General features: G+C 41.2%; 5 protein-coding genes across 6 annotated transcripts; all 5 read left to right on the top strand.

Moving 5' to 3' along the window:
• The first annotated feature begins 6481 nt into the window (after positions 1-6481).
• Positions 6482-13972, top strand: LOC137880140 (calpain small subunit 1-like). The gene is made up of 11 exons (XM_068721299.1): positions 6482-6589; positions 7605-7661; positions 7746-7779; positions 7871-7963; positions 8267-8324; positions 8775-8839; positions 9228-9296; positions 9782-9860; positions 11771-11887; positions 12419-12477; positions 12568-13972. The coding sequence occupies exons 2-11, from the start codon at positions 7615-7617 to the stop codon at positions 12592-12594; spliced, it is 648 nt and encodes a 215-aa protein (XP_068577400.1). The 5' UTR covers positions 6482-6589; positions 7605-7614; the 3' UTR covers positions 12595-13972.
• Positions 13973-14593: 621 nt separating this feature from the next.
• zgc:153990 (uncharacterized protein LOC768125 homolog) lies at positions 14594-19527 on the top strand. 2 transcript variants are annotated; one of them, XM_068721402.1, is made up of 5 exons: positions 14594-14687; positions 15434-15647; positions 15912-16328; positions 16517-16570; positions 16656-19526. In XM_068721402.1, the coding sequence occupies exons 2-5, from the start codon at positions 15521-15523 to the stop codon at positions 17090-17092; spliced, it is 1035 nt and encodes a 344-aa protein (XP_068577503.1). In that variant the 5' UTR covers positions 14594-14687; positions 15434-15520; the 3' UTR covers positions 17093-19526. The 2 variants fall into 2 exon arrangements, with proteins under 2 accessions (XP_068577503.1, XP_068577504.1); XM_068721403.1 differs by lacking the exon at positions 14594-14687 and having other exon boundaries at positions 15465-15647; positions 16656-19527.
• A 7715-nt stretch (positions 19528-27242) lies between these two features.
• On the top strand, positions 27243-32360 carry dlb (deltaB). The gene is made up of 7 exons (XM_068721292.1): positions 27243-27479; positions 27577-27816; positions 27938-27995; positions 28126-28383; positions 29531-29892; positions 30514-30730; positions 30849-32360. The coding sequence occupies exons 1-7, from the start codon at positions 27429-27431 to the stop codon at positions 31571-31573; spliced, it is 1911 nt and encodes a 636-aa protein (XP_068577393.1). The 5' UTR covers positions 27243-27428; the 3' UTR covers positions 31574-32360.
• Positions 32361-33643: 1283 nt separating this feature from the next.
• ppp1r14aa (protein phosphatase 1, regulatory (inhibitor) subunit 14Aa) lies at positions 33644-39201 on the top strand. The gene is made up of 4 exons (XM_068721382.1): positions 33644-33891; positions 36024-36104; positions 36364-36396; positions 38422-39201. Exons 1-4 carry the CDS (start codon positions 33700-33702, stop codon positions 38593-38595), a joined length of 480 nt encoding a protein of 159 aa, XP_068577483.1. The 5' UTR covers positions 33644-33699; the 3' UTR covers positions 38596-39201.
• Positions 39202-44568: 5367 nt separating this feature from the next.
• exoc3l2a (exocyst complex component 3-like 2a) lies at positions 44569-55414 on the top strand. Its single transcript, XM_068721432.1, has 13 exons — positions 44569-44706; positions 46862-47397; positions 48455-48672; positions 49134-49884; positions 49991-50105; positions 50181-50291; positions 50373-50473; positions 50663-50773; positions 50856-50991; positions 51268-51390; positions 51496-51651; positions 52583-52704; positions 54559-55414. The coding sequence occupies exons 1-13, from the start codon at positions 44614-44616 to the stop codon at positions 54878-54880; spliced, it is 2895 nt and encodes a 964-aa protein (XP_068577533.1). The 5' UTR covers positions 44569-44613; the 3' UTR covers positions 54881-55414.
• Positions 55415-66052: the final 10638 nt, after the last annotated feature.

Here is a 66052-nt window from a genome sequence, read left to right as displayed (position 1 = left end):
ATGTAGTGAAAAGCAGCATCACTTTCACACCTGGTTTACATGAAATTATTTGATAGTTGGATTTGTTCCATAGAAATAGAATAGGAGCAGAACGGACGTTGAACTGTTGCCGTGGTAATAGAGTGCTAAAGGAATGAGTCCTTAAAAAACAGGAAATGAGTCAGCACGGTTCCTTCTTCTCCAAGTCAACAGGTTTTTTCAATGTTAGATGTCTGAAATAATGTCTATGTGTCTTAAAAAAGGCATTTGCTAACAAGTGTCTAAATGAGACGACTAAGCGTCATCACTGAAATACTAGTCCGTCTTTAACTTAGCGGTGATGACGTGAAGTTGTGTGACTGTGGGTAAAGTTTGTTCATAGCCTAACGTTAGCTTTTTACTTCTGCTGATGTATTTACTCTTCAAAAATCATAAAAGTGGATTTTTCAGAAAATAAACTCTGTGTTTGCCACAGAGATTATTTACTGCAATAATCCAAAATTCACATTGGCTTTCTGTCGAGGGAACCAATGTGTTTCTAACTTCTGGATTTGACTACAAAAATACATCTTCCCTGCAGCACTCTACCTGACTATAAAAGAAAATACTGATAGACCCGAATCGGCATCTGTTAAGACCAATTCATACTTTCTTTCTTACATACTTTGTAAAAGGGACAGCCGGTGTTCTGATGAATGCTGTTTCTCCTGAATATGTGTTTCCCCCTACCTATACCTGAACCAACCCTAACTACCGAGGGGGGCATTACTATTTTAACAGGAGGGAAATCTAATCGACAGAGGAACAGACTTTGACATAACACGGCATGGCGGGACTATACACGCACACACATACTAGACGCTGATGCTGTTGTTTTACACGTCACGCCACCACGAGTGAGTCCAGAACTTGCCTCAAGTCGGTTTACTTGGAAGTCACTGTTGCAATGGCAACAGTACGTGACGGTATACGTAAAAATGGCCACCGCTCTGACCGCTATGTCCATTTGGATGTAAATGTCCATTCTACTCATATTCTATTTTATTTCAGTGATCTGTTTACCAAGGTATGGGTGTTAGATAACGGACACTTCATTTAGTACCTTGTTACGCTAAAGGTTGCTCTGTTTTTGTAGAGTGGCAGTGACTTTGGTCAGAGCCTATTTACAAACATGAACATTTGTTTTATTTAGTTAATGCAAGGGTTGGTAATCTTATTCAAAAACTTTTTTGTCATATTTTTTTGAATTCTCTTAACATCCAAACAGCAATCAAAAACTCTAGTATCAATAGCTGTCGCAGGACTGTAATAAGCTTGTCCAATTAATTTCATTTGGCCTGAATGTAATGATTGGACAGTCTACCTACTTGTCTACCTATCTGCCGGCGTAGATGATCACACTGTTCATGCACTCATTGTTCATCACCGCAGTCTTCCACAAGCTGCTAGTTTGGCAGCTGTGAGTACTAACAACAGCCATGTTGGTTGTTTTAAATGTATCATGATAATGTTTGGGGAGTGGCTTCAGAGGGAGGCCTGAATGTGCAGGCTAAGTTAGTGTTGCCGACTCGACGACGTTCTCGCTATATTTAACAACTTTTTGGAGCTAGTGCTGTTAGCTGCTTTCTTTGGAATAGAGTTGGCAACGCTGGGCTGGGATTTTAGTTTGGATACTTTTCAAATCAAGTGTACTCTTGCTGGTTTCTCAACATTACTAACCCTATAGCTTTAAGCCTCCAACAGGATAGCTGCGTGTGTACCGTAATATGTGAATAATATGACTAGCTTCTGATATTCAATGCGAGCCAATAATGGTATAATATATCAATATAAGCCATGCATAGCACAAACAGGGATCATCGATATAATGACGGAGCCAGGTTGACAATGGATTATTGGTGCACTGCATAACCTAATGAAAAGCATTCCTCAATCATTTGCTATATTTTATATCATTGAAGAAAATCTTGATATGAGCTCTGAGCACAGTTAGTGGGTACAAGTTTTGCAACATGTCAGACCGCTGTGACTTTAAAGCAACGACATCCAGGTCCAGCACACGGCCATTCCTCCTATGCTGTTTGACCTTGTTCATCATCCAGCGAATACATCCCTAATCTTCTGAGCTCAGTTATACAAGCGAGGAAGGTGATATCAGACACACACATATACACTTGTACAGGGCCGTAGCTATACCCACAGTATTTCTTCTGGGAATCTGTGATGTTCAATCAACTCCGAGCTGCAGTTTACGTTCTACAAGGCTTGGGTGGTCAAAGTGGCCCTGCCTTTGTCCTTCTTCACACTGCAGCACTGAATTCTCAGTTTTTTTTCATGAAGTAAAAAACCTGAAATGACAGTCCTAATCTAAAAAATGATGATACTTAGAGTACTTTCCCTCTTTTTTCAAACTACTCTAAGTTTCCAGAACTCAGAGATAAACGTTTATTACTAATTTGATGTAGATACCTGAATTCTGTTCCTGGATCCTGGTGGACGTCAGTGAAAGAGACCCAAATAGCAGATGGACTTGCCTGGTGGGAAGCTTGCGCGACAATCATCAGAATTACTAACTAACCTGCAAATACGGCCTGACACAAATACAGGCATTAGTATTAGCATTAGCATTAGTAAGTCATTGGGTATAGTATGGTGTTTGGGAAATTACATGGTGCCAATTTGAATTTTTTAACTCGTCTTTGTCTCTGATCCCCTAAAGTTAAAGCTTAAAATAGCTGCTACGTTGTTTAGTATATCTATGAAAAGCCACAGTATTCTCAGTCTTAATTATCTCATTTTAAAACCTATATCTGCTTTAATCACACTGTCCAATTTGCTTTTTCAAACCAAATCAAAAGCACCTCCCTTTACATTGCAAAGGCAACAAAATCCTCCCACACTGTCCTCTGTGCAGTGAAATCATAATGTAACATTTTCTGCACATCTCAACTCATCCGATGTCTCCTTTCCACCTAGAATTGAGGTGTAAAACCCTGCAGCAGTATACATTTAAGGCACATTTGATTCCTGCTGTGAGAGAGAGCAGCAATGGGCTTGAATGATAAAATTGCGTTGTCAAGGTAACAAGTTGTTCTGAAGACTGCAAATATGTCGCACTGGGGGATGCTCCTATACAATATTTCAACCTGCAGCCTCCGTAGCCCTGAACCACAACGGCTTCTGTTTCACTCCCTCAGCGTCAAGCAGGTAACTGCAGATGTAATTTGGTTTGCATTCATAATTCAGAGATATTTAATAGCCGGTCTATCTTCATCAATGTTATCGAAATTATTCCCCTGCAAATCTCATTTGCAAAACCAAACCATTACAGCTGTCGGAAACCTTGAGGTGGCACCGTGGTTTTCTTTTAAATGATGAATGAGGGAAAAAAGGTGGGGACTGCTGGAGAATAGAGATACACTGACTGAGGCACCCTTTAACATGGCTCCTGATGTAACCATGGATACCTCTATTTCATGGATGGAGTAATTTTAGCTGGAGTGGGATCTGAAGGACAGATATCACTGTTTCTGATCTGAAACATTATATATTATCACATCTTAGATATCAGGTTACACTCCAGATATCTTGAAACATTGTAGTAAACAGCAGTTTAAGCCTTTATGGTTTGGCAGATTATATGCCAGCAGGTGAAGAACATTGAATTTGAGAAAAAATTGCAGAGTCGAGGTCAGGGGGAAAAACTGAATCATAATCATGATCACTGTCATAGCTGTGACTGTCCTGAGAAATGATTACAGATTCTTCATCCCCGTGAGGTTTTGAGGGGCAGAAAGGTGTTTTGAAATTGAATATGATTTGTTGTTCGTGGACACGCTGCCATTGTATTTATGAATCCTGTTTCTGAGTGGAGGAGAGTAGTAGTGAGATTTATCAGTTGGGGAGAGAACAGGGGAAGTGTCTGCACTGTCATGATAGTGCTGGCCACGAGGGATTAAGAGGAGATGTAGCTATACGATAAAAACAGAGCAGCACTGAGACACTGTCTTAAAGTCAAGGAACAAGAGACTCAATTGTCAAAGTCTCAGAACACTCTTCTGCAAAATAAATTCACTTCTTTGGAGGGGGGGCAATTGTTGTCATAATTTTATGGAGAAATCAGTGAAAATATATGGTGATGAATGGTGCCAGTATACTTTCTTTCTGCAATGTTAGCGGGTGTTCAGATGATTCCAAAATATCTGCTTGATGTCATTATATCAGGTTGTTTTTGAATGACGTGTGTGGAGGATATGTGGGGGAAGAAATTATTGTAATCCATCAAGAACCTTGTCATGACTAAATCTAGATACCAAAAAAAATCCAACTACAGACATTTAAATGCAGCAATGCAGACAGAGTGGTTCACGTCAGCAAAGGAAAACAGTGACATCAGCCATGGCTACGCTGAGCTAATCGTAGACAGAGATAGATTTCTGTAAATGACCTGGATCTATGTTTTTGCCTGCTGAATGCAGAATATACAGTAATGTGTGTGCTATAATTCAGCTCTGTCAAATGCTCTCTGACTCCACCTGCTGGTATTAGTCAGCCCTTACATTCACATACACTGTCGAATTAAAAATCTGCACTTACAAAGACCGGCAACTGCCATTTTTTTTGTGTGTAGAGCCAGCTATAGTGAGCAGACAGTTTCTCTCCCTCAGCTCTTCTTGTGTTCTGTGTTCAGTCCCAAATTGAGCCAGTTAAACCTGTGTGTGTGTGTGTGTGTGTGTGTGTGTGTGTGTGTGTGTGTGTGTGTGTGTGTGTGGGGGGGGGGGGGGGGGGGGGGGGGGGGTTGCTGTTGCTGTTGCTGTTCTGTGGCTGGTTCTCCTGGCCTGTCTAGAACCATGGCAGGAACAGCAGATGATTGAAGTCAACACTTGATTTTTGTGCCAATATTCAAATTATTCATCTTCGCCCATTTTCAAGCCAGTTGGCCCAATAATTACAGCTTGCTTGATATGTTACCCTGTGAAGATTACAAGGCGATCAAACTGATTGATCTTTCTATGGAGTGAAACTTGGTAGAATGATTACACTGTAGGGTTTTGTGGCTTCTTTTTGAGTATTTTGGGTGGGAATTTTTGTGCTTCTGCTGTTGTTGGGTCGACATTAGAGAGATGACAGAGAGATGGGGAAGGACACACAACAAAGGACCCCAGTAAAACCCAATTGGGCTGTCCACTGGTAAGAATCTGGCGATCTGCCTTTTGCATGCAAATCGTAAATAATTAAGTTGTTTTGAATTTGATAATATCATGTAACAATGTATATATTAATAAATCCAGGGGTGCATAACAATTGTAAACAGAAGGATTACTTCAATTCCACTTATTTGCAATGTATTTCTTACGACAACACACTTCACATTATCATGCTGCTACTGCTAGTCCACTGAGCCATTGTGCTTTCAGTTGACGATCATTGATAGTCATCTGTCAGTCTCCTTCGGTCCTTTCTGAAGGTCATAAAGATTACGTTACAGATAGACAGAAACAGACAGTCAATGAGATTACTTAGGCCCTCAAACAACCAATACACATTTGGATGTGCTTTATCTTACCGTACAAGTTTAAGAACATAATAAAAAAAAACTTTAAACCAAGGTAACTAAAATATCCAAACCAGGCCAGTAGCTAACTGTTCATACTAACGAGAATCAGAATAATTTTTATTGGCCAAGTACGTGTACACATGCAAGGAATTTGACTAATATTTTTGCATTGCTCTCATGTACTTACACAGACATAAAAGCTAGGAACAAGGACAACAAAGATGAAAAGCTAAAGCTAAAGAACAGACAGAACTATTATGTACACAAATATACAAAAAAACGTAAAAGAAATAAATACTGAATACATGGACTGGATGATTTGTAGCCTACAGTATGTGCATGTCTACATGTCATGACAGAGACAGATGATATGCAAGCTCTATTATTAAAAATGGTGCATTAAAAACAGTAACATTATGATCTATAGATCTATAATCGAAGTGGATGTTTTGGTGTTACATGGTCAGTGTACACCTGATTTAACGAGTGACGGTGTGATCTTTAAACATTTGAGAATTTAACTTGTTTTAACATCATACTGATTTAACTACATACACACGTCGGTGTGTGCTATATAACTATTGTAAATGAATGCATTTATCGACTACTCATTACCAAAAATCGCGTATAACACATTCATATTGACCGCCAAGGACTTCCTATGTGAATCACGTGACTGCCAAGCACTGTGAACTTCCGTTGGTGGTCGGCTCTGCTCAGGACCATAGACCTCGAATATTTAATAGAATATTTTTTTACTACAAGAACCTCATATAACGCACTCAGCAAGACAGCAATGCCGACAATTGCGCAAGTCTGCGTCGGCCTGACTCATCTCATTCGAGTGTTTCGCGTCATATCGAGCCAATCGTCTCCTGTACTGAAACCTGAAGCAAAGACGGAAACGACGGTGAGATATATCCTCCCATCCCAGTTACTCTCTGTAGCGTCAGTTGGGGCGTGTTGACGGACCATCCTGCAAACTGAGTTTATAGCAACTCACGAACTCAGCCAAGTATCCTGCTCAACTCGACAAAGTGCTGTCGTCTCACGGTAACGTTGCATATAAACGTCAAGTTTTAGATGACCAAAGTATTGTTTACTTTAAAAGATAACAATATAGGAGTAGATATTTGATAATAACGGTAATTCCAAGTTGTATGACCGATAGTTAGCTTGATGTTAGCTTAGCTAAAACACAAGTTAGCTAGCTAGCGTTCGCATATTTACAGAATACCGTCAGTACATTCCACTATACATTCCATACATAGTGTTAGGAAGAGGCTAAACGGTGTCAATACTTCAATGGTTTTAGGTAGCCGTAATTGATTGGGTAAATAATAGAAGATAACCTGACATAATGCTGTTATTCGAGCGCAATGTTACGATATAATGTAACGTTTGAACACGTTAACTTGCCCAATCTTAGCATTAACGTTACGTTGACCCTGAAGTAGGACATTTAGTTACCTTGTAATGCAAGTTTTAGAGTTCTTTTAAAACGGATCTGCTTGTCGCAATCAGGGTGCGGCATTGCATTTTTTTCCATAGCAGGAAAACATTTGAAGGGGGTGTGCCACTAATTGGACTGTGCGATCGAGGAAAACACAAGACATGGATAACAAGCTCAACCAGTGCTGCTGTAAACACCCGTGCATTATTGTAGTGGGTGACATTCACATTTAATTGTCTATATGTTTGTTTGTTATTTGTGAACCATTTACTACTGCTTTGGGATTCTAATTAATAGTATTTGCCTTGTTATATTTTCACTAAAAACTAAATTTAGGTTTTGCTTGGAATTCCTGAGCTACAGACCTCTTCACAGCACCAGACAGGAGAAACCTCATCATGTTGTAATTTAGCCTAGCTCTAGTTAATTGCTATAGTGACTTTTTACCTGTATTACTCTAACCACAAATGATCACTGCTGTCATTCATTTCTAATTATTTTTATTCTACTTATGGCATGTAGATGCATGTATAAAACCATGATCCTGTGGTGCTGAAGTCATGAATCTGCAGTGTAAATCTTTCCCCTAATTCTTGTTGCATTTTGCCTTCACAGTTAAAGGAAGATGTTTCTTGTCGGGAAAATAATGGGTGGCATCATCGATGCTGTCAGGTGAGAATCTACGTCTTCCCTGTCCAAGCCAAAAATAAATGTGGTTCGTGACTTAACATCTCTTCATTTTTAATCCTGTCTTAGTAACAACATCGACCAGTTTGTTCCTTCTGACCCTGTGAGTGATTTGACATTACATTACCAGTTCGGTTTGATCATCGCTCTCATACTAACTGTGGATTGTAATGTTTGCTGTGACTCTCCCGCAGCCTCCACCACGCAGGCCGGTTGTATATGCCGAGCAGCATGAGAACGATGAGGAGAAACAGTTCCGCAGGGTCTTCCAGCAGCTCGCTGGAGATGTGAGTGCTATATCTACATGTCCCTCTCTTTGAAGCTCTGTTGGTTTCTGCAGTAATCGCTCAATATATATATATATATATATATATATATATATATATATATATATATATATATATATATATATATATATATATATATATATATTCAACTTCATTAATCCTAGAAAATCAAAGTCTAAAGGGTGTTTTAACTGTTCAAATAACATTTCTACAGCATTCGTTTTGTTACACCATGCATTTGAGAATCTGTACTGGTTTCTGCTGACTTTGTAATGTTCACACTGTAAAATATTTGTCCTATAGGACATGGAAGTGAGCCCGAAAGAGCTGATGGATATCCTCAACAAAATCATTGCAAAGCGTAAGACATATGCCATATTTAGAGTCTAAAGGCCTTTACAGACCGGGTGCGTAATGAATATACGACACGAAAATGCAGAATACTCACCTGCAAATATTTTTTGTCTAGAGCTTTTATTGTGTAAGGTAAAAACAGAGCAAAAGCTCAGAAAAATAAGCCTTGTATTGGAAAAAAGACGTTGCTTTTCCGCCGTGTAGTAATCATGTTTTATGTCAAAGTATTCACAACAAAAACAACAGTTCAAAAAACATATATGATGTGCAAATTAATTTCACAAAAAATATCGCCCCCCTCTGTTGAAAGGCCTTATCTCTTATACATCCCTGCGTGTATTTCTTGTAGTTCTGTGTGGTCTACCACAGTCTGTATTGGTTCAGTCCTTTGCAATATGTATACACATTTTTATGTGTCTTTGAAAAGAGGCGTATAACATGGTTTCTTGCATTTCAGGTGGAGACCTGCAGACAGATGGTTTCAGCATTGAGTCTTGTAGGAGCATGGTGGCAGTCATGGATGTATCCTTTCTATCATTACTGGGCTTTATGTGTCCTGTGATCCAGTATGAAGCCAACAGTAAAAATACACACACATACACACAACTGGCTATAAAAAGGGATGTGTTGGCTCACCAGACTCCGTCACACCCACAGCTCAATGAAACACTGTGGACTATTACAGCCACGATTTGGACATAGGGGAAACTATCAAAGGAGCTCCGACCAAGTCAGGGGAATAAAATTGACACTCATTCTCTACTGGGAATTCTTTACCACACGAATGAGGAAGTCACATAAAATCGCGCCTTGGGCAAATACAACGTGTCCACAAGTAAGGCAACTGTTTGTTTAAGATGGAGCCAAGAAAAGAAGACATTGTTGTCTGTTGTCCTTAATGCTGTTACAGAGTGACAGCACTGGAAGACTCGGCTTTCATGAGTTCAAACAGCTCTGGAACAATATAAAGAAATGGCAGGTGAGTACAGAGCGCCCATTTCATTTGTCCCTCACATCTGTTTTCTGAATGTACAGTGTGCCACACTTATTTGATTAACTGCCATGTTTTACATAGACATAAATCGGTATACTGTGTTTACTGAAGGACACATTACTAATGTGGAACAGATTATTTAATATCCTGTCGAATTAATCGTAGTTGTAACCTGTTTTATCAGTGATGTGACACATGGCATTGGTGCTTGTGGAATTAAGCCTACCAGACATTCCCTCATTTTTTTTTTTTAAAATTCTAAAATAAATAAAAGAATGCAATCATTCATTTTTAAAATAATTCTTTAATTAAAGGGGTTTCTCATATGGTTGGTACACCCATATTGACAGGTTGTTAGAAAGAATCGTTTATTCTTTTTTTTCCCTTTACTTTTTTGAGGTTGGGACTCAGCTTACCAGGACATTTTCTTGCCATAAATGCTTTAATTACTTTGTATTGTTATTGTTTAGGGAGTGTACAAAACCTATGACGCAGATGGCTCCGGTCTCATCGGTGCAGATGAGCTGCCCAACGCGTTCAGAGCCGCTGGTGAGTTTTTTTTGTTTGTTGTTAAATTCCCCTATTGTTCAAATGTTAGCACATCTGCTGAAAGGATGCAGTCAAAATGAAACTTCATTCATGCCAGTAATACAGTTATGTACAATTGCCAAGACACAAAAAAACATAAGCACATAAGCTTTACACTAAGTTTAAAAATTCTAAAACAAACTATTTGCAAATATCTACACAGTTCGAAGACTGTAATTACAATATACTGTATTCAGTTTACAGTACAATACTGTAATGCGGTCATGTCATCATCAGTTAAAGTCATTGTGTCTGATACTATTATGAGTATATGAGTATTGAAACCTTGCATTTCTGTCGTCTATATTTACAGCATGCTACAAATGCAAACGATAAGTGTTTTATACTCAAAACATCACTGTGTAGTCAGCATGTGGAGAGAGCTGTTGACTTGGTGTTTGTGTGTCAAATTGTGATGCAAAAATAATATTAAAAAAAAGTTGATACGGTTTTGAACCAAAGATGTTTTGTGTTTATGTTTATGTTTTTAGTGTGTAGAGCAGGGGTATTCAATTAAAGTTCAGCGCAGTCCAGTTGGAGAGAATTTCCTCATCCAAAGGTCCGGAACACCAAATAATGTCTTAACTTGCGCTATGATTTAGTCCCATGTATATCGAAGTAGCCAACAGTTGTATTAACGTCTGTATGTAGTCAACATCTGACTGTCAAATCAAATAAAGAAAGTATTAAATAATATCTAAACAATATTTATTGTCAGATTTCAAATTGAACTGGATTAATTATAAATAATATATACTCTAATAATAAATAAATGTTCTCTTATTTCAAGTAAAATGTAGGCTGAATTCAAAATTGAAATACATATCAGTAAGCTTTTGAAAAATGTGACTCTTGAAATAAAGTACTTATTTTTAGAAAATTAATCAAAAAAGCCCTGATATCCATATTTTCATCTTCTAAAAAGAGAAATTTGTGTGTAGGGACTTTATCTGTGGTTATTGTTACCACTTGTTTCAGCTCTATTCCTCTCTGTTAACATTATTGTTGGACAGTGAATTAATGTTAGGATTTTGATCATTTTGGACTCTTAGATCGTTCATTTTTTGTACCTTCATTTCGGATGTGAGTGGGTACGTTTGCTCAAAAGATGTGTGCTTTTTCTCATAGTGGCGCTTCACATTACCGCTTCTAAACTCACTCCACGGTCTCTGAACATATGAGACATACTGGTTTTGATCTGCCTGTAGGAAGAATGAAGATATAAGAGTCTGTTCATTCGTGGTTAAAGACTGGTCTCTCTGGTTTCGCTATCCACATTTCTCTTCTTAGAGAATACCATGTGAAATATCTTCTCTAACTCACGTACTTCTCCGACTGGAGTTGCGACGCTTATAGGAATACACATACAGTATATGATTTACAACGCATGTAATTGGTCTGTGTGATTCCTGGACCGGTGAACGAGTGCCGTAAAGGCTGGAAAAGCTGTGCCGGTAAAAATGAAAGCACTCTGTTAGAATTTATTAATTATCAACTATCAGTTTTAGTCCGCATACAACGGCTTTTCGGTCTGGAACCGGACCGCAGTCCGCTTATTAGTGACCCCTGGTGTAGAGCTTCGAGAAAGAGGGCCCTATTTTCAGAAAGTGTTTTAGTTTATGCAAAACCTGTAAGAGCCACAGGGAAAGCAACATTAACCATTGTTAATTGAAAACCGGTTAGATTTGGCTTCGCCTCTGCTGGTATTAATGTTCTTATCTTGTCAAGGCGAGTGAACACTAGCTACATAGAAACACCTTTCTCTGAACTCTGTTGAATGCCTCGTCTTTGAGCTGCTGTTAATGATTTGAATATCACACCAGTGTTTTGTATATATTTGTGTTATCATCATCTGCTCATCTCTTCTCCAGGCTTCCCCCTCAATGACCAGCTGTTCAACATGATAATCCGCAGATACAGCGATGAATGCGGCAACATGGATTTTGACAACTACATTGGCTGCCTTGTGAGGCTGGATGCCATGTGCCGTAAGTTTGAAAGTCCAGTGCTGAAATACATGGATTAAATGTATTGGTTTAGCAGCTGTGTGATAAGAATGATTGACTCATTAACTGAAGGTGTTGTAGAGTTGAGATAAGATAGAACTTTATTAATCCCCAAGGAAATTTCATGAAAATATTACAACAGAAAAATAGCAAAATTGTGTGTGTGCTTGTCTGTGCGCAATAGAAAAACATTTATTCAGTGTATTCCATTGCTAAATAGATTACAATAGCAATAGAAGTAAGGTAAATAAAGTTTTAAAAAAAAAACAACAAATATTAAATACAAGAGTAAAAATATAAAGTGTATAAGAAGTGATGCTTACACCAATGCTTAGCTGAAATAGAAAAATAATATTAAGAGAGATATTGTCAATGATATTGAAAAAGTAGTATAAAGTTATATTGCACATATACTAATGAAAATAATATTGCACATGAAATTTAAATATTATGCAATGTTGTGGTTATTGTTGTTATTGTATAAGTTTGATGATAACATCCGTTCTAATCCAGGTGCCTTCAAAACCCTGGATAAGGATAAAAATGGGACTATCAAAGTTAATGTTCAGGAGGTAAGCAGATCTTCGCTAATTGAAATCTCAGTGCAGTTTGACTGGGATTCAGAGTTCTGAAGTCATCCTCTTCTCTTTGTGTCTTTTCAGTGGCTTCAGCTGACCATGTACTCTTGAGTCCAGACAACGTTGTCGTCCCTCCTGCTTGGAACCACTTTGTTTGTTAGCACAAAATATTTTCTCAACCATCCCTACAACTCCCTGTTATTCAGCAAATCCATTGTGTGTGTGTGTGTGTGTGTGTGTGTGTGTGTGTGTGTGTGTGTGTGTGTGTGTGTGTGTGTGTGTGTGTGTGTGTGCGCGTGCGCAGGCTTCTTCTTTAAATTCGTAGGCGTGGTGTTTCATTATATTTGCGAGACTGAAATTACTGTATTGGCAACCCAGAAAAGCAAGATCCTGCACTCACAATTGTACCCATCATGTGCATAAAGACGACAGGATGCTGAACTGGTGTCATTTGGTGCGCTTGTTTCCTTTTTATCTTCCTCGTGCCTGAGAGGAGGCAGGCCAACATCGAGAGCAGTGAAATTTGTGAAAAACTTTATGTGAAAGCAGGAAGCTCCCGTTCGTATGCGGCTGGTCTCACAAAGATTGTATGTTAAGAGGGATCTGTGGAGGTAGGCCAATCGTAGTTGTGCTCTGAGACTGTTTACTGCCAACATATGGACATTGGACAAAAATGTCCAGTTTTCTGCTAGAGGGAACAGAAGTTAACAATGCAAAGCTGTAGCTTGGTTAACCATGTTTTTGTTTTTTTGCGAGGTTACCGTAGCTGCATCTTCTGCTTAAAACCGCCCAATACGATTGTGATTGGTTTAAAGAAATACAAACCAGCCAGTGTTTTTTTTCTTTCCCCCTTTAGCAGAATGGTAATGTGTGGAGCCAGATCTTTCTTTAGCGCTGTGTACTCTTTGTTAGCACAGTCATATTCATTATCCTTGTGAAACCAGCCCCAAACCTCTCTGACTAGAGATTCTTGTTCACCAAAACAACAATGCGGGACAGCTCGCCATTTTTTTTTAACTTAAGGAAAACTAAGGTAGATGTGTGAATGATGGTACATTTGCGCCACAGCCTATTGCAAGCAGATCATGGTTTAATGATTTGTATCAGAGTTGCACTGTCAGTGTATATGCATAGCGGTGAGGACCGCCAGTGATTTCTTCTTACACTGATAGACATTAACATCCCAAGAGGCATTGCTTTGTTTGGGCATGCTAATATGTTGTCATTTCAATGCTGGTAATGCAACTTGGCCATAGCACTCTTATGTTTTGGCTCACCGACCACTTTACTTATCACTGTGCACTTGTTCAAAATGCCTGCACCGGAAATCGCCAGCACAATGTGTAAATTGATAATATATAACCTGTGTATGCCACTAATGCATGCAGCCAATAGTAGAGATGGCATTATTAAGTGTTCTTAACTATTTAGTTATAGCCACAGCCATAAATACCTGTGCCATATTTGGAATAAAAAGGGTATTTTAAAAGTGTCAGTCTTATTCTTGATTCACTATGAACAGTTGTTGCAGGCTACTTTTAGTCTAATGGAATCCCCCTTTGGGATCTGTTTCTGGACCATTCAGATTGACATTGGCTATTAAATTTAAAATAGAACCCAACCCAATATATATTTTTTCAAATAAATACAGATCTGTGTGGTATTTCAAAGGTATCTAACCATCCAACCTTAATGTTTATGTATGCAACCGAATCCTAACAGTTTATAAATTCATAGATACTTGATTACATTGAATGTTCCTATTGCGTAAATTGCTGTTACAGAGCTACACATTTGCCCCGCGTGTGTGTGCTGGTTGTTGAATCAAGTTAGCCTACGATACCAGAGAATGCGCTTGCTCCTTCAAAATAAAAGCACGTTTTTAAAACGGGGAAAGTATAGAAATAACATGAAGCAACGTAATTAGCGAAATCACAAGATGAATTGTGGTTATCGTTTTACGTTACATGTGAAAGCAATACTTAAAGGCCCTGTACTATAGCTATACTAATATCAATATGACCGTCAATAATGATTTAGCCAGCTGCTTTAATTTAGTTAGCTAACACAAGCCAACTAACGTTAACCGGACATCTTTTGTGGAGCGTTAGCTTCGTGCTGGCTAGCTTGACAGTAGCTATCTTGTCGATAAGGAAGTTTATCATTACGTTTCTGGACCAAATCCCAACTTCTTAGACTTGGGGGTATGTTCACCATCTCAATTAACTATTTTCTGCCGTTATGGTATTCCTCGTGAAGTGAGGTTACGTGAACCAAGTGCTTCATTAGCCATTTCTGACTAAAGTAGCGTTAGCTAACGTCTTGCTGCAAAGAGAGCTAACAGCTAACCTGGTGTGTGCTGTTGTGTAACATTAGACCAAAGCTAGAGGACTCAGTGCACGTTACACCATATGAGGAATTTAAATAGCGTGTACTCGTAAAAATACAAGTGCAATGTGGTTATCGAGGTATGGTTAATTTGAGTACAACTACGAGTGGGCTCTACATATAGCTAGCGAGCTAACCAGGCTGTCGCGTGTGTAAAGCGACTATAGCTTCGTCCATTGTCCATTCACTCTCACGGCTAGCACTGACATTGTTATCATCACGCTAAACCTGCTCCATGTCCCTGCTTTACGGTATGAGAAAGTTAGACCTATGCATTTTACTATGTTACAGTTTAAAATGTTGATCATATTCATTATTTATTCAGCCATCACATTGAACTAACCAGGCTAACGTTATTTCTGCTCCACACGGTCATTGCCCAGCGGTTGAGCCTGAACGAGTGCTATCACTGCAATAATACTAACGTTACTTACCTTATCTTTTGTCAAGTCATCCTTTTGTGTCTAGCCTTTAATCTCAGTCTCAAATATGAATTGATACAGCAGTGACACACGTGAGTAGATTCATCATTAACGCACCAATGCTCTTTTAACTTTGTTAGCGCAACACCGGCTGACAGACAGCTGGAGAAGCTGAAGCTCAGCAGAGACTACAAAGTAGCTGGAAACCAATTGACTCTGTGGGGAGGATGTCTTCACCAGTATACTACAACCAAGACAGTATTACTCGCTTCAAGAAAAGAAAAGCTCGCTTCTCTTTCAGTGAAGTCCACATACTGTTGGATGAAGTGAGGAAGCATCGGATGGTTGTTGTGGGTATGTGATTTTAAGTGCTGATCCCATCAGAGTGAAGATGATTGCACTTTAGGATTTGTGCCTGGGTACCCAGGAAGTGAGTGATTGCACATTAGCTAGTTAATCAAAAGTTTGGGCATGCACAGGTTTAGTACATTTTAGTCATTTAGACATTAGTAAATCTGTGAATATTATTAAATGTTGAATGTGATCTGATCACTGACAAAAGGCATTTAAAGAGAAGAAGTGCTTAACGACATGTTTTCCCCCCACCTCCCTCCAAAGGCAAATTCAATCGTGGTGTGCAAACAGACGTGAAGAAGCGCACATGGGCAGAGATCACTGCACGTGTCAATGAGATTGGGGAGTGCCAAAGGGAGGTCATCGAGGTCATCAAGAAATGGTCTGATCTGAAGTGTGACACCAAGCGGAAAGTGGCTGCCATGCGGTCAGGGACGGTGCCCAACAGGGGCCTCAACTCTCGTCTCTCCCGAGACCTCAATCAGACTGAGAAAATAGTGCTGCAGATTCTCGAGATGGACCAGGAAGACCAGAGCTCGGCTGACTTTGGCCCGCTGGGAGATGATGACGATGTGCCAGATGAGGAAGAAGAAATGGATGAGGAGGATATGATTGGAATGCAGAGTTCTCCTAATGGTGCGTTGGATGTGGCTATGCCCCAAGCAACTTCCTACAGCACAAGTAAGTGCCAAAAATGTCTTAATCCCAGTCTGAACATCAGTGAAGTTCAAATTTCTACATAACACACATCAAATATTAATAAACAAATCATTGTCCCCCTTCTCTGAGGATTTTGTCCAACTATTAGCTCACATTTTACCCTTTTATGTTTTTGTTTTAAACAATTTTAAATGCTTTGAATGTTGCAGGGGACACTTCACAATCTGCCTTTGATGTGCAATACGAGGTACCTGCAACAGAAGGTGCGTTTTCAAGATTAAGAAGAATTTTCGCAGCATGTTTGAGTAATAAGAGAACACTGATGTGCCTTCTTTTCTTTGACTCAAGATGCTGAAGCCGCATTCGGAGACTCGGATGATGACCAAAGGGATGATGCGCCTCCTTCCACCCAGACTGCAAAACCAACAGAAGATCACCAAGGAAATAACGGCATCCAGAAACAAGGACAGCCACAGACGTCCTCCGCGCCGTCGACAGCCGCGCTTCCAACGCCGGGTCAGCCCTCGCAGAGCACTAGGGACAGTATTCTACACAGTGCATCTCTGAGCCTTCAAGAACAGCACGCCACCAACATCCTGTTGGAGACGGTTTCGCGGTCCCTGGAGCTTCTGTCCGAGTCGGTGCAGCAGCTGGCGGAGACCCAGCAGGAGTTTGTGCGCGATTCGCTGCAGCTCCAGCGGGAGACGGTGCAGGTTCTCAGAGACTTCACGGGCGGAGCCATCGCACTCATGCACGACAAACTGAATGGGCGGCCGGCGTTATAGCGACAAAGTGTCAGATGGAGATGCCCAGTTGTACCACTGACTGTATACATGGCCTTCAGGTCCATGAACCTTTAAGTTCCGTTGGACTCCACTGCTGGTTACTGTACTTTTTGATTGGACCCAATAGAAACATTTCTGTTCTATTTTAAAACTGTATTCATAGAAACGTTGCATCGATGGATTTACTGTCTGTGAGGTTACAGGAAAATGGATTGAGGAAGTAACCGATGTTGGCCATGAGGAAAGCACATGTGGAGGTTTTGTTGTTTTTTGCTACTGAAAGTGAGTCTCCTACCACTTATGCTGTAAAGCTTTCTTTTTTTTTTTTTAAATTAAGCATACACCACATTTATAGCCTTTCCATTCTTTTAACATTGACATGCAAAGAATGAATCTTTGATTTTGAAAAGTCTGGTCAAATCCCTTGGTATGTCCTGGTATAAGTTGTAGTTGCATCAGTGTCTGGAGATTATCACATGTACTGTAATGGTGAGTGGATTTCTGCACCTGGCCATTATATGGTCTATTTGTCTGAAAGCTAAACTAGGTAATATGATATTTTTGAAAATACCTGTAACTGAATAAGTTGTGATTGTCTGTTTTTTTTTTTTTTTTTTTTTTTACATTGCAAACATGAACACTTGAATATGAACGTTTCAATCATTTCTTTTAAATATGAAATAAACCCCTCATGTATTTAAACAGAACAGATGTCACTTTACTAGCTGTGATTCTGCAAAGTGTTCTAGTGGACACTCAGAAATTCATTGATCAGAATTTGTAACTTTACCATCTAAGGACAATATGAACTGCTTCATACTTGGATTATGCAATTGTCTGTTAGAAACCCAAAAGCAGCAGTAATGATTTAAGTTGTCAATTATTCCCATGAAAAGACCAAATCCAACAATGAATTGTTCCTAACGAGTATTACCTATGTATCCAGACATTGATGCGCAATTTCCTCCTGTTTGACTAACCTACAGTGCCCAGCTGATTTAGGAAATTACTAACCTTTTTTTAAAATGAAAATATGTGTGTAATCCATTTTAAAAGATGTACATCTGAAGTAGGAGGAATATTTACAATATGAACAGAATAACATAGACCATAGATTGTAGACTTGTACTTTGAGCAGTTTTTTAGGAAGTGTAAAGTATGAATCTTTGGTTGTCCTTTACTGAAAAACATCTTGACACTGATGTCTGATGGAGACAAAGGTCCAACAGCCACAGACGTCCAGCCAGTTTTGCAGCTTCGTAGAAATTGCAGTAGGGGGCTCTGCAGCACAGTCTGTGTTGAGAGGCCAGATTGTGCTGAGGAGACACAAGATTAAGCCAAGTCCAGAGTTTGCTCTTCTCAATTATGGACAATGTACTAGGCTATATACAATTGAAATAGTTTTTCAAGGGCGGCGAGAAATTCTGTGAGTCGGTGGCATGAATCCTGCATTTATCAAGCTTGAACTCAGATCACGCCTTTGCCAGACATATTACATGACCAACTGGGAAAGACAGTCAGTGGCACTTCTTAAAATGATCTACCCAAAAACATCTGAGCTGGTTGTAGCTGTCCAATTAGAGACAGGAATGTGATTTTTAAAAGTATTAAAATTGATAATGACAGGAAGCAGTTTTGGCATAGTTTGTATCATTATCGTCCTTGGCACAACTGACAGCTTTACAGCTCAAACTACTTAAATCACAATCTATGGGTCATGTGGTAACAAGGACGTATTGTGACTTGTAGTGTAAAATATTCCCTTTCCATCCAACATATTCCAAGCGCTTCTCTTACTGGATATTATTCAATGGATGCATTCTTGAGGAGGATTTGCAACAAGGTGCATCACTAAAGCTGCAGCCAATAGTGATTTCTATTTCTATTGTTGGGCCTGGCCAAGTGTTTCCTGTTGACTCTCAACAATTCAAGTAAGGAGCATTATTTCTTTTGGATTTATTGCACTCCCTGTTGAGTCTTTAGCATGCTGATTGGATTTCAATCCAATTGTTGTAGTCCAGATTGAAGTGCTCCATTCGTATAGTAGCATTGCTTTAGACGCATGCAGAGTCAGAACCAGAACCATTATTACCGTCACAGATGGGGAGTTTCTTTCTAGCTCCATTTATGTTGGTAGCTTTATTGCCTAACACTCCCTGGGCAATTGGGTAATCTCTAAAGCAAAGTCACAATATTTAATTGGCGTAGAAAGATATTGTCAAATTCAATTCTAAATGAAATGCATTTTTTAGACATCTAACAGGGGGACGTCTTTCAAATTCACGGTTTTAAAGTGATGCTCTGCTGCAAATGTGCATCATAAAATGTAAGACTTTGACACAGATTGATTGATGTGGATTTTCAGATTACTAGAAGATGTTGCAGTTGACCACAAAAATGATAAAAACTAAAAACAAACAAATTGAAATCATTACTTTGCCGTGGCTCTGCTTAATACTCTCCTTACATGCTTATAATTTACAAATGTATGTGAATAAAACAAGACTTTTCTTTCCATTGACAAATGAAGTTTGAAGTTAACATTTGAACGTTTCCACCTTTTACCATAAAGATGCATCTGTAAGGATGTTATAGGATTAGATTTTAGGATGGGGGGTTGCCTGATTTGTAGAGTTCCATTCTTAATTACTCATGAAAAACACTGACACAAGCACACACATACGCTCGCACACACGCATAAAGAGGAAGAGTTAATTCACATTGCATTGTTCCCCTGCTGCAGCCCCTTCTGCTCTCAGTTGGCTAAACAGCTGCCGGGGGCCGGTCCTGCGTGCCGCAGCAGGGAGGGAGGAGGGCGGAATGCAGCAGTCCGCTGGGGGCTTCTCTCAGCTGGAAGGCAGGGGGTAGCATTAGTGTCTGGCTGGGGGGGGGGGTGTGTCCTATAGGCAGCTGTATTCACATTGTGCTCTGGTCATTTACCTTCAGTTCTTTACGGAGCCCTTAAACCTGAGACTCAAGCCTCTCTGAAAGGGCATTATTCACTTTGGGTACAATAAAACTGTATTCTGCCCCGTCTCCTTTCTTTAGAATAAAATACGCTCTATTTTACTTGGAAAGTGAATATTTACACTAAACCTGTGCCTGATTAAATTCAAATATTGAATTCCTGCATCGACTGCATTTCTCTGTACTATTATTCAACAGGCGTTGCATTCATGTGGTTGAATCTCATGCTGCATCAGCAGAAACAAATGTTAGGGATGAAAAATAGGTATATACTATACTATATAAGTTAATTTAAACTATAGTGGTATATAATATATACAGTTAATTTAAACTATAGTGGTATATAATATATACAGTTAATTTAAACTATAGTGGTATATAATATATACAGTTCATTTAAACTATAGTGGTATATAATATATACAGTTCATTTAAACTATAGTGGTATATAATATATACAGTTCATTTAAACTATAGTGGTAGTACATATAAACAAATTGCATATAAGAGAGGAGTTTGACTGGACAAAATGTTGTCAGTAGAGCCATTATATGTTGCTCTATTCTTCATCTTCTTCCAAGCATTATCTTGTAGACATTTACTCATGTTTCAACAGAGTTGGTGGACATCTGGCCAAAAGAGGCATGGACTTAGAGAGGCACAATGTAAAGGGAAAAATAAAATCTATCCATCGATCTGTCCCTCTGCGAGTCTATATGTAGGTTTCCTCCCCCTTTCTATTGCCCCAGTTGACCCTATTGCCCTTTTCCTTTTCTTCAGTCCCCCCCCCCCCCACCTGTTCTCATTCCCTTGTTCCTCCCAGCTCCCTCTTTCATCTGCCATCTGCCACCGGAGGACCGAGTCTGGGCCTGGGGAGGAAAGGTAGGAAGGTTTGGAGGAAAGGCAGCTCCGTCGCTCAGCCTGGACAGGATTAAATAATTGTTGTGCCTCCTTTTGTGCCCCGACAAAAGGGTAATTATACATCTGCTGCTAAGCCAAACAGTTGGGTTTTATTTACCTCATCGTATCTGTTGACGTGGGGGGGATTTTTGACGTGATCAGTGACTCACAGAGACAGATTTGATGAGGCAATAATCTGATTGTAAATTAGAAAACTGTCATATAAATATATATATATATATATATATATATATATATATATATATATATTTGTCAATGTACCTTTTTGTAACGCCCATGTCTATAATGCATTATAAACATATTTATAAACTGAAATAATCCGTTTATAGCACTGCAACACATTGTTATAAGCACTAAGACAAATAATAATGCTTTATAACAATAATGATAACACATAACGCATTTTAAAATGACATTTACATGTTACATGTAATACATCATTTACGGTCACTCAGTGTATTATAATTCCTATAGTTCTAATACATTATAATCTTTTTATAATGTACCATAATCCCTATTATGATAGGGAAACAATAATACATTGTAATAAAGTTCTGCAGGAATGAACCTAGACAGTCAGCATTTTTATTGAATGTGTTTTGGGGTAGATGTCTTATTTAAGGTCTGTGGTTAACACAAGCTGAAGAGATTTTAAAGTTTTGTCCTACGATATAAAACACACACTGTAAAAAAAGTCAGTGAATTTTACAGTGAAAAACTGTTAAATCACAACAGTAAGAGGCCGTAAATTGTAAATAGGTTATATTCAGTTTATCTGACAGTGAAACACCGTAAATATATATATCAGCCGAAACAATAATTTGTGCATGTATTTCTTGCAAAAAAAACATACCGTGATGTACTATACAATTTCACTTTATTTTTTACGGTAAAGTTCTGGCAAACACAGCTGCCAGTATTTTACCGTATATTACACAGATTTTTTTTTTACAGTGCATCAGTAAATACCCCTCTTTTTCGTGTTTTAAAAAAAAGGAGGAGAACCAGTGTGATGTTATCTTTCTGGTTTAACTACACAAAAACCATCATGCCTGCATGGCTTTAATCAATAGTTACTCGAAGTGGTCATTGTTTGCTTTAAGTAAAGAAACAAATAATTAAATCTATGCAAGACAACACACAAAACAACTTTTCTCCTTTAGCAAACAATGACCACAATGAGGAACTTATTATCACATTATAATGAATTATAACAGTGATTATAATACATTATTAAAAAGATAATTTTGATTATTTACTAGTCGGGGCGACTGTGGCTCAGTGGTAGAGCAGGGTCGTCCTTCAATCAGATGATTGGGGGTTCGCTAATAAGGGGCTCCGCTAGTCCATGTCGATGTCAAAAAACGTACACCCAAATTGATCCCGCAGGCGGTTCCTGCGGAGTATGGTGTGATGTTAGATAGTCCTGATGGGCAGGTGGCACCTTACATGGTAGCCCCTGCCATCAGTGTATGAATGGATGGGAATGGGTGAATGATGACATGTAGCGTTAAAGAGTTTTGAATGGTTGGAAAACTAGAAAAGCGCTATATAAGCACTGAACTCAGGTTAGCTGATAATGCCGTCCCGACCGACGCCCTCCGGTTTCCCCTCAGGTAAACACTGTCAGCTTTGTCAGCACTGTTGCCGTAGATTGCACTGTTAGAACCGTTAGCTGCGTGCCACCAGCTAAGCTGTCGCCATGTTGAGAGCTGGTGAGAAGCAAAAGAAATGCTCCCAATCTCGTGTATAGCACCTTTAAGGGCTCAGAAGGAGGTAGGACCATCAAGCCCAAAAATTTGACAATGAGACAATTCACAGTAGCACATTAGCAGTTTACCCTAGGGGATGATGAACGTGGTCGCAAGAGTGTAGAGCTTGCAAGCTGTTCACGAATAATTGGCAAGAAAACAGGAATGAGACACCTGAGCCCAACTCTTTGTCTCCAATACCCAACATACTGACATTTTAGATCTCATTATGGATAATGTTAGAGAGCCACTACCCTGCAGCAAAGGAGAGAGGAAGAGGCACTGATTTGAAGTTTATGGAATAGTGATAATGATGGAGTAGAAGTTGATGGATTATTAGTGATTAATGGCAAATTATGGTATGGATGCAATGGATCTAAATAATGGTAAAATAACATCAACATTAATGATTATGAAGGAAATGTCATGTTTAATGTTGCTACTTCAAAAAAAACTGTACAGGTTTTGATAAAACGCAATTTCTGAAACTATTGCCCTCTTTACCGAAGCTCTGCACAAAAAACTATTGATGTACACACAAAATATTGTACGTGTTTGCAAAAGCAAACACATACTTTTTTATTCAAAACTATATCAACTCTTCTTAAAAAAAATAGTTTGCATCACAAACACCAAATAAACATCTCTCTCCACATGCCACCACTTACTGATGCTCTGTTAACAGTTATATTTTTGATTTGTAGCATGACGTAAACATAGACTATGAACACAAATGTTTTTTTTCTCAATACTTGTATACTAGTATCCGAAACAATGACTTGATCTGAAGATGAAATGAACATATTACTGTATTATACTGTAAGCCAAATACAGTATAACTGTAATTACAGTCCTCTAACACTCTTTAAGTGTTGTTCACACCAAAGAGAAAACATGAATCCTATTTATAGCTCTGATTCCTGATCTAATTGGTTACAGGTGTTTTCATAGGTGCATTCTGGGTAAAAGTGATGATAATTGAAAGTGGTATTTCAATGGCAGAATGTCAAGCTTAGTTCAAAACAGACAGTGTTCTTATGGTGCCTGGTTTGTTTTGTATAATGTATTTTAACTATCTAAATGTATTTCTAAATTTTAAAGTCTCTCTGTAAAGTACTTTGGTCAACATTTGTGTTATTTTTCTAAATGCTCCCTGTGAATAAATCCACTTGGCTTGACTAATCTTAAGAACTCTAATCAAGAGACTTAAAGAGGAAGTAAAGGTGTTGTACGTGTATGAGGGCTAAAGGGACAGTAGACTGACTAAGTATCCACAGATGGCCCAATGGAACAACAACGGCCAAAAATGTTTCCCAACACGAAGGAAGTGTCAAGAGATACTGTACAATATTTCTGTCCTTGTCACGGCCAGCCAGTGATTTGCCTAATAATGCACCTCCAGAAGCCTCACGCCCCTCTGACTCAACCATAAATTAGCACAATGGGGGATGTGGCATGTTTAGGTACCCCACTTCAGCATCCAGCATCTTAATGAGATCAAACAATCAGCCAAATGACATGCACACATTTTAGACTGTGTACACGCACATCTATTGTCCCACAGTCAGACAGCAGGCTGGGGCTGCAGAAGTGTCCACAACAGGTCGACTTCTCCCCCGAGAGCCTGTTGGGGTCAGATTTGCAGCAGCTCCCCCCTCTCTTTCTCTCCTCAAGTGTCCTCTGGGAGAAGGATCTCCAAGCTGCTGTGGGCTGTAGATGAGGCAGATGCCGGCCACTCAAACTAGTGGGAGGTCGGCCTGGGAGGGGGGTATGACATGACTCCTCTTTGGTTCCCATGCCCTGTGGCACACTCGTGTCACACCCCTGCAAGTAATACAGATGACAACAGAGCGGAGAGCGGGCGCACTGTCCATCTGCTTTCCTGACACAAAGACACTCACGTCCTCCTCTGTCGCTGTAGATGGACATACGTTTCAAATGAGCGTTTCTGTCCCTCTCAAAGAAATACAAACTGATGTTTGGGTTGTGGGATGTAAGAGATGATGGATAGGAAGCTGTGCTACACACACACACACACACACACACACACACACACACACACACACACACACACACCCACCAGGGTTCAGAGACACAAGTGTCAAAAAGGTGTTAGCCATATATGAAGTCAGAATTTTTGAATTATGACATTTGGAAACAGGTGATCAGCGGTAGGGGTATGTGTTTTTTTCCTTTCTGCTACATAATGTAATTTATTTTTCATGTAGAGCAGGAGAGGGGCTTTTCTCTTTTTACATCCCAGATTTCCTTCCATTCTTCTCTTGGAAGAATTGTTTTAAAGAAATTAGATTGTATCTGGAATCCAGGGTAAATACCTCAATCCCTGAGACCAAGAGCAGCCACAGAGGTGGTGCCATATGTGCTATGTTCACTTATTCACTGGCTGTAATAACCATCTATTTACCAGTTTTCCTCTCAGATCGCAGTGTGTGCTAAATTTTGAGGTAGAGCTTCTTTTTAGGCTACAACTTTTGTCTCATCTTTGTGACAACGATTAGGCCTACAATTTCAAGTATAAAGCACACTGATACATTTAACTGACTCAGTCAGCAGAGCACATTTTTAAAAGTTGGAGTTGGAAATACACTGTTAATTGTAAAAAAAATAATTATAGTCATTCTTATAATTTTTTGGATGACCTACAGAAATTGCAGTAAAATCTAAATTGTCCAAATGTTGTAAGGGACACCATAGAATTCCTTGGAGATCCTTGGTCCCTTATTAGAATCACTGTTCTGGACTCAAGAGTTTGACCAAAAAGTTTTGTGAGCTGCTCCTCCAGCCTTTTTTTACTCCTCTGCTTACTTTACAATCAACTGTTTGTTCCTTTCCTCCTTCGTTTGTCCTAGTTGTCCTGCAGGGAAGCGTGCCAGGATATACAGGGCGCCTCCTCAGGCACGCGTCCTCTTTGCTCGTTATAATATCAATAGGACCCCCCCCCCCCCAAAAAAAAGAAAACACCACCCACCTACTATCACCATACACAGACACGTAACGTCACAGTGTGGGATTAATAAACAGTGCAGACATTTTACGCGGATGCCATGTTGAAATCTTTGACTTTTGTCAAGTTAGTTTTGTCCACTGTCTGAACTCGCTTTTTTATATCAATAAAGTGATTGTGTATGTGAAGATGGATCACATCTGAACATCACTGTTGGGATGTGGTGGTTAAACTCACCTGCATGCGACGACCAAAATAACCAAACACAAATCTATATTTACTTGTTTTAAAAGCCTTTAACATCCATCGTGTTGCTGCTTATAGTTCAATTAAATGAGTTACTGTATGCAGGGTTCTATGATTGCAGGAGGTTGGCTCCTACCCGTTCTTTGTGTGCATAACACAAAGTTTAGGTGTGTTTAGCCTCTAACCACGTCCTTGCCAGCGACAGGTGCTGAAACCGATAGAGTCCTTCCTAAAATCAATACGGGGTTAGTGCGCGCGCGCGCCACTGTGTGTGTGTGTGTGTGTGTGTGTGTGTGTGGGGGGGGGGGGGGGGGGGGGGGGGACGCTTTGGGAAGACAATAGCCGGGTTCTGAGCCCCCACACGGTCGACCATGTGCCGTTGATTACCATACAGCTGTTCGCATGAGCTCCAGACAAAAGCAACATTATAGTCCAAACTCTGCAGGACCCCTCCCCCTCACTTACACGCACACACACACACACACACACACACACACACGCGTGAGCATCCCTTTCTTTCCTCCTCCCCTCACCCTCCTCCAGACGCAGGAGCGCGACAGAAGAGGCCTTTAGACACACACAATAACTTCTTATCCGGGGCCCTGCCCACTCTTTGTCAACCCCACACGCGCCAGAGCAATTATAATGTTGGATGTAAAGAAAGAAAAAGCTATACGCCATTCTTCACCGCTTCCTTCTGATCTTTGTTTAGTGTGAAGCTCCAAAAAGAAAAGAAAAAAAACACCTTTTCAAACAATGATCTATAAATTGGTGTTAAAGTTAACTGCTGATGTTTGATGAAATGTAGGCGAATGTTAGAAGTCCCCCAAATCTGAATGAAAGTATATTCTCTTGGATGACGTGTTTTTCATATTGGGTCTATAGTCGTCAGTTTTCCAGTCATTCACTTATGAAACAAATATATTAAATGTTCTTCATCACTAAAAGTTGTGTAGTTTGCGGTTATTCAGGCCTTTTAGTTGACCCAATGTATCAATGGCATCTCACTTCAATCCGCCACGCCACATTAACTCACTCTCCTCATGCGGTTAGGATTCATGCAGTAATGCTACACATATCTTCCCCGCGCCAGCTTCTTATGCATATTCCTTGAAGGACCCCGTCCAGGTGTTATGTGGGTTGACTAAATCCCCAGCCGATCCCCCCACCCCCCGTGACCCTCGAGGTCTGCTCCGGCTCCACCTCTTTGCCCGTGACGCGCAGCACCAGAAGGTATAAAAACCAGTCTGCGCCGTTTACGCACCAGAACCAAAATCAAAACAAAAGGAGTGCGGAAAAAACAGGACGGACGCAGGAGAAGAAGACTATCATCAGGAGACACGGATTTAAGAGAGACCGACGGGATCGCAGATTTCAAAGTGATGACAGCTTTTTGAGTTTTGCTTCGACATCTTTTGAGGAATATTATTGCACAAGACGAATGTGGACATCTACTTAGAAGTGAAAAGCAAAACTCTGAGAGGAAATGGCACATCTACACCTGAGATGCCTCCTGGCGCTGGCTTTAGTGCAAATGGTAAGTTGGCTTCTGTTTGTGGTTAAAAAAAAATACGCATTCAAAATGTCTTTTACGCGCTGTGTGTCTGATATGTGTTTTTTTCCTGCCAATGCAGGTTTTGTCCTCCGGTGTGTTTGAGCTTAAAATCAACTCGTTCCACACGGCGCAGCGCATCTGCAGGAGACACCGGGACTGTCACATATTTTTCAGGATTTGCCTAAAACACCCAGAGGACGTGATCTCCGCGGAGCCGCCATGCACCTTCGGCACTGGACACACCAACGTCATTAGAGCCGATCACACCTCCATCTCCAGCAGCGCTCCCATCAGGGTGCCCTTCCACTTCAAGTGGCCGGTAAATAGAAAATCACTGTTGTTGAGGGTTGAATACAAAGTTGATCTACCAATTGCATATGTGCAATATGAGATATGCATCACTGTCATTGCACTAAACGCGTTTTTTCCCTCTGTTCTAGGGAACATTTTCGTTGATCATTGAAGCATGGAACGCTGAATCTCCTACTGAATACACAGGTAAGGGTTACTAATTCACTGAAACTTTAAACCGAGTTACATCACACGCGCTGTTGTGCAGTCTTTCCAGCCGACGCGCGCAGCATCCTCGCAGCATTTTGCTTTAAAGATGTCCCTTCCCTCTCCACAGACAACCAAAACAATCTCGTGAGCCGCCTGGCGACCAGGAGGAGACTGGCCATCGGCGAGGACTGGTCCCAGGACGTGCACTTCGGCGAGCAGAGCGAGCTGCGCTACTCCTACCACGTCTTCTGCGACGAGTACTACTTCGGGGACGGCTGCGCCGAGTACTGCCGGCCGAGGGACGACACGCTGGGCCACTACACCTGCGACGAGGAGGGCAACCGCATCTGCCTGGAGGGGTGGAAGGGGAACTACTGCTCTGAGCGTAAGTGTATGCTAATAAGTACACAAGAGCCCTCAAGCAAGGCACTTAAACAATGTGGGAGAAAAAATTCAACCACACATTCCCTAAAATACATTCATTGTTATTTTGTAGTCTTCTATGATATCACAAAAATCACATTTCTTTAGCGAATAAGTCAATTATAATTGTGACGAAAGCCTATTTAGATCAACTTTGTTTATTTAGCACCTTTCAAAACAAAGTTACAAACTATTTTACACAATTTAAAACAAAATGTAAACACAGCTCTGCAGTTAAATAATAAGGCAAATAAAAGTACAAATTGGGGTAAAATGTCAGGATAAAAGCAGTAGAATAAACTCATTCAATAAACAGCATTCTTCTGAAAATGGTTTACTCAATTGGAGGAAGGCTTCGCACGAGTTTCCAATCCGTAACTCTCCAAACACAAAACAAACAAAATACCATATTAACATCTGAGCAAGTAAAGAAATTGAGAGGATTGAGAGTGGAGACAACCAAACCGTTTGTACACAAACACAGAGGGACTAAATATTTGCAAGGAAAGACCACCCAAACCTTTACTCCTCCTTAGACTTGAAAAATTAGACTCAAGTTTTGTCAAGGTGGGGATGAAAAGTGTTTTCATCGTTCTCTTCAGGTTGATTCTTGATCTCTTACAAAGACAGGAATCTTTTCAGTGTTTCCTTCATCTGACTGATGTCCCGCAGTGTTGTGTGTTACTTTTTTGCAAGACGGTCTGTCGTGTTCCATCTGCCTTTTGTTCACTGTTACAATGAGAGAAAGAGCCATTACGGGCCCCCATTACGCACACATTTTTCAAGGTGATCAGGTTGTGTGTGTGTGTGTGTGTGTGTGTGTGTGTGTGTGTGTGTGTGTGTGTGTGTGTGTGTGTGTGTGTGTGTGTGTGTGTAATCGGGAGATAAAAGAAAGCGTTTTTCTCCGTCAGTGTGCCTACCAGCTGCTTGGCTTAATACTTAACAAACAGTGAAGTCTGGAGCAGGGCTGGGGCCAGACAGGGGGCCCTATGTGTGTGTGTGTGTGTGTGTGTGTGTGTGTGTGTGTGTGTGTGTGTGTGTGTGTGTGTGTGTGATGTATGAGAAGGCGTGCCCATTGTAATCACACACCCTCCCTTTCTCCTCTCCAGCCATCTGCTCGGCGGACTGTAGCGAGAAGCATGGCTACTGCGAGGCCCCGGGGGGCTGTACGTGCCGCATGGGCTGGCAGGGCCCCTCCTGCATGGAGTGCGTCCGCTACCCGGGCTGCCTCCACGGGACGTGCAGCCAGCCGTGGCAGTGCAACTGTCAGGAGGGCTGGGGGGGGCTCTTCTGCGACCAGGACCTTAACTACTGCACCAACCACAAGCCCTGCGCCAACGGAGCCACCTGCACCAACACGGGCCAGGGCAGCTACACCTGCACCTGCCGGCCCGGCTATGGAGGCACCAACTGCGAGCTGGAAACCAACGAGTGCGACAGCAACCCCTGCAAGAACGGAGGCAGCTGCAACGTGAGTGTATGATGGGATTAAGTCTGTTCGGTTTAAAGGTACACTCATACTAATGTTGCATTAAAGAAACGCAGATAAGATGAGATAAAAGGTGTGGATAACATGCTGGGAAGTTCAAGTGTCACAGCAGCAGAAGTATAAGAACAGTAACTTTATGCTACTGTTACATTATGAACATCTACTATATACAAACAAAGAACAAAATGAAAATAAAAGTGTTTAATACTAAACACACCAACATAAATAGTATATTTTAAATGTATTGAGATAGGTGAGGTGAGGAGACAAGGCATTTGCAATAGCAGAATAATATTGCACTTGAGGGAATGGAATCTGGTGGTGTCTGCAGACAGCAGAGTCAGCATCTCAAATACAGCTGTTGCACTAGTAGCAGGGGAACCAAAGTCTGTCTTCTAATGCGAGCACAGTGGTGCAAAAGCTTACATTTTGGCAATGACTTATAACGCATTAGTTGTTGCTGCTGAAGCTAGATACGTTTCCCCTGATCTCATCTTGAATGCATACTGAAAATAAACAGCTACCCTTCAAAACAAATGGAACACCCCCAGCACCAGACTTTCCCCCTTAACGTGAATGTTTTTCCCCTCCCTCCGTCCACAGGACCTGGAGAACGACTACTCGTGCACCTGCCCGCAGGGCTTCTACGGCAAGAACTGCGAGATCATCGCCATGACGTGCGCCGACGGGCCCTGCTTCAACGGCGGCACCTGCGTGGAGACGACGACCGGCGGATACACCTGCCGCTGCCCCCCCAGCTACACCGGCTCCAATTGCGAGAAGAAGCTGGACCGCTGCAGCAACAGGCCCTGTCTGAATGGTGAGTGGCGACACCTTGTGGCTGAAGTGTAAACTGTCGCTGTCAACACTTGCATCGATACTGCACAAGTGCATGCAGAGAGCGTAAAATGTAACACTTCTCTTTCCGTCTGCTGCAGGTGGTGAGTGTCTGGACCTTGGCCAGAGTGTCCTGTGCCGCTGTCAGGCAGGCTTCACTGGTGCCAACTGCCAGGTGAACGTCGACGACTGCGCCTCGACCCCATGCGAGAACGCCGGCACCTGCCAGGACGGTGTGAACGACTACACCTGCTCATGCACCCTGGGGTACACGGGCAAGAACTGCAGCTTGCGCTCCGACGCCTGTGGGGCCCGCCCGTGCCAGAACGGTGGCACCTGCTTTACCCACTTTACTGGGCCCGTGTGCCAGTGCCCCAAGGGCTTCATGGGTCCGAGTTGTGAGTTCACGCTGCAGCCCAGTTTCAAGCCGGCTTTGCGCCAGACCTCCCAGCCCTCTTCCGCCACCCTCACCGTCTCCTGCGTCCTGGCCGTCCTGGTGCTGGTCCTGGCGGCGGGGATCGTCCTCCTGAGGAGGAGGAGGAGGAGGAGGGGACTGCAGGGGAGGAAGCAGCTGAGCGACAGCGCGGTGTACAACGACTTGGAGACGGTCAACAACCAGGGAGGGAGCGAACGAGAGGCCTTCCTCGGCCCCAACGGCCTGTTCAAGATCAGCAATGGCACGGCTCGCCTCAGCCTTTCCCTCTGCCCGGACGGAAGATCCGGCTACAGGCAGAACACTGTGGAGAGCAGCCTGGTCAGAGGCGAGCGCCAGGACTTTATGTGGAGGGACGAGGCCGGCCTGGGCTCCGGTGCAGGGCTGAGATGAAACCCCAGAGAGAAAAAATGCACGTTCACACTTGCTCCTCGCTCTTCACGTCCAGTGAAGAAAAGGAACAAATCCATAAGATGAAAACCACTCTGCTCATGCAGAAGATAATGTACCATTAAAAATGTAAGCGTAAGAAGCTAAATATTGACAAATTAACTATTCTGATGAAGTCGATTTACAAAGATTATTGAAAATGTATATGGGGCAAAGCTCTTCCACGTTCAAGACCCAAAGAAACAAATAATATGATCCACTCTTCATAGGACCTACAACTCAAACCAAATACAGGAAGCCACCACACTCTTTGGAAAACCTGCCCAAAAAAAAAAAATGTTTTATTGGGTTATTGTTTTTAATATGTTTGCTTGTTTCTCATTTGTTTTTTAAAACACTCAATTTTTGTTTTGCTTTTCAATCTTCCTTTGGACATTTTTTCCTTATTGTGCGTACCATCATTTTTTATTATTTATATTATTTATTTATTTGAAAAAAAAAAAATTGTTTAAGGCTTCACTTTGATTGTCGCAGATGTAGAAATATATATTTATATGATGCCGAATGAAGACCGACGCTTGATGTTGTACCTGGAGGTTTTATGGGGCTGTGAGGGCCGTGTGAAATATCCCAAAGATATTTAGAGCAGGGGGTGTAAGAAAAAAAAGTGCTTTATCACGCAAAGTCCGCCATTACTGTAATTTATATTTATATAGCTTATATACTACTGATCACATTGCTCCTTCATGTGCCATTTTGTGTTCATACCAAAGTTTGTGTTATGTTTATGTGTCATGTTTTCATTCACATTATTTAATTTCATCATGTTGTGGTTGTGATGTGGAATAAAAGATTTGCTTTGATGCGACTCTGGATTGAAGTCTCTGTTGTGATTGTTTTCTCAATTAATTGGCTGCTTTTTTAGTTTAGAAAAAGGTACGTTGCCTGTTTTATCCAAAACCCAATGATGCTCAATTTACAATTCATTGAAACAGAGAATAGCAGCAAATCCTCACATTTGTCATTTTTGACAATTGTATCACTATAGTTGACTCAGACTTTGACAAACATCATTTTGATGGGATATTACATGATGTACGGTAATAATTATGTGTTTCTGCTGTGCTATCTGAGCATGCAGATGTGCATGTACAGTAGACCACTTTGTCAGGCTGCTGGCTTTGGCTCCATTTATTATGTGTTTAATTCAATGCATCAAAATCAATGTTCATGCTAATCACTGACATGTCCCAGACTGTGAAAAAATAAAATCCCTCTTTAGCATTTAGTATACAGAAAATAATTTTGTGATCAGGACTGATTAAAAGAACTTTTTTTGTCCTCTACGGACAGTAGAGCAACTTCTTCAAAAGGATGTACAAGGGCTAAATTATAAGATCTCTGTCAAAGTTAAGAGGAATCTACTCAAAGAGGATAATCGGGATCGATAATGGACATTTTGAGTCTCACACGTAACCAAGACCAAGACCAAGGAACCAGTGGCGGACTCAGGCTGTCTGAGGGTTCAGGGACGAATGCGCTGGGGGCACCAGAGAGCAGTTTTTCTAACATGTAGGGCAACCTAATTGGCACTGCAGCATATTTTCCCCACTTAAAAGGCACTATATCTTGTTTTCTCCACTATTAATCTAGACAAGGGACACTTTCTACCATTGAGGGCATCCAAGGGGGCAGTTTCACTGGGTTTCATACGAACTCCCTTGAGTCCAGTGGTAGGATCATTTGACGTCATGAATAAATTCAAACATCTATTATGAAACTTTCTGAAATGGACAGATGGTATAGACTCATCTGCTCAGTTATATCCTTCCAGCCTCCTTCCAGCCTCCAAACAGATATAATATCAAACCGGAAACCTGTAGTATCAGATAATACAACACTTTATGGGCTATATTTTAATGAGATTTAATCATGCAATGGTTGTTTGTATAGAAGTCCTTTAAATAAACACCCCAGGAGGGAAAAAAAGGCCTCTGCTCAGCAGTCTGTGCCGTTGTCTCCTCCCAGTCCAGTCCAGTGCTGCTCTCTCTATCTCTCTCTTTCTCTCTCCCTCCTCCTGTGTTTGAAAAGGGGGGACGCGATACCAGTCGGACAAGTCCAGACCAGCCATGGCAGCCGATCGGACTGGGCCGACGCGCGAGGAAACGGACGAACTCCATTCATCAGATCAGGGCCACGGCGGTCCCATCCCGAAGAGGCACGCCCGGGTTACCGTGAAGTACAACCGGAAAGAGCTGCAGAGGCGGCTGGACTTGGAGAAGTGGATCGACGAGAGCCTGGACCGGCTGTACTCTGGTCAGGTAGGTGGATGAGCAGTGAGCAGACCAGATAGGAACTGCTTTGGCTGCTTTGCTTTTTTTTTAGAATATTACCCACTGTGTTAATAATAAGACAAAAGATTCTCAAACATATTTTTTGTAGTTGTAACTCCCTACAATAAAACATAGCAAAAACCTTTTAAATATAAAGTAATTATACTTGAACAAGAGTAACGTTATACTTCGATGACAGTCCCGAGACTCAGCTGCAGGCCTCCATGTGGGTGATTTATGAGGTGGACTGGTGCACATGAGAGGTGGGGTAGCCTGGTTCTCCTTACAAGGTCATAAGCATCCTGTAGATGTGAGGTCCACATCTGTCCTCTTCTCAGAGATCTATATCTTTCTCGGGGCTGGCCTTACATGGGCAGTGTGGAACGGGGAGAAGGATGAGCGATTTGGAAAAAGGGAACGGTTACGGAGGAAGGAAGGCGTTGTATAAAAAGGTCCTGGGAGGAGGTAAACACTGCTGCTGAGGCACCCGGCGGGAGCAATTCGTGGTCTCTCGTGAGGGGGACATGGAGAGGGGACATGCATTTTTTGGACATTAAATGCAGGGTTCGTGTTGTGAGATCCAAATATGTCGATTGCGAGAAAAATAGAATTCAGGAGATCATCTCAACGATAAGGCAGCTCTGCGAAGCAAAAAGGACCAAACCGGGCCCAGCTTTCAAAGAGAGATGATGGCATATTCACATAAACTGCTTATTAAAACCGTTGATTATATATAAAATAATGGAGCAAATGGTTCTGAATATGATTTATAGGGGAAATATCATGCTCATTTTCAGGTTCAGTCTTGTGTTTTGGGCTTCTACTAGAAGCCCAAAACACAAGACTGAACCAAAAGTAAACACTACATGTTTACATTCTTAATTGTTAAAAAAAACACTTTATTAAATATGGCTCTGACGGGGGTCAGTATAGTCTAATGAGCCTGCATGTGACATAGGAAGAGGAGCCTAATCTGATTGGGTTGTTGAATCACATGATTTCAAATTCAAGCAGCCCACAAAAAAACTGTCCGGGTCAGCTTATATCACAGTTTGTGGGGTTGATGGGCACTACAGAATATATTTGCACAAGCACTGAAGAAGTTACTTTTTCATGATGTGTCCCCTTTAAATATTTTAAATCTGTTTTGTTGTTTTAATATGGCCAATTATGATAGCATAACTAACAGACAATTATCATTTTGTACAGATGAGTGACTGGCTGTAGAGCTAGAGTCAGTGCAGTGATGTGGACAGTTGTATGGGACTGTCCCTTTTTGCCCTGCTCAGCTGGTACAATGGCTGTTTGTACAAACAGAGCGAGCCACTGTTCCAGTATTACATAAACATTGTTGCTGTTCAGCTCCCCAGAGCCTAAACATGCAAATGATGGATATGCAACGTGTTCAGGTTTTGGATGTTCCACTAGATTCACACACAGACTATCTCGTTGATCTCCATGAAGGTATAAAGAAAACTCAGTTTTTTGTATCATTTAATGCTGCTTGAACTATTCTTTAAATACACAAATGGTATTTCTTGGCAAAAAATGGAATATGATATGTGATAAGTATGTTATTTTTAGTGTGAGAATGTAAGAATTGTTTTCCTTTGCACAAAATGAGCCGTTCATATTCATGTTTTCGGTCACGTTGTCGGTCACCGTACTTCTCCTACATAATGGTAAAGTTTCAGTTGGTTGCAATCTGCAACTTCACCGCTAGATGTCTCCAAAAAATCCTACTCCTGGTTCTTTTTAACGAAATCAAGATCCAAAAAGTTTCAAACAATCCCAGATGTGTTGTTGGGGTGAGTTACAGGATAACACGTATGACACACAGACCATCTAGAATTTTCCATTTTAAGTAATGATGCAACTATAAAATAATAACTGTGTAGGTTTGAATATTACACTTACTAGAAGTGTGATGTACTGTAAGTCTCGATGAAGCATTGGAATAAATGGTACTATATGGGGAAACTCTATCGGTTATATTTGAACACATGAGGGCGGATTTGTGGGGAAGAGCAAGGTTCAATCAGTTGAACCAGATGATAGATGTGTGTGACATTGTGTATGGTGACTCATTAAGATTTTGAGTGTCCATGTGTTTACATCAGGAAGGTGATATGCCAGACGAGGTGAACATTGATGACTTGATTGACCTGCCTAATGACGAGGAGCGCGTCAAAAAGTTACAGGTAACATAACCTGCGTGTGTATAATACTGCATAATTTTCTACAGCATTGTTCATGGTTTCATTTAACTTCACGATCAGGTTTCTGCACCAAGATCAACAGATTTTGTTCAGAAAGTCACTCAAATAGACATGTTTTGAAAGAGTTAATATCATTGTGCAGTTTCATGGGAAACACTGTAGTGTTTATGGTAGAATATTGAAAATGAATACATGATTATGTGGCTGCTTTGTTACAACATAATCCCCCTTTTGTTGACAGGAGCTTCTTCGAAGGTGCAGCTGCAACACAGAGGTACGTTTGAACTCGGTAATGACATTTATTAAATTACATATTAGGTCATGATGCATTACATAATGCAATACAGTGTACCTGCATACACACACATTATGTCACACGCACTTAAAGGGAAACTGCAGCTTCCGACACCTCGACCCATAGTCACTCCACATCCCTCAACAATGGCTTTCTGTGCCCTCTCGGCCTTTCACTCTCCGTTTTAAGCCTGAAACAATTGAGTCTTTCTGGACTCAAGCGTTGGCCTCGCTGTGGCCTGGTGGTCAGAGATGCAAACACAGTGCAAAAGAGCAGGGAGGGTCAGTGTAGCTGCTGCTTTTCTTACTACGACTTATTTTATTGAAATCTGGTGTGGAACATTGTTATAACATATGTTCATATTTGAGTGTCTTAAACCAGCACTTGCGTGTCCAAATGTATATTGAAACAAGTTTTTGTTTGCTCTGATCATTCCTCCTGTTTAAACTGAACATTTAACCTCCAGTGTGTGGTATCGTATCTTCTTTGATATCGTGTGATGAGATTTCGCCACTTCCTTTTTTTTTTTTTTTTTGTTATTGTAAAGTAGCGTCAAAATGACCAGCCAAGACTAGAATCAACTTTATTACTGCTGATTAATGTCCATAGAAAGAAAACAGAAATGAATCCGTAGTCAAACCAATGTTTACAGTCAGTATTAATTAAAGACCGGGGTTGCTTGTTTTGCCCACCTCTACTTGTGCTGTTGTCATAACACACCATATCTGGATACATCAGACTGTAAACTCACCATTAAACAAAGTAAGCAGTAGAAGAGATGACCTTCTGGTATGTGCATTGACATCACAGTGTGGTGACTTATTTCCAGTGTTAAAAAAGTAACTCATGAGCAACACATTTACACCACTATTCAGAACAGTAGACAGAGTTGGACCTGCGTCCTCAGTGGCCTTCGGGTCATCCTCCCAAGACTCTGCTGCTCTCGCAGGCCCTTTTCCATCTATGAACATATGACACACTCAAAACACTTAGCAAAAAGTGGTAGAAATGACTAAAAGCTACATTTATTTGCCACTATTTTTGGTGCTTCACTTCTAATTGCTGTTTGTTTAATATTCTGGTCAAAGCTGTATTATTTGTCATTTAAATGGTAGACTGCTTATCCAGCTAATTGGCTTTTACTGTAGTAGTGGTTTCATTAATGGTGCCTGTCTACTGTGATTGAGATGTTTTCATATGAAGTACCTCTCTGTTGCACCCCAACTGGGATTTCCCCCCTAAAAATGACCACACACTTCTTCTGTAACAGTATGCTTTACAAAAGCTCTTCATTTCTTTCTAAAGATGCCTAAATTCTGCAGACATTGCCCATAATATGTGGAAAATATACTTTTATGTATAGTATAGATTATAACAGTTTAACATCTTTTGAAACATGCTCCCATCTTACACACACCTCCTATTGACAGTCAGTGTTTGACAATGTTTATGAATGAATATGCCAGTTGTATATTTCTTAGTCTTAGTTGAACTCAACAATGTTTCAAGTGAAGCAAGTGCTGAAGAGATGAATTTGTGGATGAGTTTAGCTGTAATTAGTGTGGCAGAGAAGTTACAGTAATTAAAAAGTTCAAGGAAAAGGTTTTGTGATATCCTTTATTGTTCTGAATGACAGCAAATCCCTTGAAAAGACCAAAAGCAACAATGTGGTCGACCGGCTCTCAGTGCTCTTCAACTTCCTGTCTGTAGCTCTAAGCCTCAAGCCCAATGGCAACATTTTTCAAACAGCTGGGCATTGAAGTTTTTACCAAATGTTATACAAACATGAAAAAAGAATTGATTTGTTGTGTTCGTGCCAAATGTCAACTTCAGCATTGATATTAGATGAGCTATTGTAGGAATCGGGACTCACATTGAAAATAGACCCCGATGACAAAAAAATACTTACTTACATTGTCGAATAACAGATTGTGGTCACACTGACAAATGTAAAAGACCTACTGGACCACTCACTAGCTCCATGTGACCCCTGCTCCTCCTCAGACCTTCACCAAAGAGCTGGTGGCGAAGCTGGAGGGAGTTCACAAGCAGGATGAGCTGCAGAGCAAGGGCATCGGGCATCCGGTCATCTGCCACAGCCACTACCGCCACGAGCCCTACCACTTTAACAACCCACAGCACTCCCACCACACCGGAGGCCAGAACCAGACCCTCTGACGGCCCCCCCTCCTCAACCAAGACACAGTGCACACACTGCCATGACACCACAACAAAAGACCCCAGTTCTGTTGGACCGTGGAAGGCAAAGAAGGAAAGAAATCTATCCTAAAAACTCACAAATTAAGACATTTTATTTTGTGAAATTTGTCACTGCTGGTTGCCTGGCAACTTCACAGTGATGATGACGCTCCAGGAAGTCACTGCTCCTGACCAAGAAATTTAAAAACACAACCACAACATTTGTTTTTATATTTCCCATGATGTCAAACCATTCCTTTATTCTCACTTTTACTCGACTGGAACAAGTCATTGTCTTACTCTTTATTAATATGGATTAGATGCACATATATGACTTATTTAACATCTGTTAGATTATGATGGTAATGAATGTTATTTACTATCATGATAACAGGACACGGAGACAGACCCAACATACCAGTATGATGTGACACTGTTTGCATTGCGTATGCACTGTAGCTTTGCAATATTCCACTGTCATTCATCCCTTCTGTTTTGGAGATGTGTCGTTACATTTACTACATTTTGATTCGGTAAAGAGACACTAGTCCTTTGCAGGAATTGCTAATAAAACAATTTCTCTCACTGTGGATGCATATTTAATGTACTATGTTGTGCTTTGGCATGGAATGTGTGGATCAGCTGAACAGCTTGAAAAGGCAGTACCAGTTTCATAAGTGCTGTACAGGTTCATGTCATACAATATAACAGGAAAGATCCTGTCTGTGTAGCTTCCAATGTTCACTGTAGAGGTCATAATCTGAGTCATTGGTTATTGGACTGTGTCTTATTGAAAGGTCTTTTTTGTCATTTTTTTCATTGTTTTGTATCTTAAACAGAGTACATGTTATTAGCGAATCTCTTTCTGGTCAGGATGAGCGTATCAAGCATTTGTAGCTATGACTATGTTTTCTTTGAGAGTGCAATCTCCTTGCACACAAATGTCCAAACCAAGGTTGTGACAAAGCGTTACATCTCTGAAAACACCAGTGGACTATTCATTCAGAAGTACTCCTCCACACCAGCCCTCTCTTGCATCTCAGTCAATGAGCTTGTAGATAGCTTCAATTCTAAAGTTAAACATGTTATTGATGCCATTGCACCCACTAAAGTGAAGGTTGTCTCGGGTAAGCAAAGATCTCCTTGGAGAAATGCTACGCTGGTCAGAATAGAGAAAAGAGAGTGTCGGAAAGCTGAACGCAGGTGGCGAAAAACAAATCTCCAGGTTCACTGTGACATCTATAAAGAGAGACTTCGCAATTATAATTTGGAACTTAGAAATGCAAGGCAGTCCTTCTTCTCTGACATCATAACCAAAAACAATAACAATACACAATTTCATTCAATCGACCTTAGAAACCTAGAAGACATCATTCAACATCTGAAGTCATCCTCCTGCTGCTTGGATATTCTACCAACACACTTTTTCAAAAATATTTCAAGCTCCATGACCACTGATCTTTTACAAATTGTAAACACATCCCTTCTCTCAGGTGTCTTCTCACAAGCCCTAAAAACTGCAGTTATTTAACCACTCCTAAAAAAGGCTAATTTAGACTCCGCTACGATGAAAAATTATAGGCCAATATCAAGCCTCCCATTTTTAAGCGGCTTTTCAACAACTGAACAACTTCTTGGCTGTAAATAACTGTTTTGATGTCTTCCAGTCAGGCTTTCAACAGCACCACAGTACTGAGACTGCTCTTGTTAAGGTTTTCAACGACATCCACTTAAACACAGACAATGGCAGAACTTCAGTCTTAGTATTACTAGATCTCAGTGCTGCATTCGACACGGTCGACCATGATATACTACTAGAAAGATTAAAAATCTGGGTGGGATTCTCTGGCACAGCACTCAACTGGTTTGAATCCTACTTGAAGGACAGAGAATACTTTGTGTCTGTAGCTAATTACACATCCGAGCTGACTAAAATGACATGTGGTGTTCCCCAAGGTTCAATACTGGGGCCTCTTCTGTTCAACATCTACATGCTTCCACTAGCTCAGATTATGGAAAACAACAAAGTGTGTTATTATAATTATGCAGACGACACACAAATCTACATAACTATATCACCAGGGGACTATAATCCCATACAAGGGCTGGCTAAATGCATTGAACAAATCAACAACTGGATGTGCCAGAATTTTCTTCAATTAAACAAAGATAAAACGGAAGTAATTGTTTTTGGTACCAAGGATGAGCGATTGAAAGTCAGCACTCAGCTTCAATCACTGATGTTAAAAACCACAAACCAAGCCAGTAATCTAGGTGTAGTTATGGATTCAGACCTCAACCTGAACAGCCATATCAAGACAATCACAAAATCAGCCTACTATCACCTGAAGAACATATCAAGGATTAGAGGACTTATGTCTCAACAGGATTTGGAAAAACTTGTCCATGCATTTATCCTCAGTAGACTCGACTACTGTAACGGTGTGTTCACAGGTCTCTGTAAAAAGTCAATCAGAAAGCTGCAGCTGATTCAGAACTCTGCAGCTCGAGTCCTCACTAAGACCAAGAAAGTGGATCACATCACTCCTGTTCTGAGGTCTTTGCACTGGCTTCCTGTCCAACAAAGAATTGACTTTAAAATCCTGCTGTTGGTTTATAAAGCACTGAATGGTTTAGGGCCAAAATACATTTCTGATCTGCTGCTACCCTATGAACCAACCCGACCCCTTAGGTCGTCTGGGACTGGTCTACTTTCTGTTCCCAGAGTCAGAACTAAACACGAAGAAGCAGCGTTCAGTTTTTCTGCTCCACATATCTGGAACAAAGTCCCAGAAAGCTGCAGGTCTGCTGAGACCCTCAGCTCCTTTAAATCCAGACTGAAGACTTTTCTGTTTGCTGCTGCCTTTGATTGAACCACATTCAAGGATTTTAATAAATTTCTGCATTTTACTACTGTATTTTATTTCTTAAACTGCACTGCACTGTTTTTAGCTTTTTAGTGTTTTAATGACTGTTTTTAATGTTTCAATGAATGTTCTTAATTGTTTTTAAATCTCCTTTTCTTTTGCATTATGTTTTGATGCTTTTAATGGTTTTATGTGAAGCACTTTGAATTGCCTTGTTGTTGAAATGTGCTATACAAATAAACTTCAATGCCTTGCCTTACGATAAATAATGCATCAAAAATCATAGATATGCTACAAAATGATTTTGTCACTTATGTAATTATTTCAACCCAAACTACAATATTTTCCTAAATCTAACCAAGTAGTTTTGTTGCCTAAACCTAACTAAATTGTTTCCAGTAAAGACGGAAGTTCATCTCATCTCATCTCATCTTCACCCGCTTATCCGAGATCGGGTCGCAGGGGCAACAGCTCCAGCAGGGGACCCCAAACTTCCCTTTCCCGAGCCACATCAGCCAGCTCTGACTGGGGGATCCCGAGGCGCTCCCAGGCCAGTTTGGAGATATAGTCCCTCCACCTGGTCCTGGGCCTCCCTCGGGGTCTCCTCCCAGCTGGCCGTGCCTGGAACACCTCCCTAGGGAGGCGCCCAGGTGGCATCCTTACCAGATGCCCGAACCACCTCAACTGGCTCCTTTCCACGCAAAGGAGCAGCGGCTCTACTCCGAGTCCCTCACGGATGACCAAACTTCTCACCCTACAGAAAGACGGAAGTTATTTTTTAAAAGACACAACTTGTGCAGGAGAGACGCAAGAGCACAAATCAATATATGCAGACAAAAGGCATACGTGCAGTACACGGCAAATGGAAGGGACAGAATAATACAAAGCAAGATCCCAAGTAGGTGATTACATGTAATGTCTGGGCCTATAAAAAAATGATGACGGCTCTAAACTTTTACATACAAGTAAAAGAAAATCTTAGTAAAAACAAGTCACTTTTATCAAAAGGAGGAGTCTACCACAGTGACTCCTCAGTGTTGATAAAATAATGACTTCAATCATGTCTCCCCACGATGCACTCCCTCAATGACTGAATCAGCCAATGGCTGACCTCCTAAGATGACCCATCATGGCTGCCTCACATCAGTCATCACAGCTTAATGCTTCACAGTGGACCTTGTCATGAATAAGATTTTCCCAGACCGCCCTAGCTAACTGGCTAAAACACACACCACTTAAGCCAACATCCTTGGTTGGATTATGCCACCTTTTTGCATGTCTGTATTAATACCAGTAAAATACTCCATGTGCTACGAGCGAGTATGACCAAAGCTTGAGTCTAGCATGTCGCCTATAGCGGGCTTTGACAGACCCCAGCTCTGCACTTCACTTTGGCTGCTGAAGGCTGTATAAAACGTTAGAGCCTGGAATCTTCTTCTCTTCCCTGGAGTCAACATGAGTGGAAAGCCAACTGGAGTCCAACTAGAGCGAATTTCCCTGGTGTGACCATGAGTAAGCCGTGACTCAGGTGCATCCACCCAGTGAGTAAGACTTCATTTGCCCACTGTGAGACTTCATCCTAACTTGTAACACTAACAAAGTTAACGCCAGGAAAATCACTCTGCGAATCTAATCCGTGCTCTACTTTATAACCGCAGAGGTTATGTCAAAGTAAGTGACTAATATGCCTGTTTAGAAATTACTTTTATCAATGTTTCTGACAGTGAGTAGCTGCGATTTGGGCATTGGGTTTGGGCGTGTTGTTCAGGGACAGAGTCAGTGATTTGAGGGCATCAGGCAATCACTATTGTGCTTTACTTTTCACCCTTTCTCTGAGAAAGTTGGTATTGGCAGTGGTAGTACTCCAAACATTTCTACAGAAAGACTAATAACTATTAATGGTAAAACTATTTATACCGCACAATAAAAGTCCTACCTTGAAATGTTTACTTCAAGTAAAGAGTGAAAGGGAGACATTATCAGCACAATGGAAATTTACTTGAAGTCTGCTCAAGGTGGAGTTTTCAATAGAATATGATGCTAGTATAACGTATAGTAATGCATTATATTTGAATTGTTATATTTTGTGAAACAAATCTGAATTTGCAAACATAACCACTAACATTTTAAGAACACGGGAAGTACGATTGTGTGCTTTGGGGGCCTTTTGTGGGTTATTTCGAGGTACAATGAGTATAGTCACATAATTCAGTTTGGCTGTTTGGCTGTTTGGCACTGCACTAGCCTGGTAAAACGCAGGTTAGGAAGCATAAAGATTGTGCTTGATTTACTCAGTTAGCATTCTCTGTAGTTGTACATTTCTCCCCATATGTTTTTTTTAATTAAATTAAATAAATGAATTCATTATTAATATTATTATTTTGTCTTTGTCAAGATTGTTGTCCTACACCAGACTGTACACTAGGTGGCAGTAGGGAACTGCAGTGAGGAGCATACAGGTCTGTTTGGCCCCCCATAGGATATCTCCTTTTTGCTTTGCTTGGTTATTTTGTTTTAAATCACACAACTCTGAGCCATTTGCACACACATCTCATATATCCTTCAACTGTTGATGTTCTGTTCTCTGTGTGACCTTGACGCTCTGCAGTAAAGCACGGACAATATAGCAGCAGCACCACCAGTGTTGACCGTCTCTTTAACTCGTATCAGTCCACTTAAAGTCTTCCGTTGAGGAAGATGACACTGGTGATGAGGTATGAATGGAATTTTGGACTCAAGGCCACTGAATCAGCTTCATCTCTCATTATCTACAGAAATTTGTCACGATGAACACACACACACACACACACACACACACACGCATGCATGCAAACACACAGACAGGGTGTGTGAAGCTGATAAACACATAAAACAACTGCAGGGGAATGTGCTGTCCTATCCTCTACTGTATGCAGTTAGTGTAATTAGAAGGGTCCCCAGGGTGCAGAGGGGGCGGAGGGTCAGTGGCACAGGGAAGGGGGGGGAAGGACGGGACGGGCCTTTCCTCAGGAAAACATATCACCTTCCACCACAATAGAGCCCGTCAGGAAACCACAGGCAGCCACATTGCTCTCTTGAGTCACCGAGTACTCGTCAGACACACTCTCACACTCATCGGTCGCACACACGCATGCAACACACTCCACAGACCTGGCAGCCCGCACAGCCCAGCACACTCCAGGATGACACTGTGCTGAAAACACTGCAAGTTCAATCTCACCGGGTAAGTGTCAATGTTCAAATGACTATGTTTCTCTGTGGAAGTTAGTGTGTTTGGACATTTTCTTTAACACACACAAATGGGGTCCCTGGACATTATGTTGTGTTCCCTTTGGAAACAGTTGATAGAATTAGGGAAACATGTTGTCTGAGGGAGGTTTGATTAGCTCAGAAGAAGTTTTGAACTTAATGAGCGCTTAATTGTTCCAGCGGTTCTATATAGATGGAGAGCCCTTAAGGATGTCTGCTCTCTTCATAATACCTTTTGTTGGTCATAAACACCGTTACAGTGTATCCCTGAGATGTCTGTTAAACAGTATGAAGAGGAGTTATCGAGTGGTTTCAACACCACACACAATGGTGGAAGGCTGTGTTCAATCATAGAAATAAAGATTAGAAAAGTTACACACGCTTGCCACAGAGGCCAACTGCATAAAAGCTGAGAAAACCATGGAAAGCACAACAGTATATGTGCTTACTTTTCTATTTTGGAAAGTTTGCCCTCAAATAAATTGGGTATGAGCAAAGATGTATAAATATAAGCAGAAAGTATCACCAAGCCAGAAATCTGTGGATGTGGATTCTATCTGTCATGGATGTATTTCTATGACTAAATTATGTAAATGCCAGGATGTTAATTGTCCCCTTGATTTGAGTATATAGAGGTCAGCACAAAGTCATTATTTTGAATTCAATCTCCCACTAAAAACAGATCGTTGTCCCCACTATCTACAGTGGAGCTGCTCAGTTGGCAGCAGCAGAGGACTGTGTTTAGACAAAGAAGCCTCCAGGTCTGTGCATGCAGAACTACATTGCTGCTGAGGACGAAGAAAATGGATGTGGATTTTGCAAATGTAATATCAGGAAGGTGGCCATTGATTCAGAATGTTAGATGTGCTTCATCAGAGTGATTTAAATCCAAATATGTACATTTACATCCCCGCTCCCTGATTCTTTTAAGTTTTAAGTTCACATATTGGATAAGATTATTTATTGAGGTTATATTATTGAATTTATGTGAACATTTTTAAAAGTGAAACTACAGTAGAAATTCTCTTTGGATAGGTTTAAGAGTTTAAAATGCTGTAATTCTACATTGGGTGATGACTAAGATCACAAATGTCAAACACACCAATGTTAAATGAAAGGTTCATATTTTATATCCTGCTGTGTATATATATATATATATATATATATATATATATATATATATATATATATATATATAAAAACTATATATGTTAAAAAAAACATTTTAAGTTGCATATGAAGCAGTTTGAGTTCTCCATCATCCAAAGTCTTTGTTGTGCAAAAGTCCAACTTTTTGTTTCCTCACAGGCATATTCATATAAAAGAAGAAGACTTGATCTCTATTAATCAGACTTGTATTAGCTTTGGATGGAATGCATTTTTGCACACAATGATGATTCTTTACAAAAAACTGTTTTATTATACATATGACATGTGTGTTGTTTTAGGATGGACAAAATGTGAAGTTATCCTTTAAGTTGTGTGGCAGACTCAACTATTTAACTTTAAACAAAGATGTCTCTTGATATACACTATATCCATAAAAAGAAAGACCAAAATGAACATGTCTCTGGCATTTCAATCTAAGTCTAGGCAGCAAAAGTTATTATTATTTTTTTTTAACATTTCACTCTAAATTGTGCCTTTTTAAATAAATAAAAGACATATTCCCCAAATCAGCAGGTGAAAGAAAAACATTCTTATTTATTATTATTATATAAACTATTTCTTTCTGAATAATGTAATATTTCTATAAGGCTGAAGGTCAGTATGTGTCAACGCAGCAATATTTTGAATACATATTTCCTATTTGGGAAGTGCATTGCATAACCAGGCATGTGAACGGATGTTTTTGCTCCAAGTTATATAAACTGTCTAATGGCTGATTTAGCAACAGAAAAAAGTTTTCCACATTTCATTAGTTCAATTTCCTATGCACTGAAAGGATGGAGTCATGCCTGGATATCCTGCTTATTTATGCAAGCAATATTGCCATATGGGGTTGCTATAGTTTTGTGTACTCGCTACTGGGGGGAAAAAATCATTAATTTGATAATCAGTTGCTCTTATATTTTACCTTTTTGTGACTGAACATTAGGACAAAATCTGACATTGCCCTTGTTTTGCAGTTTGGTAAAATCTCAAGTGCAACCATGCCCATTCTGAAAAAGCTTCCAGGAAGGTCCAAGAGCTGCCACGAGTTCCCCAGAGTGAATGGTGAACTGATCCTGCCCCGGCTGGACTTGAATGATCTGAACGACCTGAAGGACTTGAACAGGAACTTAAACCCCTTTGAGGATGTGGACCTGTACGAGGACGAGAAGCACAGCGGCGAAATGGGCCTCATCATGGGGGAGGTCAGAGGCAACCTCCAGCTCAGGTCCTGCCGCGACGGAGAAGAGGAGGAGAACGAGGTGAACGCAGAGAGGCACGGGGCCGGGAACCCCAAAGGGAAGCCCCTCAGGGGGACCCTGGAGCGTATCTGTGGAGTGTCGCCCCTAAAAACCCTTGGAAAGCTGGGAAAGGGGCTGCGCATATCGGGACGCAGCGTATGGGGGAACAACTCTCCCCACTACACCCCTGGAAACTCAAACAGTCTCCCACCAGAGAGGGAGAAAAGGAAAGGACTACGCAGGAGCTCCGAAGGAATTATGACCCTGCTCCGGTGAGGAGGAGTGGGGTGGAGGAAGAGTTAGAACCTGAGAAGATTCTAGCTGTAGTGACAATGAATTGTGGATTTATGGTACAAAATAGTAAAAAGTGCTTCAGCTGCTGTAGATGACATGTCTAGTGGAGTGCACACAAAAAAAAGTAAAAGTATGCCTTTGATTAAGATATACTATATTACTATAGTAGATATATATATCTACTATACTGAATAAACTCAAAGAACCACTAGATTAAAAAGGGAAAAAAAGCTGTAGAAACCCTTTGTTAAGGACTAAAAATCTATCCATTATTTCATGAAGTAGAATGAGATCGTGCAAAAAACCTACAAAAGCACATTTTCAGGATTTTCAACAGCAAAAGAATATTTAAAAAACAAATAACATCCCATAACAGAAATCTATTTGAGGCAAAAAGGCCCCTTACAAAAAAAAGCCAAACAATTAAGCAATGCAACTATTATAGAAAAACTGTAAAGTAATAATCCAATTAAATTCATTTGTATAGCCCAAGATCCCAAATTGGCCTCAGAGGGCTTTACAATCGGTATAACATACTACATACTCTGTCCCTCTGTGGAAAAGTCTCCCAAAGAAATGTATAATAAGAGACCCCTTTTGAGCAGCAGTGCATCAGCAGAGCAGTATGATGAATTAGCCTCCGAGTCCCAGAGGAGAAGTTAGCGTTGCTGCTGGTCAGTGATAGAATACCATATAGTGTGCTTATTTCCTGAGGCGTTATGTAATATGCAACTTTTTGATCTACGGAACCTCTTTTGTGTTTCAGCGACTTGTTGCTTACTTGCTGCACTTAATCAATGCGATTATTTTTAACCAAGGAAAGTCATACTCACAGTCTTGTGTTGAGTATGTGGCATTCCAAACATATCTGCTACTGGGCCAAACTGTTGAGTACATTACAAACCTCAGGTCTCATTACCATTCATACATTCCTGTATATGCAAAAATCACGCGGTCTAATAGTGTGCCTTGTTTTCCCTATGGCAAATAGAGTAAATTAATTAATTTTCTCCGTTGCTGCTGTGGAAACTGCAGGATTACAGGTCGACGCAAGGAGGAGCGCAGAGAAAGCCTGCCCTGCGGAAACCTGAGCACAGACGGCGAGGCGGAGGCCTCCAGACGGCCCTCCTTCCTCAGGATGGTGAGTCTGGGCAAGCTCAAGAGGGAGTCCATGTCAGACAAGGCGTCCCAAGAGGCCGAGGAGGAAACAGAGGAGGAGGAGCCAGCGGTCAAAACCAGAGAGCCCCTCTCAGGTAACAATCAAGGAGGCATCAGGTGTAAAAGGTCCAGGTCAAAAGTTTTAAAACCATGACTTAGAAGAATCTGTCTTTTGCAAGGAGTTCCCCTTAGAACTTTGCTCTTACTGGTCAAGCTTCCTCCCAATCCTAGACAACTCTCTGATGAGGCTGAGAGGTCCCCAGATCCCAGAATCACTGGGTTCAATCACCACCAGACTGTGAAATCAGGAAATGGCCGCACTTCCTGCCACCCCAGGTTCTTCTAGATAGAGGTTCGATCAGGCTACTTTTCACAGGCTCCACAGGGAGCCTCGCTAGGAGTAGAAGGGTGTGCAGAATGACCAACAAATAAGCCAGTCAGGCATACGCACAGCTACTCAATAACCATAAAACAGATCTCTCAGTTTGCTGGTCAACCCTCCGTTTTGTTGCAAATAAACACAGCTGTCTTTTTTTTTCTCTTCTTCTCCCACCAGTGCTGGAGATCCTACAGTTGGTCAACCACAGGGACCTTCTCCTGGCTGACACACACATTCAGGAGCTGGAACGAGAGTGCGAGCTGCTGTCTCTCCTTCCGACCGCAGCTGCCTCAACCTTCACTCCTACCCTTAGTCCCAGCACCCCTCCCAGTATGACCCCTTTATCATCATCACCCTTCGATGACTCCCTCAGCTCCAATGCATCATTGGACTCAGGCCGGCGGAAGGCCAAGGACGTGGAGCTCCTGTACGAGGCCCTGCAGAGGGAGATGTGGGACGTAGTGCGGGAGTCTCTCCGCCAGCCCAGTGCTGGGCCCAACCTCGGGCTGGTGGTGCTGGTGATCCAGCAAGAGGAACATGCCGATGCAACCTGGGCCCTGAGAGAGGAGACCAAGCCAGAGCAAAAGGTCCCCCGGATCCAGCCCGGCCAGCGTCCCCGACGACTCAAGATGAAGTGGAGGCAGGCCGTGATGGAGGCGGCGGACTGGAGCCTGCCGCACCAGGCGGACACCCAGGCGGGCCAGCTGGCCTCATACCTGGAGCGCCTGAGGAGTCGGATGGTGGATGACCTGGATGCAGCAAGGAGGAATGCCGTGTCCATCTACCCGGAGGAGTTTGCTGCCTTCCAGGTATACGTGGACAGTTACCATCGAGCCGTGGCCAAACGTCTCCGGACCATCACCAGGGGGCCGCTGCAAATCACAGATGTCTACTCTTTACTGGACTGGTTCTACAACATCTACAACAGGTAGGGTGCCTTATCAGACAGTGAACCTCTCATGCAATAAGGCAATGATGATACTACAAACCTGGAAACTGGACTTATTTAGTAACGAGTTCTCACTTTTGACCAGGGATGTCCTAGGAACCATTGGCACAACCGCACCCATCAACTATGCTCCACTGGAGCCCATCCTGCCCCAAGACACAGTGGAGCGTCTGGAACAAGACTGCATCAGTATTGTCAGGGTGAGAAATGCTCTTTTCACAAAGTTGTTGTCCTAGATAGTAGACAGGTTTTAAATTCACGTTTTAATTTTTCAGGAGAAGGTGACCATAGAGCTGATTCAGGTTCTGGATGAAGAGGAGAGGCGATGGGCCCAAACCCTGCACATAGAGGAGTATCAGTCCCACCTAGCACGCTCAGTCATCCAGGTAAATTGTCATTTTCACTGTGAAATGTCCCTTGAGCCTAAAATGCAGCTGTCTTATCGTTCGTGCCTTTCTCAATTCCAGAGGTTGAAGGTGGACTTGGACAGATCAACATCTGTCAACCAGTTTCTAGGGGCAAGAGTGGCTCGTTGTAGTCTCGTTGGACTGGCTGACTTTCTCTACAAGTGAGTATATCAGCTATCAGTGAGGCATAAATCAGTGAGGAACTGTTTGCTGAACTGATTTAAGGATATCTTGCATACAGAGGAGGGGGGGGGGCGACAAACCCCAGTGTTTTTACAGGATTGGACATGATTGCTCATTTCTAGACTGTATTTGCATTCAGTAGGTTTTCATAAAAGCTCTGTGTCCAGTTTCCAGAGGAAGGCGGAGATGTTTCATGAGACTCAGGCAGAATTTGGAGACAGAGGGGACGGATATGTCTCCAGGACCATAGCTCTGGTGAACTGCTGCCCTCCTCTCAGGTAGATTCATTATTCAACTGAAACAAATTTCCATTTCCTGCAGCAATTTGTCCAGCTTCCCTTTCTCCTGTGTTTCCTTAAGATCCCTAGTGGAGCGCTGCAGGCAGTGTGACCCACAGGGCAGCGAGGAGACGGCACAGAGAGCCAACTCCTCCCTGGACAGGATCATCAACCAGTCAGTAAGGGTGCTGACCGACAGGCTGTTTGAGCACATCAGGGTGAGTAAGCCTCATCAACAGGAAAATTCAGTCATGTTGATCCTACAGTAAAAGAAAACTCCCAAATACAAAAAACACAAGCTTATTACAACCCTGCTACAGCCTCAAATGGTGGATTTCTATTTTTGTCAGAGCATTTGATTTATTGATTGCTGTCAGGATGTGAGGAGAATTACAACAAATACAACAAAAATGTTTTTGAAGCAGCTAGCCATCAGCTGAGTACTTGAGTAAATGTCTTCTGTTTAATCAGAGCTTGGTCTGTTGTCGTTCCAGCCTTTCTTTGACAAACTGATAAAGAGAAAATGGCTGAACAACACCGAGGCCTTTGAGGCCATTGAAGCCAGCATTAAACAACACTTCAAGAAGTTCAGGAGGATGGACTCTCCGCCTTATCAGGTAACACTTGTTCAATGGATCAGAGGTGACGTTTAACACTTAACAGCATTTGCTTGAGGGTCATATGTAACCAGTCAGTGATTGGTTGTTTTAACTGACTGACAGACCCTGGTGGGAGAGGTGCACCGGCGGGTCCTGGTGGAGTATGTCCGAGCCATCATGCGGGGACGGGTCATCTGTACATCTTCCAAGATGAGAAAGAGAATGGCTTTCCGGCTCCAAGATGAGGCCAAACAGCTGAAAGGACTCTTTAAGGATCTGGTAAGTCATGTCATTAAAGCCTGGATACCCTGCAATGAACTACTCTGCAGTACAGTCAAGACCTCTAGAAGGAGAATTAAAACCCAATGCATTCAAAACAGAGTTAATGATTGCTTTTCAGGAAGCCCTGAGCATCATAAACAATTCAAACTTGCTGATTCTTAAAAACACTGAGCAGAGCTGGCACAGGGAACACAGAGTCTGACCCTTGAGCTTCCTAGGTCAGGAATTACTTAGACAGTGTTGATACAGCAGCGAGCTCTGAAAAATGGCTGCCGTCAGTGAGATGGAGATGGATGGACCGGGCTTACGTTAGCACTTGCCAGAGGGGGGAAGTTAGTGTAAAACAACTGGGCCTGACAGCGTGGCGTTTGCCCCCTTTCTGTGTGCAAGTTCAAACAAGTGTCCGTCACCTCAGCTGACAACAGGAAGCTGCTGTGTTCAGGAGGAACTTCCTGTTCCTGTCAGCTAGCCGGCTTTGATGTGGCTCTAGGATGGCCTTGATGGCCTCTTTCGCCATGGAGTGTCCGTGGAAACTGGGGGGGGTTAATGGCTGTTTAAAAAAGACTTCGTTATTTTTAGTGGATGTCAAGCCAGAGAATTCTGCTTTCTTTTTTCTGAGTGTTTGAAGGAAAAACACGTCCTAGAAAAACAGAGGTGGAGCTTTGTTATTCGCTCAGTAAATCAGCTAAATGTTTGGCCTCTGGCCTTTATAGGCATTAATCTGCGTTTCCTCTGAAGGCTTCTTAAAGGCACACAATTAATCGGGTGAAGAGGTCATTTGGACCTGTGATCACAAATGTGGTTGAACAAATTTCCAAACAAAGTCTAATTTAATGCTGAATTCTACATTTTTATGGCAATGAATACTTGTTGTGGTCCGCTAATGAAAAATTGTCGCTCCGCTCTTTGTCTCCCCTCTCTGCTTCAGGAATCAAGTTCCTCCTGGTTAGACAGCATCGTCTGCCACCTAGCTGACATCATTCTCCTGGAGGACACTCCATCCATCCAGATGGAGGTGGCCGTCCTGGTGAAAGAGTTTCCAGATATACGGTGAGCAGTTTAGAAAATTAACAGTGCTGGGACATTTCTGTTGCAACCAGGAAACAGATCCTCTCTCTACTGTACCCCCGAAGGCCCTATATTCTTTTATGCTTATTGCTACACATTCACGGTGCTGTTTTTGGCACTCTGCCAAAGCATGGAAAAAGTAAGACTATGTATCTTTTTTTTCGGTCACAATGGATCAAAACAAGGAAAAGGAGTGCGGAAACATATCTACATTAACGTTGCTATTTTTGGAGAGGGTAGCGGGTCTGTTTTGAGAATGGATGAGGCCTCGAGGGGACGGAGCGAGAGAGGGGCGGGGTGGTGGGGGTCCAAGCCCGAAGAGGGCTGTTTGTGCAAAAACTCAGGTGACGGTTGGCAACTTACGACCGCGCGTGACGCACAACTCTCAGCAGAGCAGACAGGAAGCTGCTGCCAAATACTTCCTGTTCCTGCCACCCTGCAGGAGACAGACTGGTGCCACACTTGGAATCAAAGAGGGAGAGGTGTGGAAGAGGAGGGCAAAACATAGTAGTTCAGATCTGGAGACATGCTAACTCACCGCTTGACTCACCCCTTTTGTTTACCGCATGGCATCCCTTGCTGGTATTTTAGGAGATCAAAGGCTGCCGGCCTTTCTTGAGTTTTTCTGGGTGCTTCGTTGAACTGCAGCGGAGTCCTTTTGTGCACATGCCGCTGTGCCTACACATGGGCATACAAGTCAGCACTTCAAACACACACCCTCTTTTTTCAAACGTGTACTTAAATGCCAACTGCCAACTCGATTGCTTTGTAGATCAGTGAACACTTCATCACTTCAACACAAATTCATCAATAACAAGTGGAGATTTGATGGTTTGTTGTGGAACCCTGTGAGACTACTAAATGTCATCACTAGAACACTGGTCCTCCTCTAGCTTAGTGATGGCAACCTGAAGTCATGTGACCCTCGTGTAATTTGTTTATAGCCTAACGTTAGCATTTTTACTTTGATTACTTTACTGTGATTTCATTCACACTTCAAAAATAAATACAAAGTAGTGTTTATCGTTAGTCAGCCACCTCGCGGGGCAGTAGTAATTATGACAGGCGCAAAGGAGGAAGTGAGTTGACATAGCATAAAGAGCGACAAAGTCCGCGTTGGGAGGAGGATAGATGGATGTGTGAAACCAATAGTTACGTTGACCTATTTGAAGTTATACGTAACGTATTCAACTTACGTCATGCATGTAACATAGCTAATTTACGCTTGTAACCCAGGCTACATAACAAACGTTCTTATTTAAACCCAAACCATGATCTTTTCCTTAACCGAACCAAGTAGTTTTGTTTCAATTCACAACGTTAACCACACGCTTGAATCTGTGGCAGTTTTGCAACGTGCACAGCTGGCACTCTCCAGCGGTCATGTATTTCGTTTTGGGATTCATCTGCAAACAACCTGTTCTGTCGTTTAGGTATCTGGATGTGTTGGATTTTTCACTATGCGTTGTTAAACGCAATATGGCATGATGCTAAAGTTGTTTTTAGAAAACTGTAAAAAAAAGGAAAATGCAAGCAAAGACAAATAATTATAAATATATACTTAAAATATGTACAAACACAAATTGTTCTTATTATTGGCTCACATCCAATAAATAAAGCATTAGTAATGATTTATTAACATAAAGACCCTTATGAAATGTGCCTTTGTAGAAAGTGGAACCAAATGTTCTGTTCTTGGAACAGAACATTTGGTTCCACTTTCTACAAAGGCTCTGACTCAGACAGATGCGACAGCCTTTGACGACACCAAGCAGACACAATTTCCATTAACACCCATCTCACCCCCTTTCCTCCCCGTATCCTTCCTCCCAACAGGAAGAAGCACGTCTCCACCCTGCTGAATATAAGAGGGATGATGCGGCAGGCCGAGCGCCAGGAGATCCTCAACATCGTCAAAGACTTTGAGTGCCGCAGTGGCCTGATGTGCCGAGACCGTGCCCTCTTCTCCGACATTCCCATCACCTCGGAGGTGCACTGTATCAGCCTGGGCCTCCTCCGCCTTGCCATGACCATCTCCAACTGGTTCTCAGAGCACCGTCCCAGGCGGAGCTGCGGGACGAGGGGCAGAGGCGCAACGCCTCAACCTGCCGAGGGCCAGAACATGGAAGATGTGAATATACACTACAGACAGGACTAGCAGCTGGCGTTTGTGTTAAGAGAGCGGTCACAGGCACACACTGTGAAGATAACGATGAGATGTACATGCACCTTGACCAGAAACTGATTGCACCAAATATTGTTGCCAGAAACTTGAGCTCAGGTACTGCTCGTACTGTACACACTCACTGACATTTCTTCATCTCCACATGTGCATTTTTTAAATGTGAAACAGACTGTGCATCGTAATAATCACAATGATTTCTTATGCTGATCTAGAGAAGCAAACAAGTGGTATCAAATATCCTGAAAATGTAACTTCTTCAGTCTTTTTTAGCTTTTTAAAAAAGCCCCACATCATTGCAAAAAACAACTGCTATCAGATGCAAAGCAATATGATTTAAGTTGTTGTTTAACATGTATTTACCCAACCATATCCACTCTGGTATATAGACCACATGTATGCAAGGATATAGTGTATGGACATGGAAATGTGTTGAACTCTCACTGTGAATGAAATGGATCTGTTGCTGGAAACATAATAAAAACCCATTGACTGGGTAGACTAAACAGACCATCTGCTCCGTAATTGTGTCCTGCATATCAGGTGTTTGTAACCGTCAACTTTTAGAATGTTGTACAATTAATTGTCTTATTCTGCCTACTTCTAACTTTAGGTGCCCCTGAACGTGGGAGCGTCAGACACTAAGTTTACAGTTATGTTAAACAAAGGCACTTCAACAAACAGACGATGGTCTGACGCAGACCTACATGTACACTTCATGCCTTCATTGTTTATGTCGAGGATTTGGCCGCTTTGTTCTGAGATCTTGAAATATGTGGCTCCGCTGCGGCTGCTATGTGACGCTCTAACCACTGCACAGCGAGCATGGGGGTCATGCACCCCGAGGCCAACAACGGGATGTTTTTAGATAAACAAAGATTTCCTGTTGTCCACCGAGGTGCCAACGGATGCTTTTATTGGAACCAAGTTTACATAATGCGCTAGGAGGGAACTTCCTCTCTGCTGTTCAATGTGCAGTGCAAAAGCAGGCATGGAGCCTTTTCATGTCCGAAGCTGCTCATCGGCTTCTCAAAACAAAAGTCGGCCAGCCTCAGCAGGGGTCATTCTGCACAGTGACCTCTCTGAGTTTTGCTGCTGTTTTCAAGGTGTTGGATTGTACGGCTGGTGGTTGAACAAGCTGGCATATCATGGTAAAGTCTGGTCAAGTGTTTGGGCTCATCTCAGCAGTGAGGTCAGTGTGGTAAAGTTTGGTCACAGGTCATCCAGGGGACATGATGGGCCTCAGTTGATCTTGTTGATCCAATGCGTCTATATACTAGATATGTTGCACCAACAGCTGGTAAATCTGTTTAAGTTTGGAAATAATTTAATAATAAATGTATCATTTTTTTGTTTTTTAGAAATCTAAATCCCAGCACGATCAGATCATTAAGAGAAATGTGTTAAATCCTGTCTTTTTTTCTTCGATCCACTTAAGTGTACCACCTAGTGATGGAAGCAGAAAATATCATTTAAATGTTATTATATAAATAATTAAAAAAACTAAAATAAATTATTATTATTACTGTCCTTAAGAGGTTTTCTTATTTAAAAAGCCAATTCACCCAAATCGTGGAAATATGGAAATATCCCTCATGGAAATATCCAGAATCTGTAAGTATGCAAATTTTGTTAATGTCAAGTTTCCACATCCCATTTGTGTAAGTTGAATACTGGACCACGATTGGCTCCCAAGCAAGCTGTGACGTCATAAATCCTACATTCCTTATTCTGCACAGTGAAGCTCGAACATCCCAGTGAAGTAACTAAAAGCGAAACACAGTTTTGAGTGGACGGAGTCTTTATATTTTAGTTTGACACTTGTCTGTTGAGAGTTACCTCTGGAATGCATGCTTTAGGGTTAGGCTTTCCATCCATTAATATAGTAAGTATCATGTGATTCATATGTTAGAGGTTAAATGCAGTTTAAAGGGCAGTTGATTAGTTGCATAATTTGTTTGAAGTTACATATTTGCTTGGAAGTAGTACATTATAATCATATTAAGATGCATGATAAAGATAAAAAAAGTAAATCTGGACAACAGTAGGAAGTTGAAAACCTGCACAATAAATGACAAGATATTTATTAAATGTACTTTACTTATGTTTGGCTTTATGATTACATTGCAATCATATTTTTAAGAAAATCTACATGTGCTTTTAAGTTTCATTTTCTTTGAATGCATCATACCAGACAGTGCAAGATTAAAACGTCTTTTAAGTTATTTTATTAGAAACATTTTAATCTGTTCTGTGCATAAGCACTTCTATATTTCCAAATACCAGGTAGGCTATGATAAGAAATGATTGTCTCTGTTGACGGTCATTAGATAAGCAGCATTGCAGACATGTAGAAGTGGACTGTTTTGCTCCAGATATATCGACCTTCATGATGGGCATTTGCTCAGACCTGAGTTATTCTTACTTGTGTTCTTGTTTTGGGACTTTAAGAACAATGCTTCTCACTTCTTTGTTGCGTTCACATGTTAAATGTCTCTGACTGTCCATCTTGCAATGCGTCCAGTCCTGCAGCCACTTCCTCCTATTGACATGTGTTTGATTTACGGCTAAATATAACCAGCCTGCAAACTTGTGAATGCGCCACAAGGGAAAAACTGAGATATGTTATAAGTTTCAAACATCCTCAACTGTTTCTTCAAGCTGTTTACCTGCTACCAAAAATAGATCTCAGAGAGCTCTGACCCTGGAATCCACCGCGTGCATGTTTTTATTTCAAATAAGTTCCCCGAATTTGTGGGACAGAACAGGAAGAACGTTAAGTGAAGTTGGCATGGACCGAATGTTAAGTTTGGCAGCATGGCTTCTGAGTAATATGTATATCTGAGAGCATTATCAGACATCCTTTCGTATAGTAGACTGAAGGCGGATGTTGAATCGTTGTTTTCCAGGTATCCCAGACGGGGATTACCATCTCGGACTGAGGAGGGCTGGTAGGACCGAGGGCCAAACTCTTGGAGGTTTCCCTAGATCAGGCCGCTGGAGGTGGAGAGGCCCACTCTATCACAATGCAATCCCTGGGAAGCACTCCCCTGCTTCCTCTCATTAACGCAGCTCTGCAATGGAAAACCCATCTGGCTGTATTTTGGCTGTTTGTTTTCGGAAGCAAGCCGTGCCCTGTCTTTGTTCACACTGTCATGCACTTTCGGTGGTTCCACTCTTTGCTGTTTGTTTGCTACTCCTGCAGCATAAATAATATCCAATTAATTAGACTGCTGTGGCTGAAAGGGGCACTTGTCTCAGGTCAGTTCTGAGCACCGGGGCTTGTTTAGTCTAGATGGGGTTGCTCCACTGTTTTTTCCCCCCACTGGCTAAAGCCAATACATATATGCCCATAACTGAGCTGTGGGCCTCATATGGCAGCTCAATAAAATATTGGGCTGATATTGACCATTTTTAATAGATATCAGGCAATTAACCCTGTCCACTTTCAAAAGATGGAGCATTAGTGAAAACCATTTCTCCTAGATTCTTTTGCTTAAAAGGATTCCTTTTGGTACTGCCCACAACTTCCACACTATAAGATATTAGAGTTATTTCTAAATTTATAGAAAGCCAAAATCAACTTAACAGAAACAGATAGTTTGCTGTAGATAGGTCACTATTCACGCTGAAAAATTTCCTTCACTTATTATAGCTTAGTCACTTGCAGATACAGTCTCCTTTGACAACTCTCCCTGCTGATGCACGTGAGATGTAACCATCAAACAGCATCCTTTAAATGGAGAAAACAACTGCATTAACATTGTCCTTTTTTAAAATACTTGTTTATTGTCTGCAAGGGTTGACCATCAAACAGCATGTCTCAAGATTGCAATGTTTTTCAGCAAAAAAGAAAACTCTCAACGCTTGGTTTTCAGAGCATCCTTGAACGCACCAGTTTTCAAAATGTTCCTGTTCCCAACTTTATTGACTCATGACAATGCTGTAGGCCTAACTTTGAGTGCAAAAGCTAGTCGATTTACTGCTCACTGTTATGTGTCTCAACCAAGTTGAAGTACCTGCAACTTGTTGGCACAGTAGCAAATAACTGCATGCTGAAAAAAATGGAAACCAACTGCTGCTTGGAAGGTAGGAAGTTAAGAAAAGCTTTGGAACGTCAGTAAAACAATTCACATGCAATTTGTGGTTAGTGGGTTTCATACAAACCACAACATGTAATGCCAATACTTTTTTCTTTAAAGTTGTAGTTTGTCAATTTGGGAAATATGCCTGCAGCCACAGCCAGGAGATGGTTAGCTTAGCATAAAAACTGTATTGTGTTACCATTATTGTCCATCATATAGATCCGTACGGAACTGTACAGTATAGGTGTCCCGTCTCAGAGTAAGTGTGATTGGGTTTTTAGAGCTTTTGGGGTGAGTTTTTAAGGTGTCAGAAGGATTTGTTGTTAAGCCTCCCTTGTCACTAAAAATTGCAGATTGATTGACGAATGGATATCATATTATTGGTTGATGTCGGTTCCAGCGTGCGTTAGTGCATGTCATATTTTGTTTTACAGAAAGAGAAAATTATTTGTTGTTGATATAAAAATATATGATGATATTTTTTGTATATGTTTTTTTGCACATAGGTAAATAGGTAAGACAGGATGTGATCTTAAAGTGTTAGAAAGGCATTCTTCATTTCATCACAAATGAGTGTCTTCATCAGCCATCTAGCATGATCTTAGTCACTTAGTCTAGGTGGTTTTGGTCGAGGTGTGGCCCTGTCAGTCATCAGAAAAGGGTCATTCATTTGTGGTTATGTAAGCACTTAGGAATGACCCGTTGTGACATGACCCGTCAGGGCAGGATTCAATAGAGAGAACCCTCTGTCCTCTCCCATGTCCAGTCTACACCGTCTGTCAGGATGGCTGCCCACTTGAACCAAAACAATGGTGCACTCCATCACTCCTGATGGGATATCCTGATTTATGTTATCTGAGCGGATCCATCAAGTGGATCTTTATTTAGCGACGAGCAGATGCATGGCCCTGCCTGCCGGTGCCCACTCAACTCCAGATCGAACAGACACGCCAACCTGTTTGTTTCGTTATCAGCTGTCACACTGAATCATCGCCCCCGTGCCTCAGACAGAGCGGAGGAAGTTCAGCTTTGTTCAAAGCAGGGACCACAATCTAAAATAAACTTTGACACTATCTTAAATCATTTCTCATTCGCAAAAATGTATCAGCAAAACAAGCCTTTTATTTTTTTTCCAAATGTTGATACGCTTGATTTGTGCTAAACGTCATCCTAGGTGGATGCAGTGATATAAATATTTTTGCTCAGGTCTGCGCTGGCCTGACGCCACTTACACTGTAAACATCCCAACCTGTGGGGTTATTTGTTTTCCTTTGTTTAAACTATTTTGACGTCTATATAATAGTGAGAAAAAAACAGGGGGAGGCGTTGTCCTGAATGTCTGTATTTATGCGAGCACATCCCCTGGCCTCACAGATCCGGCCAACGCCAATCAACCAGTGATACAGCGATAAACAAGATGATGGAAAACCTCCAACCTTCAGTAATGATCATCATGACAGAAGCAAATCAAGTGAATTAGGATCTTAGATTGCAAAAAAAACAACAAGATGTCGACGGTCAAAATGCAGAGCTCAATGGTTTAAAAATGGCAGGCAACAAACCAATGGTTGACGTCATGGTGACTACGTCCACTTCTTATAGTCTATGTGCTCTCTCCACCCACACCAAAATAAATATTATATCTGTTTAGCATTGTCATTGTGCACATATTAGCATGCTGATGTTAGCATTAAGCTTAAAGCACCATTGTGTCTAAGTATAGTTTAACAGTGCTGCTAGCATGGCTGTAGACTCTTGGTCTTGTTTACAACAGGCGGCAAATCGGCAGTTCTGCTGAGTGAAGCCAATGTGGAAGTGTCTTGCCTCCTCTCTACTGACCAGCAGTGGGCAACTATTCCGGTTGCAAAAATAAGTCTGATTGTATAGAAGTCTATGAGAACATTACCCTACTTCTCACTGGATATATTCCCTCTGTAAACATTGTAAACATGAGTTTATGGTCTCAATCTCTAGTTTCAAGTCTTTTTCTAAACAGCATGATGTTCATTTATTAAATTATGGTCCATTTAGAGTCAAATAGACCGTAAAGCAGAATATGCTTTAGGGCGGGCTTACTGTGATTGACAGGTCGCTGCCACTACCAGAGCTGTATACGGCGTCCGTATTCTAAGATGGCGATGGCGAAATCGCCCAACTCAAGGCTTTATAACGGCAGTCTACAAACCAATGGGTGACGTCACGATGACTACATCCACTTCTTATATACAATCTATGGTTTGTACAAGTTATTTTGCATCTAACACTTACAATTATATTAACTCTACAATTTACCACAAAAAGATTCATATTTGCCCTGAAAAGGTTGTTAGGTTGTTTTGTTATGCTACACACCAGTACATGGAGGTAAAAATAGATGAGAGGCAAAAGACGAGAGGAGAGAGTGGCGATGACAGTGAGCGAATGCTGTCAGATCTTTTCACGGAAAACAGGGTGGACATGCGGACATCCTTAAAAGCTGTGTACTTGTGAGGGAAGTCTATCCTAGAGGCCTCACCTTTGCTCTCTGGGAGGAATTTCTGCACAAACACGGTCATAATTGGCTGTGACAGAAAAAAAATGGCACAAGCTAATGTTTTGTTATGCTCAGCCTTGGCTTGCGTTATCATATTTAAAAAATAGAAAACTTTTAAATTTTTATAAAGGTCTGTCTGGTTGTGCTATCACAACTCAATCAATCAAGAACTTCTTGTTGCTTACAATTGAAAATGTCCCTGAATATTTTCCTGATGATGACATTATTTTGTCTGCCAGTGTTTCTGTCAGCAAACGAAGGCAATCCCCCCCCACCCCCGAAGAAGCCTCCCCCGTGTTGTATTGTCATGGTCTCCCCTACCTGCCAGCAAGTTGTCTGTTCCTGCCGCTAGCAGCAAATTTATTGGCCCAGGCCATTTGCAAGAACGGAAACTACTTTGCATGGCAAGGAATAAGTCTGGGAGCTAAACAATGGCTGCTCTTGTGAAATATGGCAACAGGGTCTCACCTTTGGCTCCTTGTGCCTTCTCCCCCGCCTTGTTTGCGTAAGCAGGTTGTGTTCTGCACCCCATCAGGAAGAGGTGTTGCAGGAAACCCAAATTTGAGGTAGGATTTTAGAGTAAACTTACAACGTTTGGACCCCAAAAGAGAGCTTATCTGCTCTCTCTTGAGGAGGTGAAAGAAAGGGTAGAACAGGAGTGTGACCTGTGGCCCAGAACCTGCAGGGAGCCAAAGATGCACACAACTGGATCTCTGATTAGAGGCCGTGTTGTTGCCACATTGCTAGGAGGTTATGCTGACCTGCTGCATAACCTGTCTATTGTGTTCAATTCCAGTGATACCAATTATAATTATATTAAGACATGATAAACATCTTAAAGAATAAATATATGTATTAGAGGAAGTCATTGACACGCTGTTATTGTGCGTATACTGTAGGTGTAAGGTGGAAAAGATTAAAAAAATAAAATCCTTCACGCTATTTATTTCTTTTGACTTCCAATCCCAGCAGTGAAAGAAGTCTCTTTACTTCGATAAAGTTTGTAATACCACAATGTAAACATACTTGGTTACTTAGTATCAAAAGTAACACTAGGCATCATATAATGTCTCTATTACATACTGCACATTACATCGCTGTATGCAGTATTTTAAGGTGCAGCTAGTTTTAGCTGCTTCACATAGTGTTGGAAAATTTGCTAAAGAGCCACAAGAAGGACCTTACAAGCTGAGTAACAAGAAAATGATTTTATAGCATATTATAGGCTATTTGGGCTGTAATTACTTGAGCTTGGCTCAGTCTGTATTGTGTTTTCCTCATAGACCCCAACAGCAATGCAATGATTTCTTAAGTTGTCGTTGGTCATCAGTATGTAAGGTAATTCTAAGAAGTTGGATAAATCCGGGCCAAGATACTCACAAAAACGTGATTCTCAAAAAGACAATATTTTAAAAATGTTAAAAAAACATTAAATGGAGATCGAAAAAAGTATTTCTTGTGGCTGCCTTTCATTCAGGTCAAGTGGACTCTTATATAAGGAGCATAGCATGCTGCAGGAAAGAGCCCTTGAATCGAGAAATGAATCAACATTTTTGCACTTCTGGTTCCTTCGTCTCAAGTTTTTTGAATGTTTTTGGTAAGATTTCTGAAATAAGATCTGTGGTTAACACAAGCTGAAGAATTTTCTTTTCAACATTTTGTTCTACGATATAAAATACTTCATTAAATACCCCTTTTGTGAATTTTGAAGTTTTTACGAGTCTTAAAAAGGCGGTTGCTAAGGTCATCACGTCACTAGTCCCCTTGTACAGCCTCCTTGTGTTTACGCTTGCATTCTTGCAAAGTTTATTTTTAATTTCTACCGGTTTCACAGTATATCGCGGTATTTGTTTTTGCGTTATGGCATTAACTAATTAACGCCGAAAATTATTTTATCGCCAGTGCGATGCTAACTTCCAGGTTGGACTCCAAAAATGCGTCATCCCTGCTGTGCTCTACAGCTGTCTGTATTAGTGTGAGGCTTTTGAACTAAAAAAACGTAATAAACCAGACAAAACATTTCTTTCTGGTTAATTTTCATCTGTTTCAGAAGAGGTAATAGAAAATAGTTATCACAAATCTATGGAAACACCAGCACTCTTCTTGCAGTCCAGATGAGTTCAAACAGTTCGACAGCTCTAAACACCATGTAGTTCCAGAAGCATTTCTCACCCCTTCATGACCCTCAGCCATTATTCATTAGCAGAGGGTTAAAGTTTGAGCCTCATGACTCCACATCCTCTCTGCCCTCTTGCTGGCTGTGCGACACACACTTGCCCTCGCAGATTTCACAATTTTGCCCATTTGACCTTTGACACTTGAACCTACTCATCTTTTTTAACATCCATCAGTGCATCTGTGCTGGCAGTCCATGCATTCTCCTGTCTGTGTTAAAAGGCAGATCGTAAACATTGACTGGTGTGGATCCTGAAACCAGCTGAGGGGCAGTGGGGAGGAGGTCCTGACTCAACCGAACCCAGGAGGAATTTAGTGTTAAATGAAAGCTCACTAGGGACACCTACAGGCTAGCAGAGGTGTTGCATAACAAGGTAGAAACAACATACTGTACCACGCTATGCTACCTGTAGTATATGTTAGACATATGTGGTATATGCAGGCAAAGCAGTCCATTGTCCATACAAAATGTTATTTATCAAAAAACAAGCAATCAAGCCGAATAACAAAGAAATCATACCTCTCCTGCTCTTGTAAAAAAAAAAAAAAAAAACACAGTCCAAACCCAGTGCATTCTGGTCCTATAACTGCGTACTGGTATATATAACCACAGGTGCCCACAGTGTTACTCAATTCATAAAGAACAGAAAATAGAATTAAATATACTAAATGACAAAATAATCACACTAAACAAATAACAAACAAAAGAAAAATCTATTGAAAATCTAATCTGAATAAAGCAAACATCTAGAATAATTAAACAATGCTACTTCTGAGTAAAAAAGCTAAATACAAACAACAAATGAATAACTCCTACACCAATGAGCCTACAAAGTAACCAACGTGTTTAATGCGGAGCATGTTTTTAAATGTTTTAGGCATACAATGTATTTATGACTTTTTCTTTTTGTGCTTTTTTCTTTTTTAATCTTTAAAAATCCAGACAAGAGTGGTTATCTGTGTGTTCATCAGTCACACATTGCCATCCTCAACTGTTGTGTGATGTTACAAGACCAAAACCAAGGCCTTCATCAAACTGGAAAGGCAAGGCAAGTTTATTTGGAAAGCACCTTTCAAACAGAGGTACTAATGTGCTTTAAGTAAGGCTAAGACATACATTAGAACATTCAAAAACACAGTTAAAAAAATAAAACATGAAATCAATTAAAATAGAATAAAATCACATAAATCATTTTGATTAAATTAAATAAAATGTGAATTGATAATAATAGACTATAAATGCAGTTACAGTGCAGCAATAAGTTGCCCCTCATTTAATAACCCAATTAGCCTCACCATGATGGTTCTTACTTGTGTTCATCACTCATAAACCTCCTGCCTTTCTCCTTTTGCTGCATTAATGCGCTTGGACTTTGTTTTGTTTGCTTTCAACTAAGTAGGTAGTACAATGTTTCTGACTCATGAAAGCAAAAGTCTTTGTCTGTTCCAGAGTGCATCAGTGCTGTACAAAGAGGAAGCCATCATGTTCTATGAATGAACAATGCTTTTGTTTGAACGGCACAAACGCTTTAGACGTGTCCTCTATTTCTTTCCTTAATGGTGAAGGCTCTGGTCCCTAGTTTCATCGAGACACTGTCTAGTTCGTCTTTCAGAATTTCCATGCATCACATTTTGATGCAAATTGCAACCAAACAAGAAGGCCACAAATACCTCTGACATCCTGAGTTTGTAGTGTTTGATTGGCAAAGTTGTTAATTCATGCACTTATAAACTCCTCTGGTGCATGCCAAATGATGAAGTTGTATTGCTTTTGAGATGAATTATTGAGGGATCATCTCAGAAGACATCCCTTTACTACAAAAGTAGTGGAAGCCTGTTAAAAATTTGTCCATTGAAATGACACAGTTTTTCCTCTTAGTTTCTATTACGATCCAACGGTAGAGTCCCTACTGTTTATACAGAGGTAGCTGTTCCTTATAATCTCTGGTTGTGCCAGTTCATTGTGGGCAATGTTATAAATCAATGAGCCAGACTACTTCATGCAAATACTAATTTACATAATAATTATAATACTAAGGATGCAATGTCGTTCTGTCAGTCGGTCTGTCAACATATTTGGTCCGACTGGAATTTCTCAACAATCATAGAATGGATTGCAATGAAGTTTGGCTCGGATATTCATTGTGGCCAGAGGATCAATCCCAACATTGGCAAACCCCTGACTTTTCCTCTGGTGCCACCATGAGGTTGACTTTTGTAGTTTTGAGTGAAATGTCTTGACAGCTATTGGATTGTCATGAATTTTGATATTTGTGTTCCCCCAGGTTGATAACGTATTGATCCCCTAACTTTTCTTTTCATTTAAACCATCATCAGGTCCAAATTTATTTATTT

This window comes from Cebidichthys violaceus, unplaced genomic scaffold, assembly GCF_023349555.1.
Source record: "Cebidichthys violaceus isolate CVI_PGR_0920_01 unplaced genomic scaffold, fCebVio1.0.p SCAF_27, whole genome shotgun sequence".
Taxonomy (NCBI): Eukaryota; Metazoa; Chordata; class Actinopteri; order Perciformes; family Stichaeidae; genus Cebidichthys; species Cebidichthys violaceus.
The sequence above is the reverse complement of the archived record's forward strand: the minus strand, read 5'-3'. Positions and strand labels throughout refer to the sequence as shown.

Bases quoted from the DNA above. Each gene is read 5' to 3' on its own strand.
- ppp1r14aa (XM_068721382.1), top strand. From the start codon at position 33,700: ATGGCAGCCGATCGGACTGGGCCGACGCGCGAGGAAACGGACGAACTC. The intron at 36,105-36,363 runs GTAACATAACCT...TTTTGTTGACAG, and splicing joins AGCGCGTCAAAAAGTTACAG to GAGCTTCTTCGAAGGTGCAG. The intron at 36,397-38,421 runs GTACGTTTGAAC...GCTCCTCCTCAG, and splicing joins GGTGCAGCTGCAACACAGAG to ACCTTCACCAAAGAGCTGGT.
- dlb (XM_068721292.1), top strand. From the start codon at position 27,429: ATGGCACATCTACACCTGAGATGCCTCCTGGCGCTGGCTTTAGTGCAA. The intron at 29,893-30,513 runs GTGAGTGTATGA...CTCCGTCCACAG, and splicing joins AGAACGGAGGCAGCTGCAAC to GACCTGGAGAACGACTACTC. The intron at 30,731-30,848 runs GTGAGTGGCGAC...CGTCTGCTGCAG, and splicing joins CAACAGGCCCTGTCTGAATG to GTGGTGAGTGTCTGGACCTT.
- LOC137880140 (XM_068721299.1), top strand. From the start codon at position 7,615: ATGTTTCTTGTCGGGAAAATAATGGGTGGCATCATCGATGCTGTCAG. The intron at 7,964-8,266 runs GTGAGTGCTATA...TTTGTCCTATAG, and splicing joins TCCAGCAGCTCGCTGGAGAT to GACATGGAAGTGAGCCCGAA. The intron at 11,888-12,418 runs GTAAGTTTGAAA...GTTCTAATCCAG, and splicing joins GAGGCTGGATGCCATGTGCC to GTGCCTTCAAAACCCTGGAT.
- zgc:153990 (XM_068721403.1), top strand. From the start codon at position 15,521: ATGTCTTCACCAGTATACTACAACCAAGACAGTATTACTCGCTTCAAG. The intron at 15,648-15,911 runs GTATGTGATTTT...CTCCCTCCAAAG, and splicing joins GCATCGGATGGTTGTTGTGG to GCAAATTCAATCGTGGTGTG. The intron at 16,571-16,655 runs GTGCGTTTTCAA...CTTTGACTCAAG, and splicing joins CGAGGTACCTGCAACAGAAG to ATGCTGAAGCCGCATTCGGA.
- exoc3l2a (XM_068721432.1), top strand. From the start codon at position 44,614: ATGCAACACACTCCACAGACCTGGCAGCCCGCACAGCCCAGCACACTC. The intron at 49,885-49,990 runs GTAGGGTGCCTT...ACTTTTGACCAG, and splicing joins TTCTACAACATCTACAACAG to GGATGTCCTAGGAACCATTG. The intron at 50,106-50,180 runs GTGAGAAATGCT...TTAATTTTTCAG, and splicing joins ACTGCATCAGTATTGTCAGG to GAGAAGGTGACCATAGAGCT.